This window comes from Tiliqua scincoides, chromosome 5 (assembly GCF_035046505.1).
Source record: "Tiliqua scincoides isolate rTilSci1 chromosome 5, rTilSci1.hap2, whole genome shotgun sequence".
Taxonomy (NCBI): Eukaryota; Metazoa; Chordata; class Lepidosauria; order Squamata; family Scincidae; genus Tiliqua; species Tiliqua scincoides.
Genome location: NC_089825.1, coordinates 107,075,586 through 107,136,533, shown reverse-complemented (window position 1 = coordinate 107,136,533; position 60,948 = coordinate 107,075,586). Strand labels below are relative to the sequence as shown.

The window sequence follows — 60,948 nt, the reverse complement described above, 5'->3', positions numbered from 1 at the left end:
CAAAACTTTTTGGCTCAAATGTTCTTTTACCTGTGGAATCTTGTAGATGCTCAATTGAGTAGCCATGTGAAGCGAGCTTTCAGAATCCAGTCCCCCAATGACAACTATCAGATGCTGGTGCTTGTCACATTTGAAGTTGGGGACAATCCTTTCCTGAGTGGAAAGAAGTTTCAGGGTATTCTGATGGATCATCTTGGCATTCAAGTAACCGTCATAAATTTGGAATCCGAGACTGACATTTGGTAGCATGTTCAGGTCCTGATTGATCTCCTTCACAGCAAATGCCAAGGACAAGACATGCTGGTAATGCTTTGGGGCTGGACTAAAAGAAGTGTGACATTTTGTAAAGACCAGATATTGAACAACTTTCTTTCTTTCTTTCTTTCTTTCTTTCTTTCTTTCTTTCTTTCTTTCTTTCTTTCTTTCTTTCTTTCTTTCTTTCTTTCTTTCTTTCTTTCTTTCTTTCTTTCTCAACCAGTGGTTTCATTTCTTTCAATGTTTCTCAACCAGTGGTACAAGTACCACCAGTGGTTCTTGAAGTGGTGTCTAGTGGTACTTCAGAACCCCTGGACATCTGCCGCCCAGCAGCAAGACCAGGAATGTGATGCCAAAACAGCAGAAGGGGGCTCGGCTGAAAATGTTTTTCTGTGCTTGGAAGAGACCCAGCCACCCAGAGCCTCTTACTGTGTTTGTTGTATCGCATCTGGCCTTTCAAACCAGATGTAACTGATGATGCATCACCAGTTACCTCCAGTGATACTTCAAAAAGGTGGACAATGTGAAATGGTATGGTGGAAGACAAACCTTGAGAATCTCTGATCTATGTGAAGGCATAGGTAAGACAATAGGACATCTATAGGATAGGATCCTTCACAATAGGATCTATGTGAAGGCATAGGAAAGACAATAGGACATCAACGTGGTACAATCTTTCCTGACCTCTAAGAATGACCCAATTCATAGTTAGGCAAACCTATTATTTTTTTCCTTCCTTCTCCACATCATAAAGAAACGTATAATGATGACTTCATGCCAGTTCTGAAATTAAATAACATTCACGGACATATTTCAGATCAAGTTAACTGCATGCCTAACTTTCTCATGTCTACTTTGCTCCATAGCAACATCTGTATAGTTGCTAATCTCAGTGTTACCCATTTCCACTCATGCCTAAACAACTGTTACCCTGCACATGCCTGATCTCATCTGATCTTGGAAGCTAAGCAGGGTCAGGCCTGGTTAGTACTTGGATGGGAGACCGCCTGGGAATACCAGGTGCTGTAGGCTTATACCATAGTCTTTTGAGACTGAAGGTTGCCAACCTAAGATAACACACCCTAACAACTGCCTCCTAAGTTGCTGAAGAGTTCAGGAAGAAAGGCTTCTTCAGTTCCTCCCCCTGCCCTATATTCTGCCCTGTGTGCGATCTGGCCACTTCCTCTATTTTCTGCCAGTATCTAGTGCCAAGTGGTTAAGCTTCCCATCTGAGGCTCTCATGTCTGGTGCTTCTCTACTTAGCACTGTGTGGAAGAACAGGTAGCAGTTGCTAATTCTACAAAAAACAAATGATACCCTTGACCAGTACTGGATGTATTTTAAAGTATAGTAAGAGATATATTTAAAAAATGGGACATCGCATTCTAATGGATCTCTGTAGCAAAGCTGAAGTCTGTTCAGTGAATGAAGCACAGACTCGGAAATAAGTTAAATGAACAGGTGGGCCACCTTATTTGAAATCAACCTTATTATTCAGAGATATAGGTGGCTTAACACCTAACTCAGTAGATAGCTCAGTGCTAGAACATTTGCTTTGCATACCAAAAGCCTAAGACACAGCATCTCCCATTTAAGTAGATGAAGTTTCCTCTCTGAAACCCTGGAAAATACCAAAACTGGGTGGACCAACAATCTGACTTGGTATTCCAGGCAGTTTCCTACCTTCCACAGAAGCCAGAAACACATTAAACATCACTGGAAAGAAGTAGTGAAAGACACAACATGTATAATATTAGAAAGAACAGTCTTCACGGTATAGAAGAAAATAGATTTATGGAGCAATCCTAAGTAGGTTTTCTCAAAAATAAATCATATCAAGCTCAGTGGAACCTATTTTCTAGAAAGTATGTTCATGATTGTAGCTTTATACAATAACATCTACACCCCCCCCCCCAAAAAAAAACAGCCAAAAATCATAAGCAGACCACACTTTGAACATGCAAGTTCTTCTGTTATATATCACTAAAGGATATGATCTGAGTTGCTGAATGTTATTGGGCTGAGTGGGGAGAGGGAAATGGATGTCCTTACAGGAGTTCATTTATCAGCTTGGTTTCAGGGTGTTCACTGAATGAAATTTCCTCAAATAGGCTGCCATACTGTGAAACAATCGCTCCAATGATGAGATCCCCTCTCTGATGATACTTGTATGGAAACATGGAGGGATCAGAGATGGTGCACATGGCAGTCTGGGCCTTGCATGCAGTTGGAGGAAACTGAAGGCCCAGAATGAGCAGCAGCAGTAACAATATCCCTGCCATTTGGGACAACTCTTCTCAGAATGTCCACACTCTCTCTCTCACCCACCAGCAGCCCAGTTACAATTCCATTGGTCAATGGCTTCAGAATCTGCTGTTGTCCCTGCAGTTCACAGTCTCCTAATATAGGAGTACAGCACAGGGGTGATTATCTTGTGTAAGCATTAAGAGTTGGCTATCGTTTGTGCTTGTGCCTTTAGACAATCCATGTGGGATTCGTCTGGATGGAGCATGGCTAACAGTAACTGAAGTTAATGACAGGTTTCCAAATTATCAATCCAGACAAGATTGCTAGTTGAGGCTAGTTTGCATCAGACGACGGAAAGAAAATATTGGTTGCAGTTCAATGATGGTGGGGCTTTGGGATCCAAAGGGAAAAATTATAACTAAAAGATTATAATACTAAGTCCCGAGGAGAGAAGCAGAGAGGAAACTGAGGATTTCAGCAAGACGTTCCACAGCATTGCACAAATTGGTGATCTTCTCTGCCCCTGAATTTAACTCAAGTGCATCAGAGGAGAACATGGGAATTGAACTTCATGCTGGGCAATTCCTTCCCAGCTGAAAAATTGTGGCAAAGCATAAGTTCATGAGCCCTAATTTGTAAAGATTGTGTGATCCTTTTGAACATGGATGCTTGAATGACTTGCTCTGTTACATCTATATATCATCACATTCATTCCTATGGAAGGACTTTATTTTCATTTGTGGACCATTTGGTCCTTCCATGGTGGGGGGGGGGGGTGTGGAGCCAACAAGCACATGATATCTCTGAGTGGATATGGTTTTTAAGAGTATTCTGAGTGCATATTGTTTTTAATTAAAACAAAAATAGGTTGACCCGAATGCACTGAGTATTCTTGCTATTTCATTGTCTGGCATGTTAATGATTTGGGTACAGACTGCTCAGGCAGGGTTGGCCTCCCACAGGCCTTGTGTACCTGGGTCACCGTTCTGCTCAGCTGGGAAGTGACTGACTCTTTGAGTGAAGTGGATGAATGCTCTAAAGTGCTTGTTCTGCCGGCAAAGGCCATGTCACTTGGTGGACCACTGCACAGGCACCAGAAGCCATTCAGCATAGCCTGGAGCACCTACCCATAGTACTGTGATGCATGCTGGCCAGGATGATTCTGTCCTTGCCATGGAAAGCAGAGAGCCTCTTCCTCTGCTCTGCAGCAGGGCTAGATGCAGCTACCCTCACTGAAGTTCAGAGTGCAGAGCTACAGGATGTAACCAATGGGAGCAAATGGGTAGTGGAAAGGCTGGCGGGAGGAGGACCAGATGGGGTGGAGGCTCAGGCCTCTTGTGCTTTACAAAGAGTCCCATTGGCTGGTGACAACAAAGGCCAGAGGAAGCGAAGCTGAGAGGAAGCCTGGTTTGTCAGAGCAATCACCCTCCCCACTCTAGCTGGCTGGCATAAGAGAATCCTTGGCTTCCTTTTCATTTTGTGAAAATCCATGACCAACGTGACTTTCTTGCACAGCAGATGTGAAACCTGTAAACAACCACATTTTGCTAACATTCTGACTTGGAGTAAGCAAGATGGCAAACGTCCTCCTGTCTTCCTCTCCTCACTCTTCAGGCTACTGCAAAATCCCCAGGTTTTCAGGTCCTGTTCCCCTTGGGAAACTTTCCTGATTTCCCTATACTCCCCTCCCCCTTCTTTCCCCCTGTTTTCACAGTTACACATCCCGTTCTCCTTGGTGGGACATCCTCTTTCTTCTCTTTTCTACCCAGGAGCCACTTACGTTTAGTGTCAGTTATGGAATTGCTGCATTTTATTTGTCATTCCCCCTTCCCTTGACAATATTGCTATCCCTACAATACAAGTTATTGCTGCATCTTTAACCTCATCTGTCTCCTTCTTCAGGTCATTCCCCTGAGTTGTGCCGTTGGCCATTGCACTTCATCAGTGCACAGGGAATAGACTTCCCCTGGGTGCACATGCTGCATGTCTCTTAAAAGCATGTCCAATAAAAAAGGTGCAAGTAAGCAGCCACCCAACAGGGTTCCACATGACCTGGTATTAAGTTGAACCATCTCCCTTCCCCTCCATGCTGCTAGACATGACGACATTGTGGAGAACATGCCACAGATTGTGACAATACCTCACTGGCGCCTAAGTTCTGAGTTAGAGTTTAAACAATGGAGAACCCAAAAACTGCCAGTCCAGACACTATGTGTACTGTGAAAGTTTATATAATAACAATGGTGAGGATGTTGGTGCTGAATAGCATAGAATGGTGCAGTGTTGGGAAAACAGTGTTGTGGTTTGACTTGAGGCGAGTCTCCGAGTCGCTACCCCCTACGACTCCACTCCAAAGAGTCCTAATGGGGGCATTTTAATGGGAGTCTCCGAGTCACCCTTTAGTGCAGCCATTTTCAACCACTGTGCTGTGGCACACCAGTGTTCTGTGAATGGTCTGCATGTGTGCTGCTGGAGTTTGGGGGAGGTTCATTTATTATGGTCACAATGGTCACATGCAGCAGCTGGAAGGCTGACCAGGATGACCCTATCCTTACAGCTCTACTCCGTATTCAGAAGTAGTAGACCACTGCAGCCGGTCATTCAATGAGGTTTGCTCCCCCGAATAACAATGGAGGCAAGAAGCCATGAGGTTGGAAAGCAAAAGAATTTTTCCTGCCTCCCTAGGCTTTTCAGCCAATGTAAGGCAAGAACCCCCTTGGGCTCCTCCTCCTTAATTCCCTCAGCAAATATCAATATCCGAATGCCCATAGTTTGTCCAATGGTCACTGGTTCCTTCCTTCATATGAGAGATGAGGGAAAAAGAGCTCACTCCTGTCTCCCTCCCCTCCTCCCGCCCAGTTCATTAACTCTTTCCTGCCTCCTAGCTGGAACTCCCTGCTGTCCAACGTTGGAATGCTTGCCCTTTGAGGTTTTCCATGTGACAAAAACAGTAAGCAGGCAGGCACCCCCAGACATAGGCATGCGTGAAGATGAGTGCCAACTCAGGAGGATCCTCAGTTGAGGCTTTTTTCAGAGTTTTCCACGCACGCGACTCATGAGTCGCCGAGAAACCGAAAAACGGACATTCACAACTTGAGTCTGAGTCACCTGACTTGAGTTCTCAACAATAGAATAATGAATGAATGAATGAATGAATGAATGAATGAATGAATGAATGAATGCCAAATTAACTCCTACTTTACTCCTAGAGTTTACAAAAGAAAATGTACAAAGCACATTTTGTTTAGTAATTTCTCCTTCTGAGCTGATCTTTGCTATTCAGCTCAGGCCTCAGGATAATTATGTAGCATTTGGGGAAAAAGATACAGCCCAGCAAGCCAGCACTAGAGGCCAAGATGGAGAAGATCTCCACAGCCACCATGTACTTTCCCTTCGTGCTCAGGTAAGGTGGGATAAAAGACAACCACACACTACAAAACACCAACATACTGAAAGTAATGAACTTGGCTTCATTGAAACTGTCTGGCAACTTCCTAGCATGGAAAGCCACAGTGAAGCTAACCATAGCCAGAAATCCCAGGTAGCCCAGAACACAATAAAACATGGTGATGGAGCCTTCATTGCACTCCACTACAATCTCTTCAGCCAGAGAGTCCATGTCCAAATGTGGGAAAGGAGGGGCAGTGCAGAGCCACACAGCACAGATACTGGCTTGAATCAGGGAGCAACCAAGGATCATGGAGTTGGCCAGTCTTTTCCCCACCCACTTCCTCATCCTGGATCCTGGCTTGGTGGCCATGAAAGCCAGAACCACAGTGACGGTTTTAGCCAGGATACAAGAAACAGCCACTGAGAAGACCAGACTAAAAGATGTTTGTCGTAAGTAACAGGTCACTGCCTGAGGTTGGCCAAAGAATAGCAAGGAGCAGAGAAAGCACAGCAATAAGGAGACAAGCAGCAAGTAGGTGAGGTCTCTGTTATTGGCTTTGACGATGGGAGTGTACTGGTTCATGATGAAAGTCCCGAACACCAAAACTGTGATCAGTGAGAAAAACAACACCAAAACACTTAATGTTATTCCCAAAGGTTCTGTGAAGGAGAGAAAATGTAGGTCCTTGGGAAGGCATTGATCCTGCTTCTTGTTTGGAAATTGACCTTCTGGGCATTTGACACAGGTGTCCATGTCTGGAAAAAAAAAATGAAACAAATGCCTTTTCAATGCCATCAATATGTACAATAATTGTATAATTAATGGCAGTCATATAATTGATGGCAGTCATGCCATCAATTTGTATTATCATTCTTTATGCTTTTAAGTGGATACTTCCATCTCTTTCTTGGGGGTTTGGTCAATACTTTCTGAAATATTGCTTTACTCAAATCACTCAAACATTTGAACTGCTTCCACTAGTAATAGAGAGCCTTTTGCAGTGCTAAGCCACCTTTTTCCAGCTGCCATGCAAGCACATTGATGTCAAGCTGGCACCCAGGACTGGCAACCACGTGCTCCCTTCACTTTTCCAACTGTCTCCCCTTCTATTTCACAAATGCAACCAAAGATCTTGGTACCTGCATAGCTGGACAGCTGTTACTTTTGGCAACACACCCCATTTCTTGGAATTCCATGATGATGCCTCTTTCTGTGAATCAGCTAAGCCTACGGTCTCTTTCTTGAGCTTTCCTCAAAGCTTGGGATGTTTGTTAAGAGGGATCATTTGGAGGGATAGACAAGCTCCCCCACTGCATGTGAGTGAAGTGACTTCAGAGCCCACTAACAGACTTACAGTCCAATCCTGAGCATTGGGGTCATTGGGGCAGCCCTGCATCTGTGGTTAATTGAAACCGCAGAGAAGAGATCTGCGGATGTGGAGCCCACCCTGTATTGAGTTGTATAATTAATTACTGCATGAGTAAACATATATAGGATTATGCTTTACAGTTCCCAAGCCCCATGCGCAGGGCAAAGTTCCACGATGGTGCCCCCCATGTGATGTCGACATCCCCCCTCCGCACGCAAACCCTCCCCTCTTATCTGAAGCTTATGCAGCCTCGCGCTACCCAAGTCTACATTGGGGAAGCTTCCTGTGGCTTCCCCAATGCTTGAAACTGTACTTCTGGAAAACCGGAAGCACAGTTTCCAACCCCGTCTGGAGCCTCAGAGAGGCTTTCACATGGTCCTGAAGGCACGCGTGGCTCCACGCTTGGGACATTTGCCCCACAGACTGAATGGGAGGTCTGCCACTGGTGCTGTGTGTCTCCTACCCTCCTGGTATGAAATCTTCCCTTCTGGACAGGGATGGCAATCATAGCAACAGAATGGCTCCCCCTCCTTCTTTTTTCTGCTGTAACCTGGAGAGCAGTGGTCATTGCACAGAGCAACAGGCAGCTCCTGTGTATAAAGAGAGGAGAAAATGCATTGCTGCTCTGCTGGTAAACAAAGTTCTGTCCTCATCTAAGAATAAGTTTGTTTCTCTTTGGTGGGTGAGGATGTATATTCTGGCTGAATGGGAGTGACCACAGTTTAATGCAGTGGTATTCAAACTGTGTGCTGCGGCTCTTTAGGGAGGCACCAGGAACTCAAAGGGGAAGCGCGGGATGTCCTCTTGCAGCAATACAGTCACTCCTGGGCAGAATAGGAGCCTGTCTTCTGCCCATCATCTGTGCTTTTTTTTAAATAGAAAAAATCAGAGTTGCTCAGCTGCTGCTGCGAGAGAGGCTGCTGCCACCCCGCCCACTTCTCCCTCCACTCAGAGGCTGCCACCTTCTGTGTTCCCTGCATGTTGTTTCCAAAGTTCTTTGATGCCAACCCCCATCTGGCAGGTACCGCACATGCCCAGCTTGCAGTCCTTAACCCTCGCTGATCCTTGTCTGGTTGGTTCCTAGTTCCCAGCCTGGGATCACTTCTCATCAAAGTGAAATCTCTCTTTTCAACCCCCTCCCTCTTCCACTCCCCCTTTCGATCTCCAAACATTCCCACTTTCCTCCCCCTCCCCAAATAAAATGCTTCCTATTTTACCAGTCACCAGGGGTCTTAAAGTCACCAGGGTTCTTTGCAGTTAGCAAAGGGGGAGGGGAAAGACAAGCATATGCTTTACTTGGCCAGGAGCAGAAAAAGGGTACTGTTTTTAAATTGATTTATTAATCTTGTTGTTTGACTGAAGAGGAAAGGCTGTATTTTTAAAGTGATGAATCTTGCTATTTGAAGGGAATACTTATCAGCCATTGATGAAGTGATTGCCAGCTCAAGCCTATCCACACTTTCCTGGGAGTAAGCCGCATTGACTCTAATGGGACTTACTTCTGAGTAGACATGCATAGGCTTGAGCTGTGCATCTCCTAGTATAGGAGACAAATCAGTTTCCTAACCAAACCCTGATCAGCTCTGATATATTTTCATGGTCTATTTTTGTTTTCCCCACCAGCTGCTGGAAAAATTTAATTTCATTAAATTAATAAAGGGTTCAATCCTATCCAAGGAGAATGGGAGAAATGACTAGTTGGATTGGGGTCCACAGGTGTGTGTGTGTGTGTGTGTGTGTGTGTGTGTGTGTGTGTGTGTGTGTAATGTTGGTCATACTGGGTGTTCACAAAGTTCATTTGATAAAACAGTTCTATTGGTATGCTTACAAAGTTTACAAAAATGAGTCTTCCTGGACCAGACAAAATCTACTTATTCCAGCATCATGTTTCCAACAGTGATCAGCAGTTGATCATTTATAAAGCATGAATATTGCTGTGTATTAATAATATATATTTAAGATCTGCATTTAATTAATGATATGATTAATATAATTAATATTAATATAGTTAATATATATTTAATATTTAATATTATATTATAAGGAATATAATATTATAATATTATATTTAATATAGTTAATATTTCTGGCCACTTCTTGTTTAATGATTTCACTTCCAGCCATCAGGAACATGATGGGGAGTCATGGCCAACAGCCACGGGGGTCAAGGGAACCACTGGCTGGAAATGTTTGAGTACCACTGGTTTAATGAATTGAGGAAATACAGTTCCAGACACACGAACAGAGCTTTGGAAAGAAAAACTCAGCATGAAATTGGCATTCAAAGCACTGATAAGAAAAGCAACAGAACCATTTCCATTCTGAGTTCATTCTGAATTTTCTGATCTTTGTTAGACTAAGAACTTCAGGACATCTATACAAGCAAAATCAGCATCTACTTCCTGCCGTTGACGTATCCCATTCCGTTGCCATGGAGGCTGGATCTGGCCTCTGCAGGCCAGCGCACCTCTGTGTGCCACCATGGCTGAACTTGGAGGAGGCACATCCAGGCCCATCCAGGCCAGAACAAGGGACTCCAGATTGCTGTCTAATACAGCTTAGTATAGAGTACAATGGATGGGAGACGGGTGGGCAACATTTTATCTCATATCCCTTTCATAAGAGATGATGAAGCCTTAATAGTAAAATATTTCCATTCAGTTCCTGTATTTCCCTTTTAGCTTTCCATCTTACAGCCTACAGTCAGGTTGCACCTGGTTAAACGTGTAGTGCCATGTGATGGCCTCCTGATTAACGGTTAACTCTTTGCCTGAGGGAGCCTGTGGATCCATCATTCCTGTTTTCACTCTCAAGAAGGACTGGTTTGGGAAAGTCACCCAGTTGATCAGGTCAAATCCACCTGCTAATTCACCCTCCTCATCAAAAGACACTGTGTCTCCAGCACTGTTGTTAAATGAGATGCTTCTTAGAAATGGGTGAAGCTGTATTCAAAAAAATAAAAGAAGACATTTGTTACTGGGTATACTTTTTGGAATACTATAACATGCATGCATGGAAAAAAATTATTTCCTGTGCTGGGACCCTGTACATTGGCCAGTGACACATCTCAGCGTGTCAGCAGACAAGGAAGAGGGAGGCAAACGTTAAGGTGCAACAAGAACTTCAGTGTTGGAATAATTTTACAATTATGGGGGGGGGGGAATAAAAAATAAAAAGTAAAGTGATATTTCTTCAACAACCATGCATAACTAGGCTCTAAACAGAAACTGTTACTATGTACAGAGATGTTTGAGAGAACATATGCAATCAAAAGAGGAAAGGGGGTACAAGACAGGAGAGGGAAAAGAAGGAATGTAAGCAAATCAACAGGGTTATGCAAGGGAAACTGGTGGCTAAAGAATCAGGGATTTTGTGGTAGCTGGAAGAAAAGGAGAGAAAACCTGGGGGAGAATGGGGAAAGAAGTGAGAAATGCTGGCCACAGAAAAGGATGTGGTTCAGTTACCATTCTCTGTTGCTTCAACCAAGTACTACAGGAATGGAGTGAGGCCCCCAGTGGGCTGTGAAAAAGTGACAGTTGCTTGGAGAACTCAAATTGCCCACATGCAACACTTGCCGATGTGAGGGGTTTGAGGGTCCTGTCCCCAGCACCTCACATACATTTACAACAACAATCACACAGAAGAAATGAAAATGAAAACAATTCAGTATACATTAGGTTCTCCCAAGGACTGAATGGTAGAACGTTCTCACATATATTTATGAACTGCAGTTCAACTTTCTACTGTTGTTTTAATTACAGAACAGTGCTTTGCAGGCAAGGATTGGTAAATGGATAGCCCAATCCAATGCCAGACAGTGTTGGCATCTTGCGCGCCGCCCTGGCAATGGCTGTCGCAAAAGTGCTGTAAGCCAGGGCTGGGCAATGTGCAGCACCGGAGGAGAGGCCAGCACTGGGCTCCCACGCTGGCAAGACACTGGAGAAGAGTATCATGCAGTAAGTATTTCCATAGCTAGGTGGGGAGACATTTGGGGGTTTGGGAGGGTGGGGGAAGCTGGGAAGGGGGCAAAACAGGGATTTAGAGGGGCTAGCCAGAGGGCGGATTTGGCCCAGAAGAGGGGCAGTGACAGCAGCAGAGGCTGCCACTGAATCTTATCCCCAGTCCTGAGCCACGGAGCTCAACACGGGTCTCCTCCTCCTAAGTGGTTGGCACAGATCTGAGTAGACACATTGGAACTGCTGCAGTTCTACAAGCGGTAAGGGAACCAAAGTTCCTTTACCTCAAGGAGTCCTCCGGCTGCTGCTCTGGCCCCACATGATACAGCAGTTTTGGTGCTGCTGTACCACATGACGCCAGAAGGGCAGCTTAGAATTCAGCCCTTAAAGTTATCAATCTCGGAATACCATTAGTCTCTTCTTTCAATATTACCATGAACAAGAGGCCTTATTTACAAGTGGAATTTTACCTGAGGACATTGCACACTTGAAGAGAACAGCCTACATTTGTCCCCCATGGCTCTGAGCTTGGGTTGGAATGAGGACATCCTCTGCAATGCTCGTGCTACAGCATGAACCGCATTGTAAATGCTGTAGCTGTGGGAAGTCATGCTCATTTCAAAAAGGGTCCCTGGGAGGTTCTCCAACTTCTCATGGCCAGTGCAAGTATCACTGCTCTCCTTGCCCTCATCGGAACGGGAAAATAAGCAATCAAATGCATGTTCCCAGAAGATCCTGAGAAAATCATCTCCTTCTTGTGAGTCAGGATGTAGAGACTGAAGGAATTCTGAAAAGCCTGGGACTTCATTGGTGTGGAATGCAAAAGACAAGGTACCATGGAAGACTTCTATATCAAAATGTCTGTCTACAGTGGCAGATGAGAAATCCCACCGGGCTGTCATAATCCACACTTTCCCTATAGAAGCATCTGTAACATTTTCTAACATTGTATGCAAATATATTATCCATTTCAAACCAGTTGTGGTTTCGCATTCTACATTGACAACCATTACTTTGACATCAGAACTGATTAGTGACATCATTCTGGTTACTACAGGGTTTCTTAGGTTTATAGTGTCCAGTGTTTCTGCCAATTGCGTAATTTGAGCAAGTATAGGTATTTTTTTACTGAAAGCTGTACAGATTCTATGTTCAGACAGCATTTTTGTCATGCTCTCTGCAAACCTTTCTCCATCATCATCATCTGAAACAACAATCCCAACCCACGTCCACTGGAAATGTTGAAGTAGAAGGGCAATCCCTCTGTACTGATGTGCTTCATTAGGGACCATTCGGTAAAAGGAAGGAAACCGCATCTTAACATTACTCACAGGAACCTGTACACAGTAGGCAATCTAAGCAAAATATGATAATAACTCTCAGAATGGGGGTGCAAACGAATAGATGCAAAATTGCAACTAATGAAGTAAAATACCTGCTGAGAAAAAAAACAACAAAACAATAACCATATTCTGAGATAGAAAGCTCACTACTCTCATTAGATGGGAGGGATGTGAATGAATAATGGCAAGTGAGCAAATATTGTGAAACTTTTCTGTGTTTTTTTAGTCCACTTTTCCTCACTGAAGGCAGATTAAGTACAATAATAAATCAATGGAATAGAGAGGAATCTAAAACACCTTGCAACATTTGTAGAAATCTATTTATGTTCCTTCATGTAAGTGAAAAAGGACAATACTGTCCAAGAACAAAACTTTTTTGGACTCAAATGCTGTTTTACCTGTGGAATCTTGTAGATGCTCGATTGAGTTGCCATGTGAAGCGAGCTTTCAGAATCCAGTCCCCCAATGACAGCTATCAGATGCTGGCGCTTGTCACATTTGAAGTTGGGGACAATTCTTTCCTGAGTGGAAAGAAGTTTCAGGGTGTTCTGATGGATCATCCTGGCATTCAAGTAACCGTCATAAATTTGGAATCCGAGACTGACATTTGGTAGCATGTTCAGGTCCTGATTGATCTCCTTCACAGCAAATGCCAAGGACAAGACATGCTGGTAATGCTTTGGGGCTGGACTAAAAGAAGTGTGACATTTTGTAAAGACCAGATATTGAACAACTTTCTTTCTTTCTTTCTTTCTTTCTTTCTTTCTTTCTTTCTTTCTTTCTTTCTTTCTTTCTTTCTTTCTTTCTTTCTATCTATCTATCTATCTATCTATCTATCTATCTATCTATCTATCTATCTATCTATCTATCTATCTAAGTGTTTCTCAACCAGTGGTACAGGTACCACCAGTGGTTCTTGAATTTGTGTCTGGTGGTACTTCAGAACCCCTGGACCATGCATCACCAGTTATCTCCAGTGGTACTTTGAAAAGATGGACAATGTGAAGTGGTATGGTGGACAAGTCTTGAGAAACTCTGATCTATCTGAAAGCATTCCTATCCTATACATCGGGGTGCCCAAACCCTGGCCCTGGGGCCGCTGCAGTCCTTGAGGCCTCTCAATGCAGCCCTCAGGGAGCCCCCAGTCTCCAATGAGCCTTTGGCCCTCTGGAGATTTGTTGGAGCCCACACTGGCCCAATGCAACTGCTCTCAGTGTGAGAGCGACTGTTTGACCTCTCGTGTGAGCTATGGGATGAGGACTCCCTCCACTGCTTGTTGTTTCAGGTCTGGGATACAGTAGCAGCACCAAAGGAAAGGCCAGCCTTGCTTTGTGCAAGGCTTTTTATAGGTCTTGAGCTATTGCAAGACCTTCATTCATTCATATAAGTTCATCTTTAATATATTCATTTATGTAAACTTATGTAAATTTATTCAAATTTTAAATGTAAATTAATTCTTTTTCCCCCTGGCCCCCAACACAGTGTCAGAGAGACAATATGGCTCTCCTGCCAAAAACTTTGGACACCCCTGCTATACATTATCATAGTGCCCACTGTCATTACAACCAGAAAAAAGACAATAGGACATCAACATAGTACAATCTTTCCTGACCTCTAAGATTGACCCAATTCATACTTAGGCAAACCTATTCTTTTTTTTCCTTCCTTCTCCACACCATAAAGTAACATATAATGATGACCTCATGCCAGTTCTGACATTAAATAACATTCATGGACATAGTTCAGATCAAGTTAACTGCACGTCTACCTTTCTCATGTCTACTTTGCTCCATAGCATCGTCTGTATAGTTACTAATCTCAGTGTTGCCCATTTCCACTCATGCCTAAGATAACACACCCTAACAACTGCCTCCTAAGTTGCTGAAGAGTTCAGGAAGAAAGGCTTCTTCAATTCCTCCCCCTGCCCTATATTTTGCCCTGTGTGGGATCTGCCCACTTCCTCTAATTTCTGCCAGCGTCTATTGCCAGGAGGTTAAGCTTCCCATCTGAGGCTCTCATGTCAGGTACTTCTCTACTTAGCACTGCCTGGAAGAACAGATAGCAGTTGCTAATTCTACAAAAAAACAAATGATACCCTTGACCAGTACTGGATGTATTGCAAGAAATATATGTAAAAAATGGGACATCACATTCTAACGGATCTCTGTAGCAAAGCTGTTCAGTGAATGAAGCACAGACTCGGAAAGGAGTTAAATGAAGAAATGGGCCATGTCATTGGAAATCAACCTTGTTATTCAGAGATATAGGTGGCTTAACATCTAGCTCTGTAGATAGCTCAATGCTAGAGCATATGCTTTGCATACCAAAAGCTTAAGACACAGCATCTCCCATTGGAGTAGAGGACGTTTCCTCTCTGAAACCCTGGAAAATACCAAAACTGGGTGGACCAACAATCTGACTTGGTATTCCAGGCAGTTTCCTACCTTCCACAGAAGCCAGAAACACATTAAACATCACTGGAAAGAAGTAGTGAAAGACAAACCATGTATAATATTAGAAAGAACAGTCTTCACGGTATAGAAGAAAATAGATTTATGGAGCAATCCTAAGTAGGTTTTCTCAAAAATAAATCATATCAAGCTCAGTGGAACCTATTTTCTAGAAAGTATGTTCATGATTGTAGCTTTATACAATAACATCTACACCCCCCCCCCAAAAAAAAACAGCCAAAAATCATAAGCAGACCACACTTTGAACATGCAAGTTCTTCTGTTATATATCACTAAAGGATATGATCTGAGTTGCTGAATGTTATTGGGCTGAGTGGGGAGAGGGAAATGGATGTCCTTACAGGAGTTCATTTATCAGCTTGGTTTCAGGGTGTTCACTGAATGAAATTTCCTCAAATAGGCTGCCATACTGTGAAACAATCGCTCCAATGATGAGATCCCCTCTCTGATGATACTTGTATGGAAACATGGAGGGATCAGAGATGGTGCACATGGCAGTCTGGGCCTTGCATGCAGTTGGAGGAAACTGAAGGCCCAGAATGAGCAGCAGCAGTAACAATATCCCTGCCATTTGGGACAACTCTTCTCAGAATGTCCACACTCTCTCTCTCACCCACCAGCAGCCCAGTTACAATTCCATTGGTCAATGGCTTCAGAATCTGCTGTTGTCCCTGCAGTTCACAGTCTCCTAATATAGGAGTACAGCACAGGGGTGATTATCTTGTGTAAGCATTAAGAGTTGGCTATCGTTTGTGCTTGTGCCTTTAGACAATCCATGTGGGATTCGTCTGGATGGAGCATGGCTAACAGTAACTGAAGTTAATGACAGGTTTCCAAATTATCAATCCAGACAAGATTGCTAGTTGAGGCTAGTTTGCATCAGACGACGGAAAGAAAATATTGGTTGCAGTTCAATGATGGTGGGGCTTTGGGATCCAAAGGGAAAAATTATAACTAAAAGATTATAATACTAAGTCCCGAGGAGAGAAGCAGAGAGGAAACTGAGGATTTCAGCAAGACGTTCCACAGCATTGCACAAATTGGTGATCTTCTCTGCCCCTGAATTTAACTCAAGTGCATCAGAGGAGAACATGGGAATTGAACTTCATGCTGGGCAATTCCTTCCCAGCTGAAAAATTGTGGCAAAGCATAAGTTCATGAGCCCTAATTTGTAAAGATTGTGTGATCCTTTTGAACATGGATGCTTGAATGACTTGCTCTGTTACATCTATATATCATCACATTCATTCCTATGGAAGGAATTTATTTTCATTTGTGGACCATTTGGTCCTTCCATGGGGGGGGGGGGTGTGGAGCCAACAAGCACATGATATCTCTGAGTGGATATGGTTTTTAAGAGTATTCTGAGTGCATATTGTTTTTAATTAAAACAAAGATAGGTTGACCCGAATGCACTGAGTATTCTTGCTATTTCATTGTCTGGCATGTTAATGATTTGGGTGCAGACTGCTCAGGCAGTGTTGGCCTCCCACAGGCCTTGTGTACCTGGGTCACCGTTCTGCTCAGCTGGGAAGTGACTGACTCTTTGAGTGAAGTGGATGAATGCTCTAAAGTGCTTGTTCTGCCGGCAAAGGCCATGTCACTTGGTGGACCACTGCACAGGCACCAGAAGCCATTCAGCAAAGCCTGGAGCACCTACCCATAGTACTGTGATGCATGCTGGCCAGGATGATTCTGTCCTTGCCATGGAAAGCAGAGAGCCTCTTCCTCTGCTCTTTAGCAGGGCTAGATGCAGCTACCCTCACTGAAGTTCAGAGTGCAGAGCTACAGGATGTAACCAATGGGGTGGAGGCTCAGGCCTCTTGTGCTTTACAAAGAGTCCCATTGGCTGGTGACAACAAAGGCCAGAGGAAGCGAAGCTGAGAGGAAGCCTGATTTGTCAGAGCAATCACCCTCCCCACTCTAGCTGGCTGGCATAAGAGAATCCTTGGCTTCCTTTTCATTTTGTGAAAATCCATGACCAACATGACTTTCTTGCACAGCAGATGTGAAACCTGTGAACAACCACATTTTGCTAACATTCTGACTTGGAGTAAGCAAGATGGCAAACGTCCTCCTTTCTTCCTCTCCTCACTCTTCAGGCTACTGCAAAATCCCCAGGTTTTCAGGTCCTGTTCCCCTTGGGAAACTTTCCTGATTTCTCTATACTCCCCTCCCCCTTCTTTCCCCCTGTTTTCACAGTTACATATCCCTGGTCTCCTTGGTGGGATATCCTCTTTCTTCTCTTTTCTACCCAGGAGCCACTTACGTTTAGTGTCAGTTATGGAATTGCTGCATTTTATTTGTCATTCCCCCTTCCCTTGACAATATTGCTATCCCTACAATACAAGTTATTGCTGCATCTTTAACCTCATCTGTCTCCTTCTTCAGGTCATTCCCCTGAGTTGTGCCGTTGGCCATTACACTTCATCCGTGCACAGGGAATAGACTTCCCCTGGGTGCACATGCTGCATGTCTCTTAAAAGCATGTCCAACGAAAATGGTGCAAGTAAGCAGCCACCCAACAGGGTTCCACATGACCTGGTATTAAGTTGAACCACCTCCCTTCCCCTCCATGCTGCTAGCCATGATGACATTGTGGAGAACATGCCACAGATTGTGACAATACCTCACTGGCGCCTAAGTTCTGAGTTAGAGTTTAAACAATGGAGAACCCAAAAACTGCCAGTCCAGACACTATGTGTACTGTGAAAGTTTATATAATAACAATGGTGAGGATGTTGGTGCTGAATAGCATAGAATGGTGCAGTGTTGGGAAAACAGTGTTGTGGTTTGACTTGAGGCGAGTCTCCGAGTCGCTACCCCCTACGACTCCACTCCAAAGAGTCCTAATGGGGGCATTTTAATGGGAGTCTCCGAGTCACCCTTTAGTGCAGCCATTTTCAACCACTGTGCTGTGGCATACAGGTGTTCTGTGAATAGTCTGCATGTGTGCTGCTGGAGTTTGGGGGATGTTCATTTATTAGTAGGGCCATTGGGGGATGTGAGACCCCCCACCAACAGCATGGTGTGCTTTGTCAGTTATCAAAAAACTGATGTTGTACCTTGACAATTTTAGCATCTTTTCAGAGTGCCATGAGACTGAAAATGTTGAAAATCACTGCTTTAGTGACTCTAATGGACTTGAGTCAGGTTGCCCCTCCCCCTTTGAAAAGCCAACTGTGGAAAAAACAGGGGTGCTGTGCGTGTGTGTGTGTTGGAGTTCTCTTCCCATTGTCCCCGATCATCTGTAAACAGGGAGGAAGGGGTGGAAGTGACAGAGTGAGAACAAGGACAGAAGTGGCAAGAGCTGGAGGACGGTCACAAGCAGCAGCTGGAAGGCTGACCAGGATGACGCTATCCTTGCAGCTCTACTCCATATTCAGAAGTAGTACATTATTGCAGCTGGTCATTCAATGAGGTTTGCTCCCCTGAATTACAACGGAGGCAAGAAGCCATGAGGTTGGAAAGCAAAATCCAGCAAAAAAATTTCTCCTGCCTCCTTAGGCTTTTCAGCCAATGTAAGGCAAGAACCCCCTTGGGCTCCTCCTCCTTAATTCCCTCAGCAAATACCAATATCCAAATGCCCATAGTTTGTCCAATGATCACTGGTTCCTTCCTTCCTATCAGAGGTGGGGAAAAAGAGCTCATTCCTGCCTCCCTCCCCTCCTCCCGCCCAGTTCATTAACCCTTTCCTGCCTCCTGGCTGGAACTCTCTGCTGTCCAACGTCGGAATGCTTGCCCTTTGAGGTTTTCCATGTGACGAAAACAGTAAGCAGGCAGGCACCCCCAGACACAGGCATGCATGCAGATGAGTGCCAACTCAGGAGGATCCTCAGTCGAGGCTTTTTTCAGAGTTTTCCATGCACACGACTCATGAGTCGCCGAGACACCAACAAACGGACATTCACAACTTGAGTCTGAGTCACCTGAATTGAATTCTCAACAATAGAATGAATAAATGAATGAATGAATGAATGAATGAATGCCAAAATAGCACCTACTTTACTCCTAGAGTTTACAAAAGAAAATGTACAAAACACATTTTGTTTAGTAATTTCTCCTTATTAACTGATCCTTACTGTTCAGCTCAGGCCTCAGGATAATTATGTAGCATTTGGGGAAAAAGATACAGCCCAGCAAGCCAGCACTAGAGGCCAAGATGGAGAAGATCTCCACAGCCACCATGTACTTTCCCTTCGTGCTCAGGTAAGGTGGGATAAAAGACAACCACACACTACAAAACACCAACATGCTGAAAGTAATGAACTTGGCTTCATTGAAACTGTCTGGCAACTTCCTAGCTTGGAAAGCCACAGTGAAGCTAACCATAGCCAGAAATCCCAGGTAGCCCAGAACACAATAGAACATAGTGATGGAGCCTTCATTGCACTCCACTACAGTCTCTTCGGCCAGAGAGTCCATGTCCAAATGAGGGAATGGAGGAGCACTGCAGAGCCACACAGCACAAATAATGGCTTGAATCAGGGAGCATCCAAGAACAATGGAGTTGGCCAGTCTCTTCCCCACCCACTTCCTCATCCTGGATCCTGGCTTGGTGGCCATGAAAGCCAGAACCACAGTGATGGTTTTAGCCAGGATACAAGAAACAGCCACTGAGAAGACCAGGCTAAAAGATGTTTGTCGTAAGTAACAGGTCACTGCCTGAGGTTTGCCAATGAATAGCAAGGAGCAGAGAAAGCACAGCAATAAGGAGACAAGCAGCAAGTAGGTGAGGTCTCTGTTATTGGCTTTGACAATGGGAGTGTCCTGGTTCATGATGAAAGTCCCAAACACCAAAACTGTGATCAGTGAGAAAGACAACACCAAAACACTTAATGTTATTCCCAAAGGTTCTGTGAAGGAGAGAAAATGTAGGTCCTTGGGAAGGCATTGATCCTGCTTCTTGTTTGGAAATTGACCTTCTGGGCATTTGACACAGGTGTCCATGTCTGGGAAAAAAAAAATGAAACAAATGCCTTTTCAATGCCATCATGCCATCAATATGTACTATAATTGTATATTATTATTATTATATTATTATTATTAACAGTATTTATATACCGCTTTTCAACTAAAAGTTCACAAAGCGGTTTAATGAATGGCAGTCATGCCATCAATTTGTATTATCATTCTGTATGCTTTTAAGTGGATACTTCCATCTCTTTCTTGGGGGTTTGGTCACCTCTTTCTGGAATATTGCTTTACACAAATCACTCAAACATTTGGATTGCTTCCACTGGTAATAGAGAGCCTTTTGCCGTGCTAAGCCACCTTTTTTCTAGCTGCTATGCAAGCACATTGATGTCAAGCTGGCACCCAGGACTGGCAACCACGTGCTCCCTTCACTTTTCCAACTGTCTCCCCTTCTATTTCACAAATGCAACCAAAGATCTTGGTACCTGCATAGCTGGACAGCTGTTACTTTTGGCAACACACCCCATCTCTTGGAATTCCATGATGATGCCTCTTTCTGTGAATCAGCTAAGCCTACGGTCTCTTTCTTGAGCTTTCCTCAAAGCTTGGGATGTTTGTTAAGAGGGATCATTTGGAGGGATAGACAAGCTCCCCCACTGCATGTGAGTGAAGTGACTTCAGAGCCCACTAACAGACTTACAGTCCGATCCTGAGCTCCTGTGACATGCAGCTTTGGCAGCACTAAAAACAGCTGCCACCAGATCCTGCATGCCACAGGCTACCGCGGGCAGCACCTCGGGAGAAGAGGACATTTGTCTCCTCCCCGGTGAGGGAAGTAGCCCCGCAATGCAGAGGCCTCAGTGGCTTCAGTGGAAGCCTCAGTAGCTTCCATGGCCCTCATAATGCCTTGTAAGGGCATAAAAACATAATTTCCAGTTGTATCCAAAAGGCAGAAGTGACCTGTTTGTACCTAAATGGCTGTTCTGAGCCTCACAGAGGACGCAGATGGATACATGCGGCTTCTACAGGGCTCCGAAGAGCCTCCAGAGGTGAGGGGATCACAGTCTGTTCAAGTTTGGACTGTCATGGGGGCAGCCCTGCATCTGTGGTTAATTGAAACCACAGATAAGAGATCTGCCGATATGGAGCCCACCCTGTATTGAGTTGTATAATTAATTACTGCATGAGTAAACATATATAGGATTGTGCTTTACAGTTCCCAAGCCCCATGCGCAGGGCAAAGGTCTACGATGGTTCCCCCCATGGGATGTCGCCACCGCCCCACCGCACGCAAATTCTCCCCTGTTACCTGAAGCTTATGGAGCCTCGCGCTACCAAAGTCCACATTGGGGAAGCTTCCTGTGGCTTCCCCAATGCTTGAAACTGTACTTCTGGAAAACCAGAAGCACAGTTTTCGGCCCCGCCAGGAGCCTCAGAGAGGCTTCCACATGGTCCTAAAGGCACGCGTGGCTCCACACTTGGGATGTTTGCCTCACAAACTGAAAGGGAGGTCTGCCACTGGTGCTGTGTGTCTCCTACCCTCCTGGTATGAAATCTTCCCTTCTGGACAGGGATGGCAATCATAGCAACAGAATGGCTCCCCCTCCTTCTTTTTTCTGCTGTAACCTGGAGAGCAGTGGTCATTGCACAGAGCAACAGGCAGCTCCTGTGTATAAAGAGAGGAGAAAATGCATTGCTGCTCTGCTGGTAAACAAAGTTCTGTCCTCATCTAAGAATAAGTTTGTTTCTCTTTGGTGGGTGAGGATGTATATTCTGGCTGAATGGGAGTGACCACAGTTTAATGCAGTGCTATTCAAACTGTGTGCTGCGGCTCTTTAGGGAGGCGCCAGGAATTCAAAGGGAAGCGCGGGATGTCCTCTCGCAGCGATACAGTCACCCCTGGGCAGAATACGAGCCCGTCTTCTGCCTGTCGTCTGCGCTTTTTTTAAAGCAGAAGAAACGGGAGTTGCTCAGCTGCTGCGAGTGGCTGCTGCCGCCCCGCCCTCTTCTCCCTCCACTCCAAATCTGCTGCCTTCTGTGTTCATTGCATGTTGTTTCCATAGTTCTTTGACACCAACCCCCATCTGGCAGGTACCGCGCATGCCCAGCTTGAAGTCCTTAGCCCTCGCTGACCTTGTCTGGTTGGTTCCTAGTTCCCAGCCTGGGATCGCTTCTCATCTAAGTGAAATCTCTCTTTTCAACCCCCTCCCTCTTCCACTTCCCCCTTTTGATCTCCAAACCTTCCCACTTTCCTCCCCCTCCCCAAATAAAACGCTTCCTATTTTACCAGTCACCAGGTGTCTTAAAGTTGTTTCCATGCAGTTGGCAAGGGGGGGGGGGAGAGAGAGAGAGAGAAGCACACACTTTACTTGGCTAGGAGCAGAAAAAGGGCACTGTTTTTAAAGTGATTTATTAATCTTGTTGTTTGACTGAAGAGGAAAGGCTGTATTTTTAAAGTGATGAAACTTGCTATTTGAATGGAATACTTATCAGCCATTGATGAAGTGATTGCCAGCCCAATCCTGTCCACACTTTCCTGGGAGTAAGCCGCATTGACTCGAATGGGACTTACTTCTGAGTAGACATGCATAGGCTTGAGCTGTGCATCTCCTGGTATAAAAAAAATGAGTCTTCCTGGACCAGACAAAATCTACTTATTCCAGCATCCTGTCTCCAACAGTGATCAGCAGCTGATCATTTATAAAGCATGAATATTGCTGTGTATTAATAATATATTTTTAAGATCTGCAGTTAATTAATGATATGATTAACATTATTAATATTAATATAATTAATATATATTTAATATTATATTATAATGAATATAATATTATAATATATTATATTTAATTTATTTAATATAGTAAATATTTCTGGTCACTTCCTGTTTAATGATGTCACTTCCAGCCCTCAGGAACATGATGGGGAGTCATGGCCAACAGCCACAGGGGGTCAAGGGAGCCACTGGCCGGAAAAATTTTGAGTACCACTGGTTTAATGAATTGAGGAAATACAGTACCAGATACACGAACAGAGCTTTGGAAAGAAAAACTCAGCGTGAAATTGGCATTCAAAGCACTGATAAGAAAAGCAACAGAACCATTTCCAGTCTGAGTTTGTTCTGAATTTTATGATCTTTGTTAGACTAAGAAGTTCAGGGCATCTATACAAGCAAAATCAGCATCTACTTCCTGCCGTTGACTTATCCCATTCCGTTGCCATGGAGGCTGGATCTGGCCTCTGCAGGCCAGCGCACCTCTGTGTGCCACCATGGCTGACCTTGGAGGAGGCACATCAAGGCCCATCCAGGCCGGCGCAATGGACTCCGGATTGCTGTCCAATACAGCTTAGTATAGAGTACAATGAATGGGAGATGGGTGGGTAACATTTTATCTCATATCCCTTTCATAAGAGATTATGAAACCTTAATAGTAAAATATTTCCATTCAGTTCCTGTATTTCTCCTTTAGCTTTCCATCTTACAGCCTACAGTCAGGTTGCACCTGGTTAAACGTGTAGTGCCATGTGATGGCCTCCTGATTAACGGTTAACTCTTTGCCTGAGGGAGCCTGTGGATCCATCATTCCTGTTTTCACTCTCAAGAAGGACTGGTTTGGGAAAGTCACCCAGTTGATCAGGTCAAATCCACCTGCTAATTCACCCTCCTCATCAAAAGACACTGTGTCTCCAGCACTGTTGTTAAATGAGATGCTTCTTAGAAATGGGTGAAGCTGTATTCAAAGAAGTAAAAGAAGACATTTGTTACTGGATATACTTCTTGGAATACTATAACATGCATGCATGGGAGAAATTTATTTCCTGTGCTGGGACCCTGTACATTGGCCAGTTACACATCTCAGCAAGTCAGCAGACAAGGAAGAGGGAGGCAAGCATTAAGGTGCAACAAGAACTTCAGTGTTGGAATAATTTTACAATTATGGGGGGGGGGAATCAAAATTTAAAAGTAAAGTGACATTTGTTCAACAACCATGCATAACTAGGCTCTAAAACATGAATTTTTATTATGTACAGAGAAGTGTGAGAGAACATATACAATCAAAAGAGTGTCGTACCCCTGCCCGGAAGGGCAGAGCCAGTTGGTAGACAGGGGTGGGTTCTGTCCAGTGCCGCTGAGACCAAATAAGCAGGACACTGAAAGGTAGAAGGCTATGAAGGCTGTTTATTGTTTCAGCAAGGCATGCCTGCGGCCTCTGGGAGCCACAGCTCAAATCCAAAAGGCACCCTACAGTCGGGTGGGACACATTTTATTCATTTCAGTTGTAATTCAAACAAAGCGTCTCCCAAAAAGGGAAGTTCCCTTGGTAACTTTCCAATGTCTCTCTCATGCACTCGCTCCCTCCACTGTCCCTCTCTTGCACTTGCCCCCACCTCACTTTCTCAAGGGAAGTAGACCTGCATCATCTTGACTGTTTCGCGTATGTTTGCTTATTCTATTTCCATCTAGTGTCTAAGGGATATGTCTGGCTTGCGGTTTTAGGCACTTTGTTAACTTGTCAGAAAAAAGGGTCTGTTAGTGATAAGATTAGCAGAGCAGTAGGTTTTAAGCTTTTCCCCTAAGTTCATCCTTTTCCTGTCTTTGTTTCTGCTCCCCCTCCCTCTCTGTTACTCTGTACTGATGGTTGCTCCAGGTTCTTGCTTTGGAGGGAGAGAAGGGGTCTGAGACAGGTTTGCAGGCGACAAGAGGAAAGGGGGTACAAGACAGGAGAGGAAAAAGAAGGAATGTAAGCAAATCAACAGGGTTATGCAAGGGAAACTGGTGGCTAAAGAATCAGGGATTTTGTGGTAGCTGGAAGAAAAGGAGAGAAAACCTGGGGGAGAATGGGGAAAGAAGTGAGAAATGCTGGCCACAGAAAAGGATGTGGTTCAGTTACCATTCTCTGTTGCTTGAACCAAGTACTACAGGAATGGAGTGAGGCCCCCAGTGGGCTGTGAAAATGTGTCAGTTGCTTGGAGAACTCAAATTGCCCACATGCAACAGTTGCCGATGTGAGGGGTTCAAGGGTCCTGTCCCCAGCACCTCACATATATTTACAACAACAATCACACAGAAGAAATGAAAATGAAAACAATTCAGTATACATTAGGTTCTCCCAAGGACTGAATGGTAGAACGTTCTCACATATATTTATGAATTGCAGTTCAACTTTCTACTGTTGTTTTAATTACAGAACAGTGCTTTGCAGGCAAGGATTGGTAAATGGATAGCCCAATCCAATGCCAGACAGTGTTGGCATCTTGTGCGCCGCCCCGGCAATGGCTGTCGCAAAAGTGCTGTAAGCCAGGGCTGGGCAATGTGCAGCACCAGCGGAGCTCCCACACTGACAAGACACTGGAGAAGAGCATCTGGCAGTAAGTATTTCCACAGCTAGGTGGGGAGACATTTGGGGGTTGGGGTGGGTGGAGGAAGCTGGGAAGGGGGCAAAACAGGGATTTAGAGGGGCTAGCCAGAGGGCGGATTTGGCCCAGAAGAGGGGCAGTGACAGCAGCAGAGGCTGCCACTGAATCTTATCCCCAGTCCTGAGCCACGGAGCTCAACACGGGTCTCCTCCTCCTAAGTGGTTGGCACAGATCTGAGTAGACCCATTGGAACTGCTGGAGTTCTACAAGCGGTAAGGGAACCAAAGTTCCTTTACCTCAAGGAGTCCTCCGGCTGCTGCTCTGGCCCCACATGATACAGCAGTTTTGGTGCTGCTGTACCACATGACGCCAGAAGGGCAGCTTAGAATTCAGCCCTTAAAGTTATCAATCTCGGAATACCATTAGTCTCTTCTTTCAATATTACCATGAACAAGAGACCTTATTTACAAGTGGAGTATTACCTGAGGACATTGCACACTTGAAGGGAACAGCCTACATTTGTCCCCCATGGCTCTGAGCTTGGGTTGGAATGAGGACATCTTCTGCAATGCTCGTGCTACAGCATGAACCGCATTGTAAATGCTGTAGCTGTGGGAAGTCATGCTCATTTCAAAAAGGGTCCCTGGGAGGTTCTCCAACTTCTCATGGCCAGTGCAAGTATCACTGCTCTCCTTGCCCTCATCGGAACGGGAAAATAAGCAATCAAATGCATGTTCCCAGAAGATCCTGAGAAAATCATCTCCTTCTTGTGAATCAGGATGTAGAGACTGAAGGAATTCTGAAAAGCCTGGGACTTCATTGGAGCGGAATGCAAAAGACAAGGCACCATGGAAGACTTCTATATCAAAAAGTCTGTCTATAGTCGCAGATGAGAAATCCCACCGGGCTGTCATAATCCACACTTTCCCTATAGAAATAACTGAAACATTTTGTAACATTGTATGCAAATATATTATCCATTTCAAAGCAGTTGCGGTTTGACATTCTACATTGACAACCATTACTTTGACATCAGAACTGATTAGTGACGTCATTCTGGTCACTAGGGTTTTTCTTAGGTTTATAGTGTCCAGTGATTCTGCCAATTGCATAATTTGAGCAAATACAGTTAACTTTTTACTGAAAGCTGTACAGATTCTATGTTCAGACAGCATTTTTGTCATGCTCTCTGCAAACCTTTCTCCATCATCATCATCTGAAACAACAATCCCAACCCACGTCCACTGGAAATGTTGAAGTAGAAGGGCAATCCCTCTGTACTGATGTGCTTCGTTAGGGACCATTCGGTAAAAGGAAGGAAACCGCATCTTAACATTACTCACAGGAACCTGTACACAGTAGGCAATCTAAGCAAAATATGATAATAACTCTCAGAATGGGGGTGCAGACGAATAGATGCAAAACTGCAATTAATGAAGTAAAATACCTGCTGAGGTAAAAAACAACAACAACCATATTCTGAGATAAAAAGCTCACTATTCTCATTAGATGGATGTGAATGAATAATGGCAAGTGAGCAAATATTGTGAAACTTTTCTGTGTTTTTTAGTCCACTTTTCCTCACTGAAGGCAGATTAAGTACAATAATAAATCAATGGAATAGAAAGGAATCTAAATCACCCTGCAACATTTGTAGAAATCTATTTATGTTCCTGCATATAAGTAAAAAATGACTATACTATACAAAAACAAAACTTTTTTGAACTCAAATGCTATTTTACCTGTGGAATCTTGTAGATGCTCGATTGAGTAGCCATGTGAAGCGAGCTTTCAGAATCCAGTCCCCCAATGACAGCTATCAGATGCTGGCGCTTGTCACATTTGAAGTTGGGGACAATTCTTTCCTGAGTGGAAAGAAGTTTCAGGGTGTTCTGATGGATCATCCTGGCATTCAAGTAACCGTCATAAATTTGGAATCCGAGACTGACATTTGGTAGCATGTTCAGGTCCTGATTGATCTCCTTCACAGCAAATGCCAAGGACAAGACATGCTGGTAATGCTTTGGGGCTGGACTAAAAGAAGTGTGACATTTTGTAAAGACCAGATATTGAACAACTTTCTTTCTTTCTTTCTTTCTTTCTTTCTTTCTTTCTTTCTTTCTTTCTTTCTTTCTTTCTTTCTTTCTTTCTTTCTTTCTTTCTTTCTCAATGTTTCTCAACCAGTGGTACAAGTATCACCAGTGGTTCTTGAAGTGGTGTCTGTTGGTACTTCAGAACCCCTGGACATCTGCCGCCCAGCAGCAAGACCAGGAATGTGATGCCAAAACAGCAGAAGGGGGCTTGACTCAAAATGTTTTCCTGTGCTTGAAAGAGACCCAACCACCCAGAGCTTCTTACTGTGTTTGTTGTATCGCATCTGGCCTTTCAAAGCAGATGTAACTGATGAGGCATCACCAGTTACCTCCAGTGATACTTCAAAAAGGCAGACAATGTGAAATGATATGGTGGAAGACAAACCTTGAGAAACTCTGATCTATGTGAAGGCATTCCCATTCTATACATTATCATAGTGTCCACTATCATTACAACCAGAAAAAAGACAATAGGACATCAACATAGTACAATCTTTCCTGACCTCTAAGATTGATCCAATTCATACTTAAGCAAACCTATTATTTTTTTCCTTCCTTCTCCACACCATAAAGTAACGTAAAATGATGACCTCATGCCAGTTCTGAAATTAAATAACATTCATGGACATAGTTCAGATCAAGTTAACTGCATGCCTACCTTTCTCATGTCTACTTTGCTCCATAGCATCTTCTGTATAGTTGCTAATCTCAGTGTTGCCATTTCCACTCATGCCTAAGATAACACACCCTAACAACTGCCTCCTAAATTGCTGAAGAGTTCAGGAAGAAAGGTTTCTTCAGTTCCTCCCCCTGCCCTATATTCTGCCCTGTGTGCGGTGTCTGGCACTTCTCTACTTAGCACTGCGTGGAAGAAGAGGTAGCAGTTGCTAATTCTTCAAAGAACAAATGATACCCTTGACCAGCACTGGATGTATTGCAAGAAATATATTTTAAAAAATGGGACATCACATTCTAATGGATCTCTGTAGCAAAGCTGAGGGCTGTTCAGTGAATGAAGCATAGACTCAGAAAGGAGTTAAATGAAGAAATGGGCCACGTCATTTGAAATCCACCTTGTTATTCAAAGATATAGGTGGCTTAAGATGTAGCTCAGTAGATAGCTCAATGCCTGAACATATGCTTTGCATACCAAAAGCTTAAGACACAGCATCTCCCATTGGAGTAGAGGACGTTTTCTCTCTGAAACCCTGGAAAATACCAAAACTCGGTGGACCAGCAATTTGACTTGGTATTCCAGGCAGCTTCCTACCTCCCACAGGGGCCAGAAACACATTAAACATCACAGGAGAGAAGTAGTGAAAGACACACAATGTGTGATAATAGAAAAGACAGGCATCACAGTATAGAAGAGAATAAATCTATGGAGCAATCCTAAGTAGGTTTTCTCAAAAATAAATCATGTTAAGCTCAGTGGAACCTATTTTCTCAAAAGTATGTTACCTATTTTCTCGAAAGTATGTTAATGACTGCAGCCTTACACAATAACATTCCACCCCCCCCCCAAAAAAAAAAAATCTTAAGCAGACCATACGTTGAACATGCAAGTCCTTCTGTGATGTATCACTAAAGGATATGATCTGAGTTGCTGAATGTTATGGAGGGGCGAAGAGGGAAATGTATTTCCTTACAGGAGTTCATTTATCAGCTTGGTTTCAGGGTGTCCACTGAAAGAAATTTCCTCAAATAGGCAGCCAAATTGTGAAACAATCGCTCCAATGATTAGCTCTCCTCTCTGATGATACTTGTATGGAAACATGGCGGGATCAGAGATGGTGCACATGGCAGTCAGGGCCTTACATGCAGTTGGAGAAAACTGAAGGCCCATAATGAGCAGCAGCAGTAACAATATCCCTGCCATTTGGGACAACTCTTCTCAGAATGTCCACACTCTCTCTCTCTCTCTCACCCACCAGCAGCCCAGTTACAATTCCATTGGTCAATGGCTTCAGAATCTGCTGTTGTCCCTGCAGTGCACAGTTTCCTAATAGAGGAGTACAGCACAGAGGTGATATCTTATGTAAGCATTAAGAGTTGGCTATCATTTGTGCTTGTGCCTTTAGACAATCCATGTGGGATTCGCCTAGATGGAGCATGGCTAATAGTAACTGAAGTTAATGACAGGTTTCCAAATTATCAATCCAGACAAGAGTGCTAGTTGAGGCTAGTTTGCATCAGACGACGGAAAGAAAATATTTGTTGCAGCTCAATGATGCAGCTCAAGGTGGGGCTTAGGGATCCAAAAAGAAAAATTATAACTAAAAGATTATAATACTAAGTCCCGAGGAGAGAAGCAGAGAGGACACTGATGATTCCAGCAAGAAATTCCACTGCATTGCACAATTTGGTGATCTTCTCTACCCCTGAATTTAACACAAGTGCATCAGAGGAGAACATGGGAATTGAACTTCATGCTGGGCAATTCCTTCCCAGTTGAAAAATTGTGGCAAAGCATAATTTCACGAGCCCTAATTAGGAGACTTGCTCTGTTTCATTTAAATATCATCACATTCATTCCTATGGAAGGACTTTATTTTCATTTGTGGACCATTTGGTCCTTCCATGGGGGGTGTGTGTGTGGAGCCAACAAGCACATGATATCTCTGAGTGCATATGGTTTTTAAGAGTATCCTGAGTGCATATTGTTTCTAATTAAAATAAAAATAGGTTTACCCGAATGTGCTGAGTATTCTTGCTATTTCATTTGTCCGGCCTGTTAATGATTTGGGTGCAGACTGCTCAGGCAGGGTTGGCCTCCCACAGGCCTTGTCCACCTGGGTCACCATTCTGCTCAGCTGGGAAGTGACTGACTCTTTGAGTGAAGTGGATGAATGCTCAAAAGTGCTTGTTCTGCCGGCAAAGGCCATGTCACTTGGTGGACCACTGCACAGGCACCAGAAGCCATTCAGCATAGCCTGGAGCACCTACCCATAGTACTGTGATGCATGCTGGCCAGGATGATTCTGTCCTTGCCATGGAAAGCAGAGAGCCTCTTCCTCTGCTCTGTAGCAAGGCTAGATGCAACTACCCTCACTGAAGTTCAGAGTGCAGAGCTACAGGATGTAACCAATGGGAGCAAATGGGCAGTTGAAAGGCTGGCAGGAGGAGGACCAGATGGGGTGGGGGGGTCAGGTCTCCTGTGTCTTCCAAGGAGTCCCCATTGGCTGGTGACAACAAAGGCCAGAAGAAGCGGAGCTGAGAGGAAGCCTGGTTTGTCAGAGCAATCACCCTCCCCACTCTAGCTGGCTGGCATAAGAGAATCCTTGGCTTCCTTTTCATTTTGTGAAAATCCATGACCAACATACCCTTCTTGCACAGCCGATGTGAAACCTGTGAACAAACCACATTCTGCTAACGTTCTGACTTGGAGTAAGCAAGATGGCAAACGTCCTCCTTTCTTCCTCTCCTCACTCTTCAGGCTACTGCAAAATCCCCAGGTTTTCAGGTCCTGTTCCCCTTGGGAAACTTTCCTGATTTCCCTATACTCCCCTCCCCCTTCTTTCCCCCTGTTTTCACAGTTACACATCCCATTCTCCTTGGTGGGATATCCTCTTTCTTCTCTTTTCTACCCAGGAGCCACTTACGTTTAGTGTCAGTTATGGAATTGCTGCATTTTATTTTTCATTCCCCCTTCCCTTGACAATATTGCTATCCCTACAACACAAGTTATTGCTGCATCTTTAACCTCATCTATCTCCTTCTTCAGGTCATTCCCCTGAGTTGTGCTGTTGGCCATTGCACTTCATCCGTGCACAGGGAATAGACTTCCCCTGGGTGCACATGCTGCATGTCTCTTAAAAGCATGTCCAATGAAAATGGTGCAAATAAGCAGCCACCCAATAGCGTTCCACATGACCTGGTATTAAGTTGAACCATCTCCCTTCCCCTCCATGCTGCTTGCCATTATGACATTGTGGAGAACATGCCACAGATTGTGACAATACCTCACTGGCGCCTAAGTTCTGAGTTAGAGTTTAAACAATGGAGAACCCAAAAACTGCCAGTCCAGACACGATGTGTACTGTGAAAGTGTGTATAATAACAATGGTGAGGGTGATAATGCTGAATAGCATAGAATAAAGAATAACAGAATCATGAATGAAAAAACAGAAGGTTAAAATAGCACCTATTTTACTCCTAGAAAATGCAAAAGAAAATATACACTATTTTTTAGTAATTTCTCCTTCTGAGCTGATCTTTGCTGTTCAGCTCAGGCCTCAGAATAATTATGTAGCATTTGGGGAAAAAGATACAGCCCAGCAAGCCAGCACTGGAGGCCAACATAGAGAAGATCTCCACAGCCACCATGTACTTTCCCTTGGTGCTCAGGTAAGGGGGAACAAAGGACAACCAAACACTGCAAAACACCAACATGCTGAAAGTGATGAACTTGGCTTCATTGAAAGTATCTGGCAACTTCCTGGCAAAGAAAGCTACAGTGAAACTGACCGTAGCCAAAAATCCCAGATAGCCCAGAACACATTAAAACATGGTGATGGTGCCTTCATTGCACTCCACTACAATTTCTTCAGCCAGAGAGTTCATGTCCAAATGTGGGAATGGAAGGGCAGTGCAGAGCCACACAGCACAGATACTGGCTTGAATCAGGGAGCAACCCAGGATGATGGAGTTGGCCAGCCTTTTCCCCACCCATTTCCTCATCCTGGATCCTGGCTTGGTGGCCATGAAAGCCAAAATCACAGTGATGGTTTTTGCCAACACGCAGGAAACAGCCACTGAGAAGACCAGACCAAAAGATGTCTGTCATAGGTAGCAGGTGGCTGTCTGAGGTTTGCCAATGAATAGGAAAGAGCAGAAGAAGCAGAGCAATAAAGAGATACGGAGAGAGTAGGTGAGGTCTTGATTGTTGGCTTTGACAATGGGTGTGTCTTGATTCTTGATGAAGATTTTGAGCACTAATGCTGTGATCAGAGAGAAAGACAACACCAGTGCACTTAATATAATTCCCAAAGGGTCTGTGAAGGAGAGAAAATTAAGGTCTTTGGAAAGGCAATGATCATGATTCTTGTTTGCAAAGTGACTTTCTGGGCATTTGAGACAGTCATCCATGTCTGGAAAAAAAATGAAACAAATGCAATTTTAATGCATCAGTCATGGCAGCTAGGCTTCAGGAGCTGGCCCCAGACCTGAAGGATACAGGTTCAAATCCCCACACAGCCATGAAACTTTATGAGTGACCTTGGGCCAGTCACTATCTCTCAAGTAGCAGACCGCCCCAGCCCTGTAACCTGGGCAAAGGTCCATGATGGCACACTCTCTCGACCCAAAAATCTGCCCGCCCTACTACCTGAGGCTCACGGAGCCTTGCGCAACCCAGGACTGTGTCAAGGAAGCCTCTCTGAGGTTCCCCAGTGCTATAAATTTTGCTTCCAGGAATCCGGAAACTTAGTTTCCACCCCTGTCAGAAACCTCAGAGAGTCTTCCACGGGATCCTAGCGACTTGCGCCTGGGGCTTTTGCCCTATAGAAGTCTATGGTAGGTCCGCAACTGCCCTCAACCTAACTTACCTCACAGAGTTGTTGTAAGGACAAAACCAAGGAAGGAACTATATGCACTGCCCTGAGTTCCTTGGAGGAAGAGCAATATAAAAATGTGGGAAATGAACAAATGAATCCACGGACGTGGGTGGTTCCATGCCAAATTTGGGGGGTGTTTCAGTCTATAATGTTGGTTAACTCAAATCACTCAATCCCTTGGAGAGCATGTGTATACCACAGGGAGCTATTGTATGATCTTCAAGGCTGGGAAACCCTCTTCTTAACTGAATACATGCCATCATTACTGTCAGGGGCACAACTGCTGGGGAGAGGGGTCTGATGGTGAATAAAGAAACAATGTTCAAATACACGTAGTACAAAAACCTGTCGTGTTAAGTGTGATGTTTTAGGAATTGGAATATTTGGGTTTACATCACAGGCTAGAAGTGATTACAGAGCATGGGAGAAGATTTATTATGGGAGAAGAAATGGTGGAACAATCCAATTCAGGCATGAAACATGCCTGTACTGAGCAGAAAGAGAAAGGCCGAGACAGTTGCAAGACCTCCTCTTGTCCTACCACTGGTCCAGAATGTGGGGGTTCCTTGTCTTGCCACTAGTAGCAGAAAGGAGACAAGCCTCCCAGTCTCATGCATTTCCTCATTGCCTAAAACCCTGGGAGAGAGGGTGGTTTCCCTATTCTCACAGCACCACCGATTGCTCATTTTCAAGCTAGTGGATCCTAGACTGCTGAGAGATCTCCTACTAGATGAACCAGATCCTGCCCCTTGATCCAGATGAACAGGTTGGTGCCCTGCTGAGATGTCTCTTCTCCATAAGCCTGAGGCTCCAGCTGCCCAGGATCTGTTCCCTGTGCCTCAAAATAGAAAGAAAAGTTGGATTGAACAGCATCTGATTCATCCTTCTGTGCAGGGCAGCCATATTGGGCCTCAGGCTTTATCCAAGCCTAGCCAGAGCCTTCAGTTTTGCATCTGACTCTCTCTGTTTTATCAGTGGCATTAGCTGGGTTTTTAAACCAATGGGTTATGCGAGTGTGGCCCCACCCATCTCCATCTCTGGGCCTGCTATTCCCATTGCACTGGCAACCCAGGGAGTTACATTAGGCTTCTAGGTAGGTGGGGCTTTCCAGAGCTTTTAGCTGACCATGTGGTAACTCTGCTAAGGGTGATTTTCTTCCCAAGGACAGAGCCACTGGCCAGGATCCAGATGATAAATGGTTCAGAAATGGATAAACCTGGGGATTGCACCTGGGATTGTGCAATTGATTGCCCTGACAAACCTTTTCATTTCTTTGTTTTTGAAAGCAATGTGGTGGGTTTATATACATGTTTGCGGCACTACAAGTCTACCAGGAAGACTGAACCAGACCAGGACTGTATAAGCAAGAGGGACAGCAAGAGGCCTCAGATCCACCAGGCCTAATGGAAGGCCACATCCTTAATTGACAGAGTAATCACATCCTGGGACCTCGCTTGAAACGAACACAGTTAGTGACACAAAAGTAGGGTCTCCAATCCTAACTGCCCTCACTGATAGTAGAGGACTTCCCAAGCCCACACCTGGGGCAAAGATCCATGATGGTGCACTCCTGTGTGATGCCACCACCCCTGTGCAAATCCGCCCCCTCTCACTCACCTGTAGTGAAACAGAGTCTCGCATGGCTCCAGAACAAACTTTGGAAGCTGTCTGAGGCTTCCCCGCAGTTTTAAACTGTGCTTCCGGCAAACCAGAAGCACAGTTTCCGACCATGTCAGGAGCCCCAATGCGGCTTCCATGCAGTCCTAGAGCAGCACAAGGCTCTGTGCCTGGGGCATTTCCCCCTTTCAGTGAATGGCAGGTCGGCTACTGCTCACCGAATCAATGTCAACATTAAATTAAAGTGTTCATGCTAATGAAACAATCTTTGACTTTTTTCTTTCTATCATAACATTCCAAAGTCTTTAGCCCCAGTTACCTCTTTATCACCTTCCCAATTCCCTACGTTCATCTCTCTCTCTTCTCTTCCCCCCAATTAAATAATGAAATAATATTACTATAAAGTACATGATCCATAGTACTGCACATTATGGCTATATCCACACTTGCCTGGGAGAAAACCCCACTGAAGACATTGGGACTTATGGATAAACCTGTATAGGATTGTGTGAAAGGACTCCTACCTTTCTGGTATGAAATGTTCCCTTCTGGACATGCATGACAATCATAGCAACAGAATGGCTTGCCTTCCTTTTTTTTCTGCTGTAACCTGGATTGCAGTGTTCATAACATACAGCAATGGGCAGCACCTATATACATAAAGAGAAGAATACGTGTTGCTGTTCTACTAGGAAATGAAGTTCTGTCCTCATCTAAGACCAAACTTGGTTCTCTTTGGTGGGTGAGGGCTTACAGCTGAATGGGAGTGATCATGAGCTAATGGATTGTGGCAATTCAATACGGCTCATGTGTAAACTGCTTTGGAAAGTAAACATTCAGCTTCAAATTGGCATTCAAAGGGCTGAGTTGAAAAAAGGCAAAACTATTTCCGAGTTAATTCCTTTTCAATATTCTGAATTAGATTTTTGTAGGCTTTTCTGATCTTTGTTAGGCCAAAAAGACTATGAAAAGCAAGCTGCAAGAAACTAATTCAGGTTTTCTTGGGATCTAGAAAATCAGTCCCTGACTTCTGTAATGTGCAGCACAGGCTGCAATCCTAACCACTTTCCTGAGAGTAAACTCCATTGAACAAAATAGGACTTACTTCTGAGTAGACCTGGTTAGGATTGTGCCCACAATCAAGAGTTGCACTTGGAACGGCGCAAGTCCCTTAAGGCACATAAGGCACATTTGCGCCTCCTTGGGAGTAAGCCGTGCTGGTGAATGGAAGTATGCTGGCACATGGAGACTGAATTCAGCCTCCATGGTGGCTTTTGTGGTGAACCTTGTTCAGCCCGGCTGGGACGACGCACGGCTCTGGGGAGGGCGGGGAGGAGGTGGGAGGGAGGTGTTCCTGGGCGGCGGGGAGAGTGGGTGGTAGGCGGCCCCAGGGGCGGGCAGATGGGGAGTGGGAGGTGTGGCTGGGATCCAGCAGTTATGAAAGATTCCAACCCCCATTCTCAGAGAGTTCAGAGCAGTTTCCAGCCGCTCCGCTCTCCTCTGACTTGTGCCACCTCAGGAGGTAGCGCATGTCTGAGGAGACCCGTGGGGCAAGGGCGCCTTACCCGTAGTTTTTCCTTATCTCTGGCTGAGCTGCTTTGGGCCCCTATCCCATACTGGATACAGTGCAAGCCTCTTGGCTTGCGTGTTCCAGAGCAAGATAGGATTGCGCCCTAACTTCTTCAATTAACTTCCAAGTTGAGTGCATCAATAAGACATGATCTTGCCATACAGACTGATGGTTGTCTTTAGCACAGGACATTACACTGGGTGGCAGATCATGGAAGCATTTATTTAAGGGCAAAAAGAAATCCTGCTCAAAATGTCTGTATAATGTCATGAACAATAACAGCAAATCAAGATGACTAAGACATTGGCAGAACTGGTTCTCCTTTGCAAGTATGAACCCAAGGAAAGTAGTCTGCCCCTACCTGGGAGTGCAATTGAAGATTACTAAGTGGAACAGTGGCACAGGTCTTATGGACACTAGGGGGTCTGCTTGGCCCAGGGGGAATGTAGAAGCACCAGTGATAACACACATTGGGCCATCAGAGGCAGGCGATGTTGCCAAGGTAGGTTCAGTGAAGGACTTTTCACTAAGAACCCCAGCAACTTGGTTCCAGCAGTGTTCATGTCTTGCCCCACCTATCAGCTGATCTTAAGGTCAAGATTATCTATAATTCCAGGGATTGAATATCTTTTTTTACATACCTTTTGGAGGGGGATAATTATAACACATGCAGCACCATGACATTCTCACACTGAAATTATCCACTTAATGCTGAACATGAGTCCCACTGAATCAGGCCAAAGGCCCATCTAGTCCAGCTTCCTGTATCACACAGTAGCCCACCAAATGCCACCAGATGCCTCAGGGAGCATAGAAGACAACAAGATACTGCCATTCTGTTGCCACTTCCTTGCATCTCGCATTCTGAGGTAGCCTACTTCTAAAACCAGGAAGTTGCACATAGCCACCATGGCTTGTAACCTGTGATAAACCTTTCTTCCAGAAATCTTGCCTTTTTAAAGGCATCCAGGCCAGATGCCATCACCAAATCCTGTGGCAAGGAGTTCCACAGATTTGCTACATGCTGGTTAAAGAAATATTTTATTTTGACTAAGAGTTCTAACTCTCCCAACACTCAATTTTAATGGATTCCTCCAGTTCTGGTGTTGTGTGAGAGGGAAAAAGAACATCCCTCTATCCATCACTCTATCCATCCCCTGCATGATTTTGTATGTCTCAGTCCTATTCCCCCTCAGGTGCCTTTTTTCCAGACTGGAGAGTCCCAAATGTTATAGCCCTTCCCAGTGCTTTTTTTGTAAAAAAATAGGTGCAGGAACTCACAACTTTTTATTTATTTATTTATTTTTAAACCATTTTTTATACATGTGTGTGTGCGCGCGCGCACACACACACACACACACACACACACACACACACACACACACACACACACGTCCATCCCGTGTGAGATCCCTGGTAGCAAAAGCACTCCTGCCACAGCTGGAGTGAATCACCCCATTTTTTTTAGGTGGGGAGGTGCTCCATTGGGCTATAGGAAACTCTCTCCATTGGGCTATAGGAAAGCCTATACAGTAGTTAAAGTGTTCAGAACAAATATATAAGGTCTTCAGCCCAGCTGGTGGCCATCAGTGCCTCAAGTGTTAGTTCCAAACACTTTGAGCTTAAGACCACTGGTGGCTCAGTGGTTAAATTATAGATCTGTGGAGCTGCAGGCCTGGGGTTCAAATCCCACTGAGGAATTTTTTTTTTTTTTTTAAGGTGGGAAGGTGCTCCATGGCTGCAAAATATAAAGGTTGGTTGCTAGTTGCCAAAAGGGGGGCCAGTTGAGGCTGCAAAACTCAAAGTTCAGTCCCAGGCAGGCTCTTTTTTTAACTTTTTTTTTTTTTTAAGTCCCAGGTAGGACTTAACCCACAGCCTCCAGCAGGGGGCTCACTCCAGGAGCTTAACTGTGGGTTAAGTCCTAACTGGAACTTAAAAAAAAAAAAAAAAGTTAAAAAAAGAGCCTGCCTGGGACTGAACTTTGAGGAGTTTTGCAGCCTCAGCTGGCCCCCCTTTTGGCAACTAGCAACCAACCTTTATATTTTGCAGCCATGGAGCACCTTCCCACCTTAAAAAAAAAAAAAAAAAAATTATTCCTCAGTGGGATTTGAACCCCTAGCCTCTGGCTCCAAAAACCTATAATTTAACCACTGAGCCACCAGAGGTCTTAGACTTAAAGTGTTTGGAACTAATACCTGAGGCACTGATAGCCACCAGCTGGGCTGAAGACCTTATATATTAGTTCTGAACACTTTGACAACAGGCTTTCCTATAGCCTAATGGAGAGCGTGCTGGGCTGTGAAGCACAAGGTTGGAGGTTCAAATCTCTCCCTAGCTAGCAGTGCAGAGCCGGGTGGTGCAGGCAGGGGGAAAAAAGGTGGGGGTAAGGAGGAGGGAAAAAGAGGGGGCAGGGTGGTGCAGGCAGGGGGGAAAAAAGGTGGGGGCAGAGAGAAGGGGAAAAAAAGGTGCCGGAACGCCTCTCTGGTGTGTTCCATTACAAAAAAGCCCTGACCTTTCCTCATAAGGGAGGTTCCCCAGCTCAGTAATCATTTTGGCTTCTCTCTTTTGTCCCCTTTTCCAGGTCCACTATATCCTTATCAAAAAGGATATAGTGGACCTGGACTATATTCTGGTAGCCACTATACCAGGATATAAGTGGCTACCAGAACTCCCTTCTAGCTTTCCTTTTAGAAGTCAAGTCCCACAGTGGTGGACTTCCCTGGGGCAAAGGTCCACAATGGCGCCCCCCTGCGGGGAGCTGCCACATCCCCATGTGCAAATCTGCCCCTTTCCACTTACCTGGAGCACACAGCGCCTCGTGCGACTCCAGGACGCATCAGGGAAGCCTCCTGAAAGTTCCTTGATGCTTTAAACTGCTCTTGGAAAACCAGAAGCACAGTTTCCGACCCTGTTGGGAGCTTTAGAGAGGCTTCCACAGGGTCCTAAGGCTGCATGAGGCTTTGCCCCATGAAATGAATGGGAGGTCCGCCACTGAGATCCCACCTGATTAAACATGCTGTGCCATGTGGTGGCCTCTTCATGCATGGTGAACTCTTTGTCGGGGAAAGCCCATAGATTCCTCATTCCCGTTTTCACTCTCAAGAAGGACTGGTTTGGGAATGTCACCCAGTTGATCAGATCAAATCCATCTACTAATTCATGCTCCTCATCAAAAGACACTGTGTCTCCAACACTGTTGTTAAATGAGATGCTTCTCAGGAATTGGTGATGCTGGATTGAAAGAGATAATGGAAGACATTTGTTGCCTAATGTTTGTGACTCTCCCACAGAACAATTACTCTCAACCAATGTCTCAAGCCTCCAAGTAGGAATCAATGGAAATGGATTTCCCTTGTACTTGGAGTGTTTCGTGGTTAGGGATAGTGGAATCATTCACTGGAACTTGAAGATGATCTCAGGAGTCCCCAGAAACAGTTTAACAACCCAGTTCTATCAGGAATTGGGTTGACATGCAGAGGTATTTATGACATCCTGAAACCAGCCTACTCCCAATTCTGTAAGCAGCAACACCCACTAAAATCCTTAAATAGCCAGGGATTTTGACCAGTATGTTGTTACTCTGCCCTGGTACAACATTCCCATGTGTCAAGACAGGGTTTTAACATACTGCTCAAATGGCCAGATCATTGCAAGGCAATCCTTTTCAAGTTCAGGTAGATATGCTTATGCTATGAACTCTTTCATCTTCCCTTTTGGTCATCTCTCTGCTCTATCTCTCCCTTTCCCTCCCCATCTCTATTTGCTGGGAGAGGAAAGTGCAGGGACTCTTGAAATCATTTCCATAATCATTCCATCCCCATCTTCTTTCCTTCATTTCCATTCATAGGATGAATCAAATACATTTCACTTTCACTGCACAAATACATTACACTGCACTCACCACTGTAGATCCCCCTGATCAGGACATAGCAGTAGTTCTCTATCAATCTTTTTTTTATGGGTGAACTGGGTATTTCTTTATTTTGCATTCTTTCTTAATAAAGATATAATATCTTATTGGAAGCTATTTAAATGTCTTTGTCAGGGGTCGAGCCCTTCCTTACCTGGCTGCAGGCCAGGCACAGAACTGCCTGACCATAGAGCCACTACCACCTCTCCAGCTGACCAGGTAAGACAGCTGGGTGGGAGAGACTGTCCCCCAGGGCTCATCTGAAATGAGCAGTGAGCAGGGCCAGGTCACCATTAACCACCAAAGAGGAGGGAAGCAGGCCAGGGTCAGGGTCCCTTTAAGCCTAGAGAGGGAGGAAGGGGAGGAGCCAAGGGTGTGGCTGGGGAGGATAAAAGCCAGGAGGCCTGTGATGACAGGCAGTACTGGAGAGGGAAGGCAGAGGCTGGAGCTGGAGCTGGAGCCCTGCCTGAAGACCGAGGGCCTCAGGTCCTGCCTCCAGGGAGGAGGACAAGGGTGTCGTGAACCCCCTCCCCCTGGCTTGGTATGAGGCTTCCCCTGCAAGGAACCCCAGGGAGGTGGACACCCCACCCAGGTGTCCCATGAGACCATCCAGCCGACCCTTGGCACCCTGCCAGATGACGCCCTGAGACACCCCCCTTTTTGGGGTATCCCTCACAGTCTTCTTTGAGGGAAATGGGTTTCTCTGTATTACACTGATCTCTTATCCAGTCTGTTTCAAATACAGTTGTACTGTCTAATTAATTAATCTAGTGGGCCCCTGTATCTGCGGTTTCACATTCTGTGGATGTGCCCCCCCTCGTGCACCCTCTGGAGGCTCTTCTGAGCCCGCAGAGGTCACACTTGTCTGCCCATGGCCTCTGTGGAGCTCAGAATGGCCGTTTAGGCAAAAAAAAGAAAAAAAAGTCTCTTCCTTTTTTTTTTTTTTTTTTTGGTTGCAAAACCAGAAATGACATTTTTATGCCTTTAAAAGGCATTATGAGACCCGAGGAAGCCATGTGAGTGAAGCATCTTGGCCCCTTTATTACACTCAGTAGATGCCCACCCTCCTAAAATTGGTCAATTAGTTCTACCACTACTTCTATATGCAGATGACATGCTTCTGTTAGCACGCACAAAAATTGGTCTAAAGCGGCTAATCTTGGAATGCCTAAAATATTTTGAACAAAATAAACTGACCCTTAACTTTGATAAATCAAAAATAATGGTATTCAGCCATTCCTGGAAACCAACAACATGGATCTTTGATGGGCATTCCATTCAACAAGTGAAAATGTTCAAATACCTAGGAGTCCTATTCCATTTTAGGCATTTGTAGACTGCGCATCACCAATCAGCAATCCATAAAAGCAGTATAACAGCTCAAGGAATAAGTCTTTTTTTTTTTATGCTTGGGGGAATTCCTTCATACCTGCAGCACTCCAGACCTTAAATACTAAGGTAATAGCACAGCTCTTATGTGGCATCCCCATCTGGAATTCTGCTTTTTGTATCATGGTTGAGAGGATTCAGTCTCTCTTCCTATACAAGATCTTTGCAGTACCTCGATGTGTACCTTATGCTGTTTTATGTCTGGAAGCTGGCCAAAATAAAGTGGAGTCTTTAGCTTGGCGTCGCTTCTTCAAACACTGGTTTAGAATTGGCTCTGCTGTAACCAAGGACCCCCTATTGAAAAGTATTTTAGAAGACTCTTTCTGTTCCCCAGGACTTGCTTTACTTAGTAAAAAAGTCCAATCTTCAGGGTTTTCCCTGGATTTGCTGGGCACGATGCCATGGGCAATCGCATCTAATACCCTATGTACCTGGCTAAGGGACATTGAAAAACAGGAGCTTTTAGCCGAGGCCAAAAAAACCTGCTCCCCACTTCACTTCGGCTTATCCTGGGCAGCTGATTGGGCAGCAATTTAAATTTTCTAACAAAACCGCAGGAGCGCGGAGTGTTTTCCTAGCCAGATTCAACGCTTTCCCCTTGAATGAGATGAAGGCCAGGTTCAATGCTCAACAATCCAAAGTATGTTGTTGTGGTCCAGGTTCTATTGAGACACTCCCTCGTATTTTATTAAACTGTGATTACTATTCTGATCTACGGAGCCAGTATTTATACCCTTTTTTAAAGTCTTTTAGTGGATCTGAAAATGACGTGGTTAGACATTTACTAACTGGTAGAAATGAGAGTTTAACGACTATCATGGCAAAGTGCTTTTACTGTATATATTCCAGAATTGTCTCAAGAAGTTGAGTCTAATGTACAAGGTGAATTCTCTGTTTAACATCCTGGTTTTATTGTTAATGCCATTAAAGGTTTTGATTTGATTTGAATATAAATACTCCATAAAATGCAATATATAATGATGATCTACCAGTTCTGAAATCAAATAAAATTTGATTCTGTTCATTTCAATTGCACCTTAAGGACAGACTCTTCATTCCCAACCAACTCCCATTAAAAACAATGGTGCTAAGAAATGCTTAATTGTTATCAGAAAAGCTGATATTGTAACTGCTAATTACCCTGCAAAGAGCTCAACTCCTGCAGTTTGCAAGCATGCGTAAATACAGGAAGATAAATGTTTGAGAGTCTTTTTTTGGTTATAATTACTTATAAATAAAATATTTCTTCTAGATTTCCTTTTTTAAAGCAGCCATTTTCAACCACTGTGATGTAGCACAGTGGTGCTCCGTGAATGGTCCCCAGGTGTACCACAGGTCATTTATTAGAAGGCCATTGAAGGATGTGAGCTGCCCATTGGCATCACAGTGGGCCTTCTCAATGACTAAAAAATGACCATTTTAGTGCCCTGTCAGTATGCTGTAGGATGAAAAAAGGTTGAAAACCACTGTTTTAAAGTCTGGAAAATCTAGATGGGATCCGATAGAGTGTCATTAAAAAAGTGGGTCCCGGTGCTAAAAAGTTTTGGAACCACTGCAGTGTACAGTATAGAAAGAAATGCATTAAAAATGGCACACTGCACCTATCATGTTCTCATGGATTTTTATATAAAAGCTAATGACTGTACAGTTTATAAAACACGGACACTGAAAAGGGTTGACTAATTAAATGGGTAACATGATTTGAAATCAATCCTTTTTCTTTAAAGGCTATAGATAGCTCAACATCTGTCACTGCCAGAGATCTATGGAGGCATGGGGGGATCTTTTACATTATGTGGAGTGAAACATAGGGAGAGGTCACAGCTCAGTTGCTAGAGCCCATGCTTTGCAAGCAGAACGTTTAATAGTCAGCATTTCCGGGTTAGGTGGAGGCCATTTCCACCCTGAAGATTAGTTTTCAGTCAGTTTCAATACTGCCAAATTAGAAGACACAACAGTGTGACTGAATACATAAGGCAATGAATTGCCTACCTTCAGAGAGGACAGAAGTGCATTAAAGGATACAGGGATGAAGAAATAAAAGACATGAAATCATTTGATAGTTGAAAAGACAGGCACATCATAGAGAAGAAACATATCTACAGCCCAAAACTAAGCAGGTATAGTCAGAAGTCAGTCCCTCTAATCTCAGGGGGCCCTACCCTTTCTAGTCAATGTGCTCATGATTGCAGCTTTATACTGATTTTTAAAAGAACCCTGCTAATAAATTTAAGTGCAGCTTTCAAACAAACCAACAAATCATAAGCAGACTGTATCCTGAAGATGCCCGTCCTTGCATGACATATTTCTAATGGATAAGAATTGCTGGATGTTGGAAGGGGAGGGATGAATTTCCTTACAGAATTTCGTCTATCAGCTTTGTGCGGGGATGTTCGCTGAAAGTAATGTCATCAATTAGGCAGCCAAACTGTGAAACAATCGCTCCAATGATGAGTTCTTCCCTCTGATGATACTTGTACAGGAGCTGGGAGGGATCAGTCATGGTGCACATAGTCATCTGTGCCTTGCGTTCAGTCGAAGAAAACTTCTGGCCCAGAACGAGTAGTAGCAGGAACAGGAATTTCCCTGCCGTTTTGCACAAATCTTCTGAGAATCACCACTGTCTTTCTCTCACCCACCAGTAGCCCAGTTATAATACCTGGAAACATTTGCTGAACTGAACTCTCAAAGATGAGACTGTTACTGCCCTCGCTGTTCAGTTTCTCAATAGAGGAGCACAGCACAGCAATGAGATTTTATCTAAGCTTTCAGACTTAGTTACTGCTTATGTTTGCAGCCTTAAAACTCCTTGTAGGACTTGCCTGGATGCCTAATGTGGGGCATGAGGCATACTGGGACTCAGAAGGAACCAATGCAAAAACCAATAGCCAAACACTATGGGCCCAATCCTATCCAACTTTCTACTTCCGATGCAGTGGAAGTCATCATAAAGTCCTCCTCAAGGGAAGGGGTCTGTTATGTTAGGCAAGTTATGCAGGTTATGCATAATTGGCCCAGTCTTATGGTGGTGGATCAAAATCCTATTGTCCAATTGGCCCTCTAGTTTATGTTTCAACAGCACCAATTTTGGGGAATCTGGGCGGAGCTAAGGGGTGTAAAGCCAAGGGTGTTTGCCTAGTGTTTTCATTGCCAGGTTCTGTTCTGAAGATGAAATAAATGTGTTAAGCTGTTATTTCTATGCTTTCCTTTATTTGCACGATATATATATATCGATATATATGGGGAGGTTAGAGAACAACAAGACAAAGGCAGGGTAGGAGAAGAAATTGGGAAAGGTAGGGTGATGGGATGTGATAGACGGTTTGGCACAATGAGAGGATGCGGGGACAAAGGAGCGAATAAGCAGCCCATCCTGGGGCATTCCGTGTATAAATGCTTTTATGCGAATGCCCGAAGTCTACGAGCAAAGGTGGGAGAACTGGAATGTCTGGTGACAAGGGAAAATATTGACATAGTGGGCATAACGGAAACCTGGTGGAATGCGGAGAATCAGTGGGATACCGCAGTCCCGGGCTATAAACTCTACAGGAGGGACAGGCAGGGGCGTGTTGGAGGTGGGGTGGCCCTTTATGTTAAGGAAGGGATAGAATCCAGCAAAGTAGAGATTGAAGGTGGGTCCGACTCCACCGTAGAATCTCTGTGGGTTAAATTACCAGGCTTGTGCAGCAATGTAATACTGGGGGCATGCTATCGTCCTCCAGACCAGAAATCTGATGGGGACCTTGAAATGAGGAAACAGATCAGGGAGGTGACAAGGAAGGACAGGGTTGTAATCATGGGGGACTTCAATTATCCTCATATTGACTGGGTCAATTTGTGTTCTGGTCACGATAAGGAAACCGGATTTCTTGACGTGCTAAATGACTGTGGCTTAGATCAGCTAGTCACGGAGCCCACCAGAGGACAGGTGACTCTGGATTTAATTTTGTGTGGTACGCAGGACCTGGTTAGAGATGTAAATGTTACTGAGCCATTGGGGAACAGTGATCATGCTGCGATCCATTTTGACGTGCACGTTGGGGGAAGAATACCAGGCAAATCTCTAACAAAAACCCTTGACTTCCGACGGACGGACTTCCCTCAAATGAGGAGGCTGGTTAGAAGGAGGTTGAAAGGGAGGGTAAAAAGAGTCCAATCTCTCCAGAGTGCATGGAGGCTGCTTAAAACAACAGTAATAGAGGCCCAGCAGAGGTGTATACCGCAAAGAAAGAAGGGTTCCACTAAATCCAGGAGGGTGCCCGCATGGCTAACCAGCCAAGTTAGAGAGGCTGTGAAGGGCAAGGAAGCTTCCTTCCGTAAATGGAAGTCTTGCCCTAATGAAGAGAATAAAAAGGAACATAAACTGTGGCAAAAGAAATGTAAGAAGGTGATAGGGGAGGCCAAGCGAGACTATGAGGAACGCATGGCCAGCAACATTAAGGGGAATAATAAAAGCTTCTTCAAATATGTTAGAAGCAGGAAACCCGCCAGAGAAGCGGTTGGCCCTCTGGATGGTGAGGGAGGGAAAGGGGAGATAAAAGGAGACTTAGAGATGGCAGAGAAATTAAATGAGTTCTTTGCATCTGTCTTCACGGCAGAAGACCTCGGGCAGATACCGCTGCCCGAACGGCCCCTCCTGACCGAGGAGTTAAGTCAGATAGAGGTTAAAAGAGAAGATGTTTCAGACCTCATTGATAAATTAAAGATCAATAAGTCACCGGGCCCTGATGGCATACACCCAAGGGTTATTAAGGAATTGAAGAATGAAGTTGCAGATCTCTTGACTAAGGTATGCAACTTGTCCCTCAAAACGGCCACGGTACCAGAAGATTGGAGGATAGCAAATGTCACGCCTATTTTTAAAAAGGGAAAGAGGGGGGACCCAGGAAACTATAGGCCGGTCAGCCTAACATCCATACCGGGTAAGATGGTGGAATGCCTCATCAAAGATAGGATCTCAAAACACATAGACGAACAGGCCTTGCTGAGGGAGAGTCAGCATGGCTTCTGTAAGGGTAAGTCTTGCCTCACCAACCTTATAGAATTCTTTGAAAAGGTCAACAGGCATGTGGATGCGGGAGAACTCGTGGACATTATATATCTGGACTTTCAGAAGGCGTTTGACACGGTCCCTCACCAAAGGCTACTGAAAAAACTCCACAGTCAGGGAATTAGAGGACAGGTCCTCTCGTGGATTGAGAACTGGTTGGAGGCCAGGAGGCAGAGAGTGGGTGTCAATGGGCAATTTTCACAATGGAGAGAGGTGAAAAGCGGTGTGCCCCAAGGATCTGTCCTGGGACCGGTGCTTTTCAACCTCTTCATAAATGACCTGGAGACAGGGTTGAGCAGTGAAGTGGCTAAGTTTGCAGACGACACCAAACTTTTCCGAGTGGTAAAGACCAGAAGTGATTGTGAGGAGCTCCAGAAGGATCTCTCCAGACTGGCAGAATGGGCAGCAAAATGGCAGATGCGCTTCAATGTCAGTAAGTGTAAAGTCATGCACATTGGGGCCAAAAATCAAAACTTTAGATATAGGCTGATGGGTTCTGAGCTGTCTGTGACAGATCAGGAGAGAGATCTTGGGGTGGTGGTGGACAGGTCGATGAAAGTGTCGACCCAATGTGCAGCGGCAGTGAAGAAGGCCAATTCTATGCTTGGGATCATTAGGAAGGGTATTGAGAACAAAACAGCTAATATTATAATGCCGTTGTACAAATCTATGGTAAGGCCACACCTGGAGTATTGTGTCCAGTTCTGGTCGCCGCATCTCAAAAAAGACATAGTGGAAATGGAAAAGGTGCAAAAGAGAGCGACTAAGATGATTATGGGGCTGGGGCACCTTCCTTATGAGGAAAGGCTACGGCGTTTGGGCCTCTTCAGCCTAGAAAAGAGACGCTTGAGGGGGGACATGATTGAGACATACAAAATTATGCAGGGGATGGACAGAGTGGATAGGGAGATGCTCTTTACACTCTCACATAATACCAGAACCAGGGGACATCCACTAAAATTGAGTGTTGGGCGGGTTAGGACAGACAAAAGAAAATATTTCTTTACTCAGCGCGTGGTCGGTCTGTGGAACTCCTTGCCACAGGATGTGGTGCTGGCGTCTAGCCTAGACGCCTTTAAAAGGGGATTGGACGGGTTTCTGGAGGAAAAATCCATTATGGGGTACAAGCCATGATGTGTATGCGCAACCTCCTGATTTTAGGAATGGGTTAAGTCAGAATGCCAGATGTAGGGGAGAGCACCAGGATGAGGTCTCTTGTTATCTGGTGTGCTCCCTGGGGCATTTGGTGGGCCGCTGTGAGATACAGGAAGCTGGACTAGATGGGCCTATGGCCTGATCCAGTGGGGCTGTTCTTATGTTCTTATGTTCTTATGAAAGCATAGAAATAACAGCTTAACACATTTATTTCATCTTCAGAACAGAACCTGGCAATGAAAACACTAGGCAAACACCCCTGGCTTTACACCCCTTAGCTCCGCCCAGATTCCCCAAAATTGGTGCTGTTGAAACATAAACTAGAGGACCAATTGGACAATAGGATTTTGATCCACCACCATAAGACTGGGCCAATTGGTTATGCATAACCTGCATAACTTGCCTAACATAACAGACCCCTTCCCTTGAGGAGGACTTTATGATTGCCCCACCACTGCAGAATGCAGCAGATGCCTCCTTGACATGGCTATATCAATGCTGGAAAATTGGATAGGATTTGGTCCTAAGTCCCTTGGGTAGAAGCAGATAGGGGGGTTGATAATTCCAGAGATAAATTCCATTGCACTGCACTGTTTGCTGTGGTTTCCTGTCATCCTCCTACACCTTTTGTCAAACATTAGAATACACATTCAGTTGTTCTTAATGGAACTGGTCATATTTTTGTGTTCTAAAAATGCAGCTAGCATAGAACAATCTTGCCTGCCCCTAATTTAGACTACAGGTTGTGCCTGATTATCCACTGATTTGGTATCCACTGATTTGACTCACCACTGATACCAGGGTCCACAATTAAATGCCTTGTAGAAAGGGGGGGAAAGCAACAAAATCCCATTTCCTACCTTGGCACTGTTAAATAATTATAATTTCATTCCATTGGATTCATCCCATCTAATGGCTAAATGTGGTATAGCGTCTATACCAATGCATTCTGGGGTGACAATGAAGGAGCAAGAAACCTGGAAGTGGGTCTTAAAGTTATTTTTCCACTGATTTGGAATCCACTGATTTTTTTAATTATCTGAGGGTTCCACAACCCTCAGGAATGAAGCACAACCTGCAGTGCATTTATTGAGAACCCAGGGATATAGCTGGGTATTTTTGCTAATTCACAAATATGAAAAATTATAAGAGGGAAAGTGTGTGTATGTGTGCACACATATACATGCTTCTTACATGTTAAGAAATTAATGAAATACAATAAAACAAAAGTGAAAGCTTTCGTCACTGAAAGGTGACAAACCACACCCACAATAGACATATGTTGTGATGTATAGGAAGTGCACCCATTTGATCTGCAGAAAATTTATAGTCAACTGCAGGGCCTAGGAGAGAGGGGTAAAGGGGGTAATTTATACCTAGGCCCAGGGTCAGAAAGGGGGCCTAGGAGCCAAAGGGAGGGACCCAGAATTTTCCTGGGATCTTACATTTTCCAATCTCACCCAGACTCACTGCCCATGCGAGATGCTGGGGACATTACTGTGGGCACATGGTGGTGACTACTGTGCTGACACTGTAAATGAAGCAGTTGGTAGAGAAATAAGAAATGGATAGAAAGTCAGGATTGATTTACAAGAGATTCTGTTGCCTGACACATTTTCTGTTCATCAGTAACATGATGAGTTTGTTTGCATGTGCACATAGTGCTGGGTGCATACCAGGTGAGCACAACCCAGACCCTGTCTCATGGCATTTTGAATTGAGTTGATGGAATGAAGCCACAGATCCTGCAGACCTTAAAGAAAAAGTTTAACTTTGACTTGTCAGAACAGCCACCCTCCCACTCTAGTTTGCTGACATAATAGAAGTCCAGGCTTCCTTTTTATTTTGAAAAACTCCATGACCTGTGTAGCTTTCTGGCAGAGAAGAATTGAGACATGTGAACCAGCCACATACTGGGAGCCTCCTGACTTGGAGTAAACAAACAGCCCAATCCTATCCTTCAGTTATGGTCCAATCCTAATAGAGTCTTGAACTAGTTTTGGCAGTAAAAGATAATGTACGGTTGTTACAAAACATTCAGCGCAGTCAGGCTGCTGTGAGAAGCAACAAATGACTAGATGTGTGCTAGCAGCTGGAGAAACAGGCCTGGCACTAGTAAATCTACATGGGTGGAGGGAGAGATTCAGGATGGGTAGAATGGAGCAGAGATCAAGACAAATAGGGTGGAGACTGGGGTGGGGAGAAAAGTAGATTGAGGACGGGGAGGAAGTAATATTGGAGTCAGTCATACAGCCATTATCCTATCACCATTTCTGGCCCTGATCTGCCTTCCTGGATCCACTTGATCTTGCTATTGTTATAAAACTGGCACAGGTCAGAAGAGACATAGCAAGGCAAAAAGGGCTTAACCCCTCTTTGTTCTTAAGAGAACAAAGGGTTCTCTTACCTGGACACTTCTAAGACCTGAAATTAACCCACAGAATGCAGAGTATGCTCCAGTGGTATGGCTGCATCAATGGGGTGGAGGTATGTTTAAGATTGGGTTGTTAGTTGCCAATCAGCTTACTTTGCTACAATAATAATCGTGGTGATGATGATGATGCATGCCATAGAATAATGAATGAATGACGAATCAAGGCCAAACTAGCACCTAGTTTGCTTCCAGGTAATAAAAAAGAAAAGACATGCAGCAAATTCTTTTCAATTTCTCTTTCTGAGCTGATCCTTGCTGTTCAGTTCAGGCCTTAGGATCATTATGTAGCATTTGGGGAAAAAGATACAGCCCAACAATCCAACACTAGAGGCCAAGATGGAGAAGATCTCTACAGCCACCATGTACTTTCCCTTCGTGCTCAGATAAGGTGGGATAAAGGACAACCACACACTGCAAAACACCAGCATGCTGAAGGTGATGAACTTGGCTTCATTGAAAGTGTCTGGCAACTTCCTGGCAAAGAAAGCTACAGTGAAACTGACCGTAGCCAGAAATCCCAGGTACCCCAGAACACAATAAAACATAGTGATGGAGCCTTCATTGCACTCCACTACAATTTCTTCAGTCAGAAAGTCCATGTCCAAATGTGGGAATGGAGGGGCAGTGCAGAGCCACACAGCACATATAATGGATTGAATCAGGCAGCAAGCAAGGATAATGGAGTTGGCCAGTCTTTTCCCCACCCATTTCTTCATCCTGGATCCTGGCATGGTGGCCATGAAAGCCAGAACCACAGTGATGGTTTTAGCCAAGACACAAGAAACAGCCACTGAGAAGATTAGACCAAAAGATATTTGTCGTAAATAACACGACACTTCCTGAGGTTGGCCAATGAATAGCAAGGAGCAGAGAAAGCACAGCAATAAGGAGACAAGCAGAGAGTAGGTGAGGTCTCTGTTGTTGGCTTTGACGATGGGAGTGTCCCGGTTCTTGATGAAAATCCTGAGCACCAAAATTGTGATCAGAGAGAAAGACAACACCAAAACACTTAATGTAATCCCCAAAGGTTCTGTGAAAGAGAGGAAATTCAGTTGTTTAGGGAGGCAGAGATTTTGATTCTTGTTTGAAAATTGACTCTCGGGACATTTGAGACAGTCATCCATATCTGGAAAAAAAGGGGATTGAATGCAGTTTTAACATATCAGCTATTTCATGCTGTCATATTATTGCCCTATAAGCAAGAGGGAACACAAGAGGCCTCCAATCCCACAGGCCTAATAGGAGGCCACATTCTTCATCATCAGAGCAATCACATCTTAGAACCAGGCTTGAAATCAAGGAAGTTGCCAGTGACACTAAAGAAGATTCTCCAAACTCAGTTGTCTTCCCCAGCTCAGTGACCACATTCAATGAAGAAGTACGTGCTAATGGAAGAATGCCCTCCTGAGCTAGGTATCAGACAGTTATTTAGATGCAGAAGAACTGCAGCACTCATTTAGAATAGGGAGTGGTCGACAAATTACAAAAGAAGCTCCATTGATGAGCTCACCCCACAAAAGATCTCATAGGAGTCAATAAAGCTGAGTCACCAGACCCTTGTGCCTCTCATCTCTCACTAAATTATCTTCCTGAGGGTCCAGTCCTAACTGGTCCTTGGGTTGCCATCTGGAGGTGTCACAAAAGTTTTGTAAAGCAATTTTGTGCTCCAACCACTCTTGCTGCACGAAACCACCCCCATTCCAGCTGCCATGCAAGCACTGCTGTGCCAAGCTGGCAATGGCATCTTTCCAACCTTCTGCCCTTCCCTTCCTTGAGCACAACCAAAATTTTCTAAGTCACTGCAACTTGGACAGCCATCCTATGCAGGCTGCCTTGCAGCACAGTCCTTCTCTTTTGAAAGTCCAGTTCTCTTGCCTCCTTTCTTGACTCAGCCATGCCTACTTTCCTGGTCTTGGACTTTCTTCAAAGCTCTTTTTCACCTTATGAGTAAACACATATAGCATTGTCTTTTTTGCCTCCTACCCATCTCATATGAAATCTTCCCTGCTGGACATGGGCCACAGTCGTAGCAACAAAATGGCTTCCCTTCCTTCTTTTTTCTGCTGTACCCTGGATAGCAGTGATCATTGCACACAGCAATGGGCAGCACCTATGTATGAAAAACAGAGAACATGTGCTGCCACTCAAATTACAGCACAATCCTGTGCATGTCCACTCAGAAGTAGGACCCATTACATGCAATTCAATTCCCAGGGATGTTTATATCACAGCTCTAGTCAAGAGCCCAATCCTGCCCCAGAACCAGCCTGTCCCCAAACCAGTCAATTTGACCAATTTGGCTAAATTGGGCCCTGCTCCTGGAGGGGTCCCACACTGAGGAACAAAATGAGGTAACCCAGAGTGTGACTGAATTTTTTAGATGGACATGAGGGGTTATCAAGTGTCAAAGTGATTAAGGCCCAAATTCTAACCCACTTTCCAGCACTGGCATAGCTGTGCCAATGGGACGTGTGCTTCATCCTGCAGTTGGGTGGGACTCAAGGAGGCCTCCACAAAGTTAGGGAATGTTTGTTCCCTTACCTTGGAGCTGCATTGCCCTTATATCGGTGCTGGAAAGTGGGTTAGGATTGCTCCATAAATTTAATACTGGAGCATTTCCCATTTGCATTGCAACTTACAATGTATAGTCTGCTCCTACCTGATTGAACATGCTATGCCATGTGATGGTCTCTTCGTTAATGGTGAACTCTTTGCCAGGGAATGCCTGTGGATTCATCATTCCGACTTTCACTCTCAAGAAGGACTGGTTTGGGAAGATCACCCAGTTGATCAGATCAAATCCACCTGCTAATTCATGCTCCTCATCGAAGGACACCATGTCTCCAGCACTGTTGTTGAAAGAGATGCTCCTCAGGAATGGGTGAAGCTGGTTTGAAAGAGGTCAGGGAAGATATTTATTGCCAGATGTGCCCGACTCTCCAACTGAATATTACTCTTAACCAGAGTCCCAGACCTGAGTTCAAAGTTTACTTTGTTTTCTGAAAGTTTACTCCTAGATAAGGGTGTATACAATTGCTGCATAAAAGTCCAAACACTCACAAATTCATAACACACATAGAAGGGGCTGAAAAGAACACAATACAATTCAGTATAAATTTGGCTTCTCCGAGGTTTGAATAGTAGAAAGGTAAAAGCCGTGAGCGCCATTCCCGCTAGCAGCCAATTGCCCCCACAGCCAGACTGGGGCTAGGCTTCCCATTGGTTGCAGAGTGAGGGGAGGCACAAGCCGAGTTCTGGTTGGGTGTGTGTACTCCTGAACAGACTCAATTTGGCCTGAACGGCAACGCTCTCCCTTCTGCCCTATGTCTAGTCTGAGATTAGCTGGTCGCTCTTTGGAGGGCTGGGGAAGAATTTTTTGCTATCATCCAAATTGGCCTTGGTTGGCAGTTTTTTCACCTACCCCAGAGTGGTGAGGGCCAGGATGGTCTTATGTTGGTTAGGAGTTGTAAATCGGTAACTTGGTGTGATGCGGGAGGAGTAGGGTAGCTAGGGTCCAACCTGGTGTCCATTCTGAGGCAGCAGAGTCAGGGGTGAGCCATGACCACTCCCATGATACCTGACCAGCTCAATAAGGCTGGCTGGCAAGCCCCTTGACTAGACTGGCAAGGCTTAGCAAGGTTTGTCCTGTAGGCTGAGCAGTGAGTCTACCTTGACCCTTTGGGGCCAATGGTGAAAGGCTGAAGCAATCCTGGGACTAAGTTTGGACTCGAGTCGTATGGTTCGCCCTAAGGAGATTCACAGGGGAGTAGATGGCTAGAAATGGTTCCCCTGATTTGTGCCCTGCATGCTGGTTTGGCATTTATTTATTCCCCAACCAACCTTGCTGCAGTTGTTGTAAAGGTGTAAATAAATTGGCCCAGTTTAAACCCAAGCTGCAGTCTGGTGTCTTTATTGGTAGGTGCAGTGAAACAAATGTATTTATGGTTTGAAACACATTATACCTCTGTCCTCTTTTATTTAATGATGTAGTAACCAAGAATAACTGCTTCCAAGAATAATTTAGTTTAGAAGTGTTTATCTCGGCATCCAGCAGAATGGTTCTCTTGTCTTCTAATGACACAAGGAACATAGGAGCTGATGTTCAAGTTGAATGTTACCTGCAAACATTGTTCATTTGGAAGGAACAGCCTACATCGGTCCCCCATGGCTCTGAGCTTGGGCTTGAATGAGGTCATCTTGTGCAAGGCACGTGCTACAGCATGAACTGCATTGTAAATGCTGTAGCTCTGGCCAGTCATGCTCATTTCAAAAAGGGTCCCTGGGAGGTTCTCCAGCCTCTCACGACCAGTGCAAATATTAACATTCTCTCTGCCCTCATCAGAATTGTAAACAGAACAATCAAATGCATGTTCCCAGAAGATCCGGAGAAAATCATCTCCTTTGTGTGAGTCAGGATGTAGGTTCTGAAGGAAGTCTGAAAACCCCAGCACTTCATTGGAATGAATGGCAAAAGACAAAGCACCATGGAAGATTTGTATGTCAAAATGCCGGTTCATGGTGTCTGATGAGAAATCCCACCGAGCTGTCATAATCCACACTTTCCCTATAGAGGTCTCTGTAACATCTGCTAACATTGTATAGAAATATATGGTCCATTTCAAACCTGTTATGGTCTCAGCTTCTGCATTGAGAACATATATTTTGAGTTCAGATGTGAGCAGCGACATGAACTTGGCTACATATGGGTTTTCTAGTTTTAGAGTTTCTACTTCTTGTGTCATTTCTAACAGTTGAATGAGTACTGGTATTTTTTGACAGAAGGCTGTGCAGATTCCACGTTCAGACAGCATTGTCATCAATGTCTTTGCAAATTTCTCTCCATCATCATTATCCGAAACAATGATCCCGACCCATGTCCATTGGAAATGCTGGAGTAGATGGACAATCCCTCTGTACTGATGTACTTCGTTGGAGATCATCCGGTAAAAGGATGGAAGCTGTGACTTAACATTCATCATTGGAATGGATACACAGTAGGCAATCTAATGATAAATATGAATATAGTAATTTTTAGTATGAGGGGGCAGAACTGATGATAAGCCATAATGAATCTAGTCTAATATCTGCTAAGAAAAACAAAACAAAGCACTTTTTGAAATAAAAGGATTGCTATTGTCATTAACAGGAAGAATGTGAATGCATCTATTAGCAAATAAGCAAATATTGATGCTCTCACTTTACTAAGTCAAGGTTTGCCAAGATCAAATTTTGCTAAGTAAAACATGACCTCTCTTTGCTAAGTCAAGGTTTGTGTCATTGCTTAAGATGCATAATAAATCAATTAGATATCTGCAGAGAAGAAACCCAGTTCAGAGGTAAAAAACATGCTACAACATTACATAAGAAAAATAAAAGCACAAAAACAATCAGAAAATGATAATAAAATCTTCCTAGATCACTAAGTGAAGCTTAATACACGGAAAGCTTTCTGAATGGCAGCAGTTTACACACCTTTTTGAAACACCATGATGTGGGTGTAGCCCACAATTAATTACCCAATATTCTGTTGGGTCACAAACATTATCTTAATGCAAGGAATGCATACCTGTATGGCAGTGGGTGCCTGCTAGAGGGCATGCACCATTTCTGGAACATAATCCTCTAAGTAAATTGCTGGCCTTGGATTCCATAGGCTTGGTAGAAGGGCTCCCCTTCAGTTGTTAGGGAAAGCATCTCCCCCCTCCCCACCCCACACATGATAAGTATGACTTGGAAGAAGCAAAGAACCTTGTTCCTTGGCCTCCAAGTTAGACACCTGTAACCATCACACCAACACCTCAAGCATATTGCCCATATTGGGCCTCCTTTAAATTTCTGCTGTAGTGGTTAAGAGGATCCATTTGGTGGGAGAGACTAGTTCCTTCCCTGCAACTGATATGTTTTATTTGCCTGATAAGGGGCTCAATCATTGCATTTAGTCTGTGGTTTAGGCTACAGGGAACCATAATTAAACCAGGGCCTTTGACACAGCCTGAACCTCAGGAATCCCCAGTTTTACATATGTTGAGTGTATCACAAATGAATCTCTTTTAACACTGCTTTGTACTTACTCTGTGTACATAACTCTGTGTACAGTGTCCTGTACTTATGCTATTTTTTTCAGGTTTATTGGCTTATAGATTGTGAACTAAAAAAATTGCCATTTTTTTGGAGAGGAGACATTTCATTTGACACTGAAGCAGTGTGGGAAACATAAGAGTCATCATAGGGACAGGGACATGTGAAAACTGACTCCAAAGAGTAGTTATTCATCTGAGAGGAGAAACCAGAAATATCTCACAAATAACCAATACTTTTGCAAAGAGCATTTGCTTCCACCTTGGAGTACTATTTGATACGTTTGAACCTAGTTAGTTGATCAATGTCAACTAAATTATCAAACAATAAAAATTAGATTGCCCCATACGTAGTAATCTATATGTGTTTCTGAGAATAACAACAAGGATCAAAACTCTCAAAAATGCAAAAACTTACTAGCTCATGTGCTGTTGTACCTGTGGAATCTTGTAGATGCTTAGTTGAGTAGCCATGTGAAGGGAGATTTCAGAATCTAGTCCCCCAATGACAGCTATCAAATGCTGGTGCTTGTCACATTTGAAGTTGGGGACAATCCTTTCCTGTGTGGAGAGCAGTTTCAGGGTGTTCTGATGCGTCATTCTTGCATTTAAGTAACTGTCATAAATATGGAAACCCAAGCTGAAATTTGGCAGGATCTTCAAGTTCTCATTGATCTCCTTCACAGCAAATACCAAGGACAGGACATTTTGGTAGTACTTTGGGGCTGGACTAAAGGAAGAGTGACATTTGGTATAAAACAGAAATTCAAACTTTCATGAAGTATATCTATGGAAGCATTCCACTGTATACATTACCATAGCCTCCAATGTCATTAGATTCAGAAAAAAGAACATTTTAAATGTAGTGGAATCTTACCTAGCCTCCAAGTAAATTGAAACAATTCTTATCTAGACAACATGTCTTCCCTGTTTCCTTCCCCCATCATATCCTACACTACAAAGCAATGTATAATGATGGTGTCCTGCTAGTTCTGACATTAAACAAAATTCATGCACATCATTCAAACAAAGTTAAGTGCAGGTGAATTCTGTTTATTTCAATGGGACCAGATTTAAAGACAGATTTATCTCTCCCAATCCCCTCCCACTTAAATCAGTGGTGCTAAGAAATGCTTAACTTTGGTTGCATCATCCCTATTCTACACTATCTTATCTTATTAGGAGCTGCTAAAATCACTGTTCCTTATTTCCACTTATGCTTACTACAGCAAACCCTGCCAACTGCCCCACAGGAGGCTGAATTGTTCAGGTAAAAGGTTTGTTCCATCCCTTTTCCGGCCCTGCCATCACCCTGTGTGGGATCTTATTATTTCCTCATTTGACTTCTGCATCCAGAACCAGCAAGAAAAGTTTCCAAGCTCATGCTCTTTTTGACATTTCTCCAAAAAGCACTGCTTCAAGGTGAGGGGACGACGACGACGACTGAAAGTTGCTTTCAAAAAATAAATGATACCCTTGACCATTCCAGGATATGCTTTTAAGCATAGCAAGGAATATATTTAAAATGTGACACTATATCCATCAAATTCTAATGGATCTTTGTAGCAAAGTTGATCCAAGTTTACTATGAGTAAAGCCCAGAAAGCAGTTAAATGAACACGCAGATTTGAAGTCAAGCCTTATTACCCCGTAACTATTGGTATCTCAACAGCTGTCATTGCCAGTGATCTGTGGAGGCACAGGGAGATCTCTTTTTATTGTGTGGAGAGGTCACAGCTGTCCACAGGGCATTCAGTAGAGGTTACAACTAAATGCTTGAGCTTATGCTTTGCATCCAAAAAGTTCAGTGTGTTCATGATTGCAGCCTTATGTCATTTAGGAAAGATACATTTAGGGTGCAATCCTAATCCACTTTCCAGCACTGACATAAGGGTAATGCAACTTTGAGGTAAAGGAACAAACATTGCCCTACCTTGAGGAGGCCTCTGTGACTTTCCCCCCAAATGCAGGATGTAGCTCATGCCCCACTGGCACAGCTATGCCAGTGCTGGAAAGTTGGTTAGGATTGTGCCAGTAAGCTAATACATTTAAGCATGTCTTCCAAACCAAAGAACACCACAAAATTCATAAGCACACTATTTTCTGAACATCCCTATCCTTATATTTGTAATGGATCATTTGGGTTGCTGAATGTGATGAGGGCAAAGGGATTTCCTTACATAATTTCATCTATCAGCTTGATTTTGGGGTGTTCGCGGTACGAAATTTCATCAAATAGGCAGCCAGACTGTGAAATAATTGCTCCAATCATGAAATCTCCAGTCAGATGATACTTGTATGGAAGCAGGGAGGGGTCTGTGATGGTACACATAACAGTCTGTGCCTTGCATTCAGTTGGAGGAAACTGCAAACCCAGAATGAGTAGCAGTAGTAACAGAAATATTCCTGCCATCCTGGGCAGAGCTCAGGATATCTCACATCCACCATTAACCTGGTTATAACGCTCTTGTTCAGTGGCTCCAGAATCTTTTGAGGAATTAAGCTTGAGAGACTGTGGCAGTCCTTGCTGTTTGAAGTTCTGTAACAGAGCTCTCAAAAGCACAAGGATGATATTTTAACCTAGCGTTCACACTTGGTTATTGCTTGGGCTTGTGGCCTTAAAAAGTCCATGTGGGATTTGCCTGGATCGGACATGCATCATAGTAATTAAAACAAATTACAGTTTTCTAAATCATTGCTCTTGACTATTTTGCTGAATGAAATCCTTTTTCCATGAGATTAGGCAAAGTAAATATTTGTTGAGTGTCTCAGGGCACAATCCTAGCCAGGTCTACTCAGAAGTCTATTTTGTTCAATGGGGCTTACTCTTAGGAAAGTGTGATTAGGATTGCAGCCTCAGTGACTTTGTGTTATGTGAGAGATACTTAAAAGTCAGCGGGAACAAAAGTGAAAAATGGACAGCCAGGCACTAAGCCTCTAGGGTAGAAATAGAGAAGGGGCAGTGGTGTAGCTAGCGGATGGCAGAGGGGTGATCTGCCCTGGGTACCACCCTTGGGGGGGTGTAACACCACAAATGCCCCAACATCACTAACATCTCAAAGGTTAGGAGTAACCCATCATGCTATATACTGTTGGATGCTAAATTTCCAACTGAATGCAATGCAAAAAACCGGATTGAAATATCTCTTTTCCATCAAAGGTTATAGCCAAAAAACCGGAAACAAAAAAATGCATTGAACCCTATGGAAAATGAAACAGAGCCACATCACGCGTTTACTTACGAGTAGGCAAACTTGCCATACTTCATTGGAAAGGGCAGGCTGAGAGGAATCCAATGACACCAGAATGGTTCCTATCCAATGAAAGCAGCCTCCAAAAACACCCAAGAAGGAAGTTCCTCCTGGGAAGAAGAAAGCTAGAATTTTAAGGAAGGTTATATATTCACCACAGGAAGATTTAGGATGAGGAATGCCACATTTGCAAAGCTACTATGAAGGTTTCCAAATAAAGATGTTGATGGAAATAAATGTGAAAAATTTGGATAAATGGGTGAGATGGGAAGATACAATAAATAGAGGAGGAGGTAATTTTGGAGTATTTACACAGAAAGTGAAAAAGGAAATTAAAATTACAATAGGCCCAAGACAACCAGCATTAAAAGTTTGGGGGGAAATGTAACCCAACTGGATGCCAAAATTCTCTAAATGGACCCCACTTGAATTTTTAAGTGAGGAATTTAAAAACGTTGAAAAAAATTTTTTGGGAGAAGTTAAAGGAAAAGGGTTATTTTAGAGTGAAGGATTTATACAATCCTCAGGAGATATTGACTCCTATACAAGAACTATTGGAGAAAGTGGGAGGAGAATACTGGTTAAGAATTTTGGCTTTATATAATATTTTAAAACAAAGATATTGCTGAGTTTTAAATGAAGAAGATACTCAATTTAAAAAAAATATATAGTCTTAAAGAGGATAATAAAAAGGGTATGTCAAAAAAGCTATACAATTTAATGAATAAAGATAAAGACAATATGATTAGGTTAATACAATATAAATGGGAAAGAGGTGGGAATGTCAGTACAGGAGATAGATTAATGAAAGGAATATTGGAGATTAGAATGGAAAAATTTAGAGAATTGGAGATGAAATTAATATTGAAATGGTATAGGACACCTGCCAACTGGCTTATATGATTAAGGGAAGGAATTCAAATTGTTGGCACTGTAGGAGGGTAAAGGGTTATTGTGCCCATCTTTGGTGGGAATGTTCTAAGGTAATCGATTTTTGGCAATTGATATTTGAAAAGGTGGAGGAATTATGTAACCTTATGTTGGAGCTCTCTGGAAAAATGTTATTTATGGGAGTTTTGGGAAATAATAAAGAAAAAAACATAATCAGGATTTATTCAAAGCTATGATTCTAGCTATCCATGCAGTTATAGCATCATTCAGAGCGCGATACCATAGTCTTTCGAGACTGAAGGTTGCCTACAATAATAGCATATGGGTGGAAAGATGCATCAAAATGGACTGTAGAAAAATGGAATTGGTATCTATATGAATGCATACAATCAGACATCAATATTGAAACAGGATAAGACATGGGAAGATACATTAAGAAGATAAGAAAACCTAGATAAAAAAGAAATGGTTGAGATATATAAGATGGGTAAGGGAGGGGGGGCAATACTGTTATAATGGATAAAATCCAAAAGGTGTGCTTATGGTTGAAGATATAAATATTTAATGTTAATGGTCAGTCTTCAAGGGGGGAGGAAGAAACGGGAAAAAAGATTGTTGATGCATGATTATGTAAATATAAGTGGAATGT

The 60,948-nt window shown here is 44.0% G+C and overlaps 2 protein-coding genes and 2 pseudogenes across 2 annotated transcripts; 1 reads left to right on the top strand and 3 right to left on the bottom strand.

Annotated features, from left to right (window-relative positions):
* The first annotated feature begins 1,168 nt into the window (after window positions 1-1,168).
* LOC136654792 (5S ribosomal RNA) lies at window positions 1,169-1,287 on the top strand (annotated as a pseudogene).
* A 4,459-nt stretch (window positions 1,288-5,746) lies between these two features.
* LOC136652999 (vomeronasal type-2 receptor 26-like) lies at window positions 5,747-15,525 on the bottom strand (annotated as a pseudogene).
* Window positions 15,526-19,082: 3,557 nt separating this feature from the next.
* Window positions 19,083-43,944, bottom strand: LOC136652998 (vomeronasal type-2 receptor 26-like). Its single transcript, XM_066629926.1, has 6 exons — window positions 43,802-43,944; window positions 27,050-27,341; window positions 25,790-26,674; window positions 23,453-23,680; window positions 21,489-21,615; window positions 19,083-19,984 (listed from the first exon to the last, which is right to left on the bottom strand). Exons 1-6 carry the CDS (start codon window positions 43,942-43,944, stop codon window positions 19,083-19,085), a joined length of 2,577 nt encoding a protein of 858 aa, XP_066486023.1.
* A 6,363-nt stretch (window positions 43,945-50,307) lies between these two features.
* LOC136652997 (vomeronasal type-2 receptor 26-like) lies at window positions 50,308-58,489 on the bottom strand. The gene is made up of 6 exons (XM_066629925.1): window positions 58,338-58,489; window positions 56,596-56,887; window positions 54,199-55,083; window positions 52,740-52,967; window positions 52,064-52,190; window positions 50,308-51,206 (listed from the first exon to the last, which is right to left on the bottom strand). The coding sequence occupies exons 1-6, from the start codon at window positions 58,487-58,489 to the stop codon at window positions 50,308-50,310; spliced, it is 2,583 nt and encodes an 860-aa protein (XP_066486022.1).
* Between the last annotated feature and the right edge of the window lie 2,459 nt (window positions 58,490-60,948).

Coding starts and splice junctions, on each gene's coding strand:
- LOC136652998 (XM_066629926.1), bottom strand. CDS start 43,944: ATGACTGATCCCTCCCAGCTCCTGTACAAGTATCATCAGAGGGAAGAA. Junction 23,681..25,789: donor CAAGTGTGCAATGTCCTCAG/GTAATACTCCAC, acceptor CTTTGAATACAG/CTTCACCCATTTCTAAGAAG. Junction 21,616..23,452: donor GGCACTACACGTTTAACCAG/GTGCAACCTGAC, acceptor CTTTATACACAG/GAGCTGCCTGTTGCTCTGTG.
- LOC136652997 (XM_066629925.1), bottom strand. CDS start 58,489: ATGTGTACCATCACAGACCCCTCCCTGCTTCCATACAAGTATCATCTG. Junction 55,084..56,595: donor GCATCTACAAGATTCCACAG/GTACAACAGCAC, acceptor ATTTATCATTAG/ATTGCCTACTGTGTATCCAT. Junction 52,968..54,198: donor CAAATGAACAATGTTTGCAG/GTAACATTCAAC, acceptor CTTTCAAACCAG/CTTCACCCATTCCTGAGGAG.